Source organism: Bubalus bubalis, chromosome 18, assembly GCF_019923935.1.
Source record: "Bubalus bubalis isolate 160015118507 breed Murrah chromosome 18, NDDB_SH_1, whole genome shotgun sequence".
In the NCBI taxonomy this organism is placed as follows: domain Eukaryota; kingdom Metazoa; phylum Chordata; class Mammalia; order Artiodactyla; family Bovidae; genus Bubalus; species Bubalus bubalis.
The window spans coordinates 22,825,580-22,896,628 of record NC_059174.1 but is presented as its reverse complement, the minus strand read 5'-3'; the positions used below and the strand labels follow the sequence as shown (position 1 = coordinate 22,896,628).

Below are 71,049 nucleotides of genomic sequence, written 5' to 3'. Positions count from 1 at the left end.
GCTCCTCTGTCCATGGGATTCTCCAGGCAAGCATTCTAACGTGGGTTGCTATGCTCTCCTCCAGGATCTTCCTGACCCAGGGATTGAGTCTTCATCTCTTATGTCTCCTGCATCAGCAGGCATTTCTTTACCACTAGCACCACCTGGGAAGCCCACCTACTTCTAGGTGCAGCCCCCTAATATCATCCTGTAAAAGTAACAGTGAACTTCCAATACCCCCTGGCGTTTTCCTGAGTCACCTGTCTCACAGGCCTCCAGTTGGGGTGCTTGCTTCTCACGTGAAGATGGGGTGGAGCTCTCTAGGCAGAAAGTAGAGTCTCTCTTCTGTAAACTGCATGCCCACCCACAGACACTGGGACGCACATCACTGCTGTGAGCAGGTTTACAGCCAGAGACTGCTTCTTGGAAGCTCAACAGCTCCAAACACATCATCATCTTCTCGACCTCCCTGGCTGTTGGAAAGAATTTGAGAACTATGATTTTTTTTTAAATTTAAACCTTCAGAATGCTTCACTATTAAGCTTGGAAAACTTTGAAGTGGAAACGTACTTGGCACTCAGCATGGTCTTTTACATAGGTGGCTCTGAAAACTTGTACTCCAGCCATTGAGACATCCATGTTTTCTATTAGCCTTCCTTGCCGGCTGTAATCAGTCTCTGTAGAGACTCTGCCATCTCCCGTGTGAGTTGCTGAGAGAGGCCTGGGATTTGGAGTGACTTAGACTGGGATTTGCATTCTACACCTAAAATTTTTTTACCTGTCTGACTTTGAGCTAGGTTCTCTAACTTTCTGTGCCAGAGTTATTTGTTGTATAAAAGGAGATCATAAAAATTATAACCCCTACCTTACTAAGTGTATCAGTCAGGACAGGCTGGTCATGCTGTGTAACAAACAACTTCAAATTTTCAGTGCTTTGAGACAAGAAAGATGCATTTGCTCACACATACTCATGTTTATCCCATTGGCACAGAGCTTAGTCCATGTCATCTTCATTCAGCTAGGCTGGTAGTGGTACCACTATCTGGAATATCCCTGGTCATTATAACAGGGTGAAGTGAAAGTGGAGAATTGTGAATTAATCTGAACTGCTTCTACTCAGAAGTCCACATCTATTCATCTGGGAAAGTCATAGAGCCACACTCAGCTCTAATAGGAGAAGAAAATGTAATCCCTCTGTGCCTGGAAGGGGAGAGAAACTGGAAATTTTGTCCAGCAGGACTGATATATACCATACAAAGTTGGAGGGGGAACATGTGAGAGAAACCTTTAGATTGTAGAGGACTTGGGAATGTAAAGAGTTTTTACATTGATTACGATTCTCAGAATATCCAACCACCTTCTAACTGAGAAGTGACATACTTTCCAACGCCATGTCTGCTTTTGTGGTTACATTCACACTGGTATCAACAACTATAATCACTGAGGGCTTAGGAGAAAAGGAACAGAGAGAAACTTAACATGAAAAGATGCAGAGACAACTCTGGCATCTGTGTCAGCAGGGGTCCCACCCCAAGCTCTGTAGGACCAGTTCTGCCATTTGATTTGATGTTATGGGGTTTCCATCCTTGTATACTGGTCTTCAAGAAGTCTATTAGCCACTCTACAGTCTTTCATTAATATGTTTTTGCTTGTATTACCATCATAGTTTTCTGTTGTTTGCAACATACCTATAAATATCAGAGGGATATTAAAATAAAAATAATCTGTGTTGAACCTCAGCATCCACAAGAAGCAATCCCCCTCTTTGAAAGGATTGGGTACATAACATATATAAGCATTAACCCAATGGGACTCATTTAGAAATGAAAGATGGAGGGTGTGACAGGAGATGGAACCTCCAGGGTCCCACAGTGGGAGAGTAACAGAGTCCAGGGAGGGAGGCAGATTCTGCGCTTTAGGCCCCCAGGGCCTTCCAGTGAAGTAGCCCCCCTGGAGCTGGGCTGGCCTTCTCTGGGCCTGTGTGTGGCAGGTAGGGAGGCGATGAGGCTTGAATGGGAGCTAATAATAAAACTGAGTGAAAAGTCTGAAAGGCTTCTCCAATGGCTCAGTGGTTAAAAAAATCTGCCTGCAATTCAGGAAGCACGGGAGAGGTGGGTTCAATCCCTGTGTTGGGGAAATGGAGGGGGAAATGGCAACCCTCTCCAGTATTCTTGTCTGGAAAATCCCATGGACAGAGGAGCCTCCAGGCTACAGTCCATGGGGTCACAAAGAGTCGAACACAACTGAGCGACTGAGCACACGTGCATGCATGAAAACTCTGCACCCCAGTAACCCCTCTCCCCCCACCAAGCATCCTGGCAAGGGACACTCCCAGGACTGGTCACCAGGATTCCTGGCATGGGCCCAAGAACAAGCAGGGGTTGGGGCAGCAGCCCTTGCCCCCGGAGCCACCAGACAATCGCTCTGCAGTCCACAGCCCTCCCGTAAACAAGCTGTTGTGCCTGAGAGAACACGATAATAGCAGCCCCTGCCATCCTGCCCTCTCTCTGTGTCGGGGAAGGTCTGCAATTACTGTCTTAACCGACGCAGATATGGCTGGTGGAGGGCAGACATTTCCTGAAGCTGTATACAATTTTTGCAAACTTCCCTCATCTCCCTCTTCTAGAGCTGGGGGTTCAAGCTCCCTCCCTCCAGTTCCATCCCTTAAACTTCTCTTGCAAGGGCAATGGCGAGGCATGATCCAGGGAACAGAACCGCAGGGCCTTCTTTGCCCACAACTTGTATCCATGGCTGTGGCTGAGGCTGGGGGGAGGGGTGGGGGAGGGACAGTGCAGAAAAGTCCCTGTTTAATGATCTCTACCTGGACCTTCACTGTGCCTGGAATATCTCCATCAGAGACTCAGTCCTTTGTTAAAGCATGGCTCTCATAAAGTACCTGCTAGACTATGTTTATCTCTAGAGGATACCAAAGGGACTTCAGAGAAAGTCAATGGTTCAGATGCCTAAAACAGAACATATTCAAAAGTAGATAAATGCTGGCAAGGGTGTGGAGAAAAGGAAATCCTCCTACATGATTGGTGGGAATGTAAGTTGGTACAACTACTATGGAAAACAGTACAGAGGTTCCTTAAAAGACTAAAAATAGACTTATGATATGATCCAGCAACCCCATTCCTGGGCAAGTATCTGGAGGAAACTATAATAATTTAAAAGACACATGCACACCAAAGCTCTTAGTATCACTATTCACAATAGTCAAAACGTGGAACCAACCTAAATGTCCATCGAAGAGGAATGGATAAAGAAGAGGTGGTACGCATATACAATGGAATATCTCTCAGCCATAAAGAAGAAAGAAATAATGCCATTTTGCAGCAACATGGACAGACCTAGAAATTATCATACTAAGTGAAGTAAGTCAAAAGACAAATGTCATATACCACTTACATGTGGAAACTAAAAAAGTTAGACACATGAACTTATTTACAAAACAGAAATAAACTCAGAGGCACAGAAAACTTATGGTTACCAAGAGGGATGAGTGAGTGAGTGAGTGAAGTCGCTCAGTCGTGTCCAACTCTTTGCGACCCCATGGACTGTAGCCTACCAAGTTCCTCCATCCATGGGATTCTCCAGGCAAGAATACTGGAGTGGGTTGCTATTTCCTTCTCCAGGGGATCTTCCCGACCCAGGGATTGAACCCAGGTCTCCTGCATTGTAGGCAGATGCTTTACCATGTAAGCCACCAGGGAAGTCCACCAAGAGGGATGGGGGGAAAGTAAAAATGAGGAGTTTGGGATTATTATACACACTGATATATATAAAATATTTAACCAACAAAGACCTACTATATAGCTGAGGGAACTATATTCAATATCTTGTTATAACCTATAATGGAAAATAATATAAAAAAGAATATATTCATATATATGTGTGTCTGTTTATAACTAAATCACTTGGCTGCACATATAAACCTAAACCTAACACGACATTGTAAATCAACTACAATTCAATTGAAAAAAAAGTAGATCTGCCCAGCCCCAATCTGAGGGACAGTGTTGAGTGTTCTGGATAAGTCAGACCCGAGTCTCTAAGCTGAGATTTGGCACCCACTGCTTAGTGTCAGCTCTGCAGGCCTAGAAATAATTATCAAGGACTTGCCACAGGACCAGGAGAGAAACTAGGAAATAGAGAAGGAACCAAAGAGATTTCTGGGCTTTAGAAATGTACTGCTAGTGCCTGAACTGGACCTAGTATTAGCCATCAAATCTTTTTGTGCCTTAGCTTTCTCATCTGTAATATGGCGATGATAACTCCATGAAGCAGGACAAGTTTGGTTATCTTGCAGTAACAAGCAACCCCAAAGCTGTCAACAACACAGGTGTGTTTCTCACTTATACTACAAGTCCGCTGTGCATCATCGAGGAGTTTCTCCTCATTTTGTTCAGAGTGGCTACCAACCCAAATGTTGCTGGGTGATAATGGGAGGGAGAAAGAACGATAAAGATCTTGAACCAGCAATCGTACTCTGGCCTGTAAATAACACACGTCTCCCCTGTTCATACTCAATGGCCAGATATAGTCTCCTGATCCTTCCAATTAAACGAAGAGCAGTCTATGTGTTCTGGAGAGAGAAAGCCAGAAATACTTGGTGAATAGCATTAATGCCAAGTCAATAATCACAGAGGGCTTCCCAGGTAGCTCGGTGGTTAAAGAATCCACCTGCCACGCAGGAAACACAGGTTCGATCCCTGAGTTGGGGAGATCCCCTGGAGAAGGAAATGATGACCCACTCCAGTATTCTTGCCTGGGTAGTCCCATGGACGGAGGAGCCTGGTGGGCTACAGTCCAGGGAGTTGGAAAGAGTCAGACAGGACTTAGTGATTAAATGATGACGAATAGTCATATAACGTATTTCTAGAGTTGTTGAGAGAATAAAAGGAACTCAATTTATAAGTTCTATATAAATGTAGGCTGTTCACACTACGATAATAATGGTGGTGGTACTGTTTATTAATAGTCAGGATACTAAAGAAGTAGCCAAGTAAACTGTCAATGAAGGGAAAATCACAATTCTAAATGCCTATTAAAGTGATATTGGAAAATTTGATGTCATGTCAAGAAGAACCAAATCTTGGCTGCGCCACTAATTTGCTGTGTGATCCTAGGAAATATGCTGTTCGTCTCTAAGTTTCCAATTCCTTTTTGTACAATAGCAGTCTTGGATTCATTATTCAAGAATGAACTTGGGAGGCAGGTAGGGTATAAATAAAAGGAGTCTGGGACTGGCTTTAGCTCACCCTCACCGGCTGGGGTGGCATGTACCCGTTGGTGCTGAGCTCAGGAAAATCCTTGACATTGGAGCTGTCTGTGTCAGGCTTATGAATCTCAATCCCTAAATTATGGGTGACAGTGGCTTCTTAAAGAGGAAATGAATTGTTGCAACACAATCCAGCCATGTTGTATCGATATGATTAGCTAGTTATCCATGGAGTGCAGTAATTTGCTTTGATTTTTAAGTATCCGTTAGCAGCCAAGTCCTAATGAGGCGGCTCTAAATTGATTAGATACTCCAAGATACAGCACGGTTCACAGATTGTTTCAGAAAACTGTCAAGATCCTGAGACTGGCATTTCATTGGATTTAATGATTGCTGGAGAAGGTGTGTATCCCAGCCAGATACAATCACATTTGTCAGCATGATCCTTTTAAGCACAATTCAATTAAAGTGTTATTCTTTAATTTTATTAGAACCGGAGCCCAGAGCTAATGCAAACGCCCGATATTGCATCAGGAGGGGAGTGTGCACAATTTAATTTCCCTAATTGGAGTTTAGTGATCTAACATGCTTTTCATATCTTAATTCTTGGGATAATCTCAGGGTTTTGCACCTGCTATGATTCCTTTCATGGAGATGAGGAATCAGAGGCAACCGTTATGGCTGGCGTGGAATCACTGGGTCACATCTGCCTCATTGAAGAGAATTTGCACATCTGGATCCTTTGTTTTTATCTGACCCTTTCCCACTGATCTTGGCCTTGACTTTGATAAAGAGTGTCTCTAAGCTGGATATGAACAGCGTTTCCTACCAGGCTGACGGTCTTAGTATGAGGGTGGTAGAAAGAATGTGGGCTCGTTTTGGATCTCAGCTCTATCACACACGCATAAATGCACTTGATCAATACTTGAGTGGGTGCCTGCTATGTGCCGGATACCGCATCATGGGCCGAGGGTACAAACATGAGCAAATCAGTCTTGGCCTCTGACATCATGGAACTTAGAGCCTGCTGGGGAGGGGGTCACAAATAGTAATCACATGAATATCAAAACAACCACCACTGGAAAATAAGATGTGGAGGGAAGGAGCCATGTAAGAAAGAGACCTCGTCCCACTGAAGGCTTAGTGTAGGGAGAACCTCCAAAAAAAGTGCCATGAAGCCCTCATGAAGGACACTCCCTCAGGCTGCAAGGGCCCTCCCCCCGGCCCCACACAAGTCCCAGCCTTCAGGTCTTGGGCAGAGCCTCAAAGTAGGAAGAAGCTTGGAACATTTGTGAAGCAAAGAGTTGGCTATTCAGTTTAAATGAGTTCGAAAGTGTCAAGGAATTAGTTTAGAGCAGTAGCTGGGGGCCAGATCCTGTAGGATCTTAACGGGTCTCAGTTGACATCTATTGTCCCGATATCTCAATGTGAGCAATAAATTATAAGGTCACCACTTAGAAGTCAAAATGGAGAGGGGTGTTTTACTGCTAACATCATCTAGAATTGCTGATTTGTTGTTGTTTGTCATTTAGCCACTAAGCCATGTCCGACTCTTTTGTGACTCCATGAACTGCAGCCCACCAGGCTCCTCTGTCCATGGGATTTCCCAGGCAAGAATACTAGAGTGGGTTGCCATTTCCTTTTCCAGCAGGGTCTTCCCAACCCAGGGATCAAACCCACATCTCCTGCAATGTAAGTAGATTCTTTACTGCTGAGCCACCAGGGAGGCCCCAGAATTGCTGATGCATGGAGCTAAAAAAAAAAGACTATAAGAAAAATAGCTACAATGTATTAAGCTCTGTGTGCTCAGCCATTATCGCTGGCTGTTTTCAGTGGCCGTGGGAGGGCACTGTGATTGTGTCCTTTCTACAGGTGGGAAACTGGGCCTCAGAGAGGCAGTGCCTGTGCAAGGTCATCAGCTAGTGAGGAACAGGGCAGCAGTTAAACCTTGCCCCACTGATCCGTAAGCACCGGAGTGAATTGCTTGTTTTCCTAAACCTCTCCTCTTTCCCAGTCCTCAGTGCACAGCCTGCTAGAACTGCAGGTACCAGAGCCTCCTTCAGGCCACGCTGAGTGTCCAGAGCCCTGTGGATCCCACACAGCCCCTCCTCCCTCAGCTCTTGACTGGCCTAAGCCAGTCTACCTCCAGCCAGGATTCAATGGCAGGACGCCCAGGGTCTGCCTCACTCTGGACACTGTCACTTCTAGGACCAGGCCTGGCTACGTCAGGTTTTGTTGGACTCTGTGGGGAAATAACACCCCAGCAGTGGTCATGGGGGCTTCCCTGGTGGCTCAGCTGGTAAAGAATCTGCCTGCAGTGCAGGAGACCTGGGCTTGATCCCTGGGTTGGCAAGATCCCCTGGAGGAGGGAAAGGGGAAAAGCTACTCACTCCAGTATTCTGGCCTAGAGAATTCCATGGACTGTATAGTGCATGGGATTGCAAAGAGTCAGACACGACTGAGTGACTTTCACTTTCACCTACTATGGTGTCTGGTGCAGAGCAGAAGATTGATAAATATTTTTGGATGGATGGATGCACACATGGATGTATGGATGAATGCATGGATGGATAGACAGGTGGACACACGCATGCATACATGGATGGATAGCTGGATATGTGGACGGATGCATGCATGGATGGATAGAGGGTAGATGCATAGGTGGATGGGGAAGGCCCTCAAGTCAAACAAGACCACATGCAAGTTGATGTTTTAAGGCAGCAAAACCAAAAAGCAGGTATGAGAATAAAGGAACAAAGTACTTCCTGGGAGGCTGAAAAAGCAGACCCAACAAGTCTTTGAGGATGGTAAAGCTCATAGAGATAGGTAATCCATGCATTTTTGACTTAGGACTGGAGCTGCCCTTCAATCCCTGCCTTTCCAGAGGTTGGCAGGCCTTATTTCTCTGGTTCCTGCCCATGTGCCCTCCATGACACAATGCCCCTTGAGTGGGGGTCTGTTTCTTGCCACCCAGAAAACCCAAATAGAGCAGATGACCCTGGACTCTGTGGCATTTTTTCCAATCTAACGTTATCTTCTTCTTGGTTATCTTATTGAAGTGTCATGATAACGTGGGAAGTAGGCAATCAGCTCCAACGGACAGATGAGAAAACTGAGGCCACAAAAAGAATTAAGGGGCTCGTCAAGGATACACTGGGAGGTGCTGGCTTTTCCAGAGCCAGCTCCCAAGGCCCGGGTCTAGGAGTTTCAGCTCCTCATCACCTTCTCCAGTTTGTCACTGACATGGGTCCCCCTGTGACATCTCAACTCCTCCCTCTGCCTCCAGAGGTAAGACTTGCTAGGCCAAGTCTGTCAGAACAATTTGGATTTAGATGAAAAACTAGGAACTTCTGCCCCGAGCCACCTAATGGGAAGAGAGTGACGAGAAGAGAAAAAAATCCTTCAGAGACAGAAGGGAGGCTAGCAATGTTTTTCTGGGAGTCATCGGTAAAAACTAATACTTGCCTAGGTGATACTCTGTGCCAGACCATGTGCTAAGTTCTTTACATGAATTAATTCATTTCATTCTCCCCAAAACTCTAGGAGATTGGGGGTGGAGGAGTATTACTGATAGATGAAGAATCTGGGGCACAGAGAGGTTAAGTAACCTGTCCAAGGTCATACAGCTAGTAAGCAGTAGAGATGGGATTTGTACTCACAAGGCCTGGCTGGCATTAGCATCTCTGCTCTTAATATGCACTAACTCATTTCTGCTTCCAAACACTCCTATAAAGGGGTATTAGCAGCACTTGCATTGTGGGGATAGTAAAATTGAGATTCAGGGAAGAAATGTGATTTGCTCAAGGTTTAAGCTTCATGAGCAGCGAGGTGACTGGCTTGGGGACATCCCTGGTGGTTCAGTGGTTAAGAATCTGACTGCTGACACAGGGGACACAGGTTTGATCTCTGGTCCAGGGACCAAAATCCCATGTCCCTCAGGGCAACCAAGCCTGTGTGCTATAGCTACTGAGCCCACATGACCTAGAACCTGTGCTCTGCAACAAGAGAAGCCACTGCAATGAGGAGCCCACGCAGGGCAACAAAGAGTAGCCCCCACTCACCACAGCTAGAGAAAGCCTGTGTGCAGCAAGGAAGACCCAGCGCAGCCCAAAATAAATGAATAAATAAATAAATAAAATTGTAGAAACGATGACTGGTTTGTTCTCTTTGGGTCCAGGCCAGACAGCACCTCCCAGGATGGAGACCTGGGATGATAGATGCTGATGATAACAAACACTGAATGTATACTTACGTGTCAGCCACTGTTCTAAGTGCTTTATAAGTAATAACTCAGGTAATCCTTATATAAACCCTATGAAGGAAGTATAACTTATCCCCATTGTACAGATCAGGAAACTGAGGCCCAGAGAGTTTAGGTAGTTGGTCCAGGATCACACAGCTAGTAAATACTGCAATCTGGCTCCAGAGTCATCTAGCTTTTCTGCCTTATCTCCTAGACAAAGGCCCTCTTCAGGCTTGAGGGCTACTAACCTGTATATGAAATTCGCATCTAGGTACGGGGGAAGGTACCTGGAGAAACACGGGCCTCCTTAATTCTGAATAGCAGCAGATGACGTAGCCCGGATCAGGGGTCGGGAGACACCCTCGAGTGGGACAAAACAGAGCCCCAGGAATGAGATGTTCATGTTTGAAGCTTCCCCAGGGGCTGGGTTCACTAATGGAAACCCACAAGATGTGCCAATAAGAGATGGGATGGGGAAGGTGGGCACCTTGCTCTGCTCTGCACGGGGGTGATCTTACTGTCAGAAATGATTAGGGGTCAAGTTTGTCTTCGAGCCAGCCTGGGGGCCAAGGCAGGTATGGGGCCCAGTGGGAAGATGAGAATGAGGGAGGGGCACTATTAAACCAGAAAGAGAAGCAGACTTAGAGAGGCCAGCAGAGGGAATGGGGAGGGAATGAGATGGAGAGAGAAGGGGAAGAGAGACATATTGAAGCAATTGGAAAAAAAATAAAAGGAGAGAGAATAATTTTGAACAAGCTCTTTTTAATCTCCCCTTCCCCCATATCCCTCATTCCCATCCCTATTTCCCTGCCCGGTCAAAGTTGTGATTAAGTTATCCTATACATAACAAATAGAGTGAGACTGGCCTCTTGGAAAATTATTTAGGGAAATAATTGAATTATTTTCTTCATGAACACTGGTCAAATAAAATGATTCTGCCCCCTTTTCATTCCAAGGTGGGGCTGGAGCAGTGGAGGAAGGGTTGGGGGGCAAGGTTACCAGCCTGCTGGTGGAATTAACTCCTCAGTCTTTCTCTTTTTTTCTCTGACGGGTGGTAAAGATTCATTTCATCTTCATGTCTGATGGTCCTGGCCGAGGAAGTACTCACGACAGTGAAAAATGGCATGTGGCTCCAGGAAGGATACCAGAGAAATAAAAGGCAGGCCTCCAGCCTCCATCTGCAAGTGGGAGCCCAGATGCTGGTGCCCGGGATGACAGGAAGCCCGGGTCTCCCCTGGGACATCAGGAAAGCCCACAGTCCTCGGCTCCACGGTTTTACGGCAGGAGCCTCTTCTCCCCTACTGGACCCCAGAGAAAAAGAGGTCGAGCCCTAGGGATGTCCTGCCCCAAAGGAGCTGGGTAGGGGGACCAAGGCTTATTTATGACACTGCTTGAGTTTCATTTGAATCAGAGAGAACGGTGAGTTTGACCCTCCAAAAGAGCAGTTTTTGATAATACGCTTTTCTCAATGATACTAACTCCTCAATTCAGAGCTTCTAGTTAGCACTCCTAACTATGGAGGACCAGCCCCTGTGAAAGTCTATGCGGTTCACAACTGGTGATGGGATTTCTTTTTGTTTTCATGTTTTATAGCAACAGCGCTGACTGGCCTCATAATGCTTTGCTGTCTCCTCCTAGAGTGTAGCCTCCTCCTTACTTTCCTCCTTCCCTCTCCTCTTCCTTCTTCATCTTTCCTCCATCCCCCTCTCCTCCTTCCCTTCCTTCCCTCCTCTCTCATTTCCTCTCCCCTTTATTTCAATAAACATCTACTGAGCACCTACTCTGTGCCAAACCCTGTTCTAAGCTCTGAGAACCCAGCAGTGAACAAGACAAGATTCCTGTTCTCATAACTCACATTCTATAAAGAAATGCTAGACAATAAACAGAAAAAGAAACAAACCCACAAACAATGCTACAGAAGACTCTTGAGAGTCCCTTGGACTGCAAAGAGATCAAACTAGTCAATCATAAAGGAAACCAACCCTGAATATTCATTGGAAGGGCTGATGCTGAAGCTGAAGCTCCAATACTTTGGTCACCTGATGCACAGAGCCAACTCACTGGAAAAGACCCTGATGCTGGGAAAGTTTAAAGGCAGAAGGAGAAGGGGACGACAGAGGATGAGATGGTTGGATGGCATCACTGAAATCAATGGACATGAGTTTGAACAAACTCTGAGAGAAGGTGAAGGGACAGGGAGACCTGGCGTGCTGCAGTCCATGGGGTCGCAGAGAGTCAGACACGACTTAGCGACTGAACAATACAAACAATAATGCTATAAGTCATGTTAAGCACTTTGAGGAAAAAAAAATGGACAAGGGTCCTGGGGTGGGGCAGGGTGGGATGGAATGGGCAGGGAACACAGTGTGTTTGGACAGTTGGAAAGGCGTCTCTGAGTGGGGTCTGGAGTAGAGGGAAGGTCGGAGGAGATGTGTGGTCAGATCTCGCTAAAACTGATGTTACTCTGGGCCAGTTAGGAGTTGTGTGGCTGCTGTGTGGGAAATGGACATAGAGACAGTAGCCCAGGCAGGTAGAAGCAATGGAGGTGAGGATCCTGGAGACAGAGCTCACTGGGCTGCTTAGGCAGTGGAAAAAGAGTGGGATCACCCTGGGATGATGACAGGGGGAGCACCGGGTGAACAAGATGCAGCTCCCTACCCAGCCGGGCAGCCAAGGAAGCCTTCAGCCCCTGGCTGCGGTGGGTGCCTCCATGCCGGGAGGGCACGCTGAGACAAACAAACACCTTGACCTTCCTCCCAAGCTCTCTGGTGGCCAGCAGAGGAATAGAAGGCACTTCTGGTAGAACATTTACTCTTGCCACCCCTGCCGGGGCCCTCTCTGCAAAGTGTTATTACCCCCTTTTTGCACAGGGGAGGAAAAAAAAAAAAAAAGATACACCTCAATTTCTATTGATCCATCCTGAATCAATGCTTTTAAAAAATCTCACGCACATTTGGCTTAAGAGCCAAAGCATGCATTTTATGTTTTGACATGGTGTCATCGATCGGAGGCACGCGTGTGTGCCCCACCTGCCGGAGACCCCCGCCCACCCCCTGGCGGCCGGCCTGGTCGCGGTGCGTCCTTAATGGCCTTGCCCCCGCCTGCACCTTCCATGCCTCCCCTGGCCCTCAGCACGGGGCCCTTTCTCAGGTTTTTTGAAAGGATCGATAAGGTGCTGAGGCCTCCTGCTGCTGCCTGTCACTCACCCTCCGCCATACCATAAATTATGTATCTGCCTCGCTCTCTCTCTGGCTCTCATTTCTCTTGCAGTCTTCGATGGCTCCGCGATGGTTGACTCTTTTCAGCCCTTTGAGGCAGGGGTGCAGTTAAACTTTAGTGGGGACACGGGTCAGAGCGGCAGGTTTAGGAAGAGGGTCTGGAATCGGGGGAGAGGGAGGCGGCAGCTGCTGGCAGTGGGTGGAGTGTCGGGGTGTGGATGCTGGGGCTGGGGAGAGGGAGGGCGGAGCTACGTCCGGGGGTCCCGCGACCTTCTCAGTGGGGTGGCAGTGGATCAGAACCAGCCTCCCAGCCTAGGAAGAAGGGACATCTTTCTGGAGGAGAATGGAGAGATTGCAGGTGGCATAAAATGTCACCTCCTGCTGGGTCTCATCACCTGACTTTTAGACCAACAGGAAATTTTGCTAAGAGTGGGACAAGCCCAGGACAGTGAAGATAGGGTACAGCATCTGTTAACCGGAGAGTGTGGGCTTGCCTCCCCCAGAAGCCTCCAGGCCACCCACCTAGAATGCTGAGCGATGTGTTGGAGGAGCAGCTGGCTGGAAGGTCCGTCACTTACCTTGTGACTAGAGATGAGCCTTTTCCTTTCTCCTAGAGGTATAGCCAGGAGATCAAAGGAGTTAATACGTGCAACAGCTACCAGTTATTGAGTATTTACTACATACGGTCTCAGCTCTTCTTCCCAACAGCCTTGGCACAATCACAGTCCTCATTTACAGATGAGCTAACTTTGGTCACCTGATGCGAAGAACTGACTCATTTGAAAAGACCTTGATGCTGGGAAATATTGAAGGTGGGAGGAGAAGGGGACGACAGAGGATGAGATGGCTGGATGGCATCCCCGACTCGATGGACATGAGTTTGAGTAAACTCCAGGAGCTGGTGATGGACAGGGAGGCCTGGCGTGCTGCAGTCCATGGGGTCATGAAGACTGAGCAAGACTGAGCAACGTAACTGAACTGAACTGAACTGAGGCCGCAGAGCTTAGGTCAGTTAGTTACTCAAGATCACACGGCTAGAAGGAAGGGAGGTTTAAACCCAGGCGTCGCCACATCAGAGGCTATACTCCGACTCACTCCACCCTGCTCCTCTTGTGGCTCCTGAGGTCCCTTCCTGCTTTCCTCTGCTTTGGTTCTCTTAGAACCTGTGCCCATGGTCTTTGCTCCCCTGCCTCAGGTTAGGACAGGCATGGGAAAGGGGGTGGGGAGAAGGAGTTGAGCCTGTAGCCTAGCCACGTTCTCTCCAGGTCTCTCCTCCCTGAGGGTTTTCCTTGTGGCTCAGAGGATAAAGAATCTGTCTGCAACACAGGAGACCTGGGTTTGATCCCTGGGTCAGGAAGATCCTCCGGAGAAGGGAATGGCTACCCACTCTAGTATTCTTGCCTGGAGAATCTCATGGATGGAGGAGCCTGGCAGGTTACAGTCCATGGGGTCACAAAGAGTTGGACATGACCGAGCAACTAACACACACACTGCTCCCTGAACCTCTTTCTTCCCCGCTCAGTCCACACAGCCACCATGTCTTCCTCTCTGCTGATATGGCATCAGTGGCGAGTGGATTGATAGGTTTTCTCCACCTATGTAGAGGTTTGCAATGAAACCTAGAAAAAGATTTGAGTCAGAAGACCAAGTAATAACCTCTGCCTTCCAGTGTGACCTAGAATAAATCCTTCCCTCCATTTTTACCTCAGTTTCCTCATCTATAAAATGGGTACAAGGTAACACATGTTTTATGTGCCTCCTAAAGGAGGTGGGAATGAGGGAGAGAAATGTAGTTTTTCAAGATCCTAGTAAATCATGAATGGGGACATATTTTGAAGCTCTGAAACATCATACGCATGAAACAGATTTGGTCCAAAGAGTGTTTTATTCTGTCTCTAGGGAGTAAAACCCTAACAGATGCTCTGGGTGACACTGGAAGAGAAACTAAAAAGATAGTCTAGCTCTGCAGCTATTGTGACCTCTGCCTACTGGTTTTGGGGTCTCACTGAGGCTCCCTCTTTGGACAACAAACAATGTTTTCTGGTTGAAAACAGTCACAATATCTATGTCCCCATCCCACTGATGAGAGTGGATCTTGTTAAGATCTAGACCTAGCACTTGGACTGAGCCCCCAAACTTCCCAGTCCAAGAGCTGGAATATCTGTTTGTAACTTTCACAGAGCATGGGTCTCCAACTGTTAGCTGGGAACCAAACAGAGAGACCCATTCATGTGGTATTCATCTATCTGTAAAGTACTTAGTCCAGTGACTGGCACATAGTAGGTGCTTTATAAGTGCATGCCTTCATCATTTATTCATCCTTTCCCTCACTCACTAGGTCACTCAGTCAATCACTTTGCACAACCCCAGGGGGTGACGTTACATACGTAGGCACCTTGCTCATTCTCTCTCTGAAACCAGACACTGGGATAGGTACTTTGGGCTTCACAGGCTAATAAAAGAGAGTCCCTCCCACCACCAGCCCAAGGATCACACAATCTGTAGCAGAGATGAAGATGCCTATGTACGCATGCATGCTTAGTCTCTCAATCATGTCCAACTGTGCAACACTTTGGACTGTAGCCCACCAGGCTCCTCTGTCCATGGGGATTCTCCAGGCAAGAATACTGGAGTGGGTTCCCACAACTTCCTCCAGGGGACCTTCCCAACCCCGGGATTGAACCCAGGTCTCCTGCATTGCAGGCAGATTTTTTACCAGCTGAGCCATGGGGAAGCCCAGAAGATGCCTATAAACATTAGTAATTGTTACAGAAGATAGAAAGCAAGAAATAGCACTTACAAGAAAAACAGAGAGTGGAAGAGAAGGGGGAGTAGGAGGAGAGGGGATGAGGGAGGGATCTTAGTTGCCTTCAGGGCTCAGTCAGACAAGTTTACCTAGGAATCCACACAAGTGGAGAAATCTTGAAATGCCTGCCCCACCTGCAGGGGGCAGCAGTGACCCATCTACAAACAATTGTTTTTGTCCAGGAATGTGGGACCAGGATTGACAGGTCTTTAGACTCTTTTTAAAGAAGGTGGAAAACCACCATTTGGGGTACCATTTTCTGATTTTTAAAAACGTAGTGCAGGTCAAACAAAAGGGCCACTAGTTTTCAACTCCAGGTTTGAGCTTTGCAAGAAGGAATCAATTCTTTCTCAGGGAAGGCTTCATGGTGGCATTTGAACCTGTCCTTGTAAAACTGACTTGCAATATGGGAAGAAAAGATTGTCAGGATCCTTAGAGAGAATCTAGTTTCTCTATCTCACTTCATAGATTAGGAAATTAAGGCCTGGGAGACTGGCTCCTTTTAGTTGCCAGTTGAAAGGAGATGCGGCAATGGGGAAGAGTTTGGAAGAGTAGGTTGGAGACAAATTGCAAAGCCCAGCTTTGCAAAATTGAATGCCCAGATGGGGAATTTGGGTTTGTATAAGCACATATGCCTAAGAGCTAACACTTCTGAACGCTTACTATGTGCCAGGCCCCATACACTATCTCATTTAGCCTTCACAGTACAATTACTATCATTCCCATTTTACAGATGAGAACACTGAGACTTGTTAGTTTAAGAAACTTGCCAAGTTCACATAGCTGGTAAATGGCAGCACAGGTCCTCAGACCTAGGCCTTTCAGACCCCAAAATTTGTGTTCTTCACCACCAAGTCCTACTACTAGAGAAAAATGGAGCAATGGATTTTTTTCAAAAAGATGTTCCATTACCTAGACATATTTTTTAATTCTCTAACTCCTTTACTCCCAGAGCCCTGTTTTGTTTTATTGACTTGAAGATTAGGTTTCCACATTTCTTGAGAAGTCTCTCCCCGCCCCTTTTTAAACACAGCTGTCTTTGAGGGTGGGGAGGAGGAGTATTTTAAACAGGAGTTGTTTAACTAATTGCCAATTATCTCTGAATAGGGTATGGTTTCCAACAGCTGTAAGGGATTTTGGTCTCCATCCATTGCCTACTGTTGCTGGTACTTGGAGTGTGTTGAGGTATTCTTGGCCTCTTGCTTCAAAGGGACAAAACCAGTGCCTCACCCCGCCTCCATTCATGCAGTCTCAGCCCTGCTTTTTACTGCCTGGCTAGCCTAGGAGAGTGCTGACTGTTTCTCTGTGAGAAGGTCTGTAAAGACTGTTTGTCAGTCTGAGTGCAAGTGGCCTGGTACCTGTGAGAGCAAAATACTTCCCCAAGACTTCATTCCTAGGCTGTCATTTCACAGTGCTTTTTAACATCTCCCTAGTGTGTGGAGGATTCTTGTTGAAATAGGAGACCAGACTTTGTCTCCTCCATCCTAAATCTAGCAGAAAGCTCAAAAGAAATTAATATGAGACGTCAGAAGAGCCCAGTGCAGATGGGTGATGTTAATTGTCCCTTCTGGCTCTGTCTGCTGGATTCTTGGGAACCGGCCGAGGGGCAAACCTTTGTAAATGTTAATCTCCTTATGCTTAAGATATCATACTGCCTTTGATGTTCCCAAACATGTTCACTCCTATCTTGGTTGAGGGTGTGTGGCCCAGACAAGCCAAATGCTTGTTTTGTCTTTCGTCTTCCTCCAGGAGGGCTCAATTGATATATGCTCACCTTCAGCTGAAAATATGAACAGCCCCTCTTCAAAGTCAATGTGGTATTGGGGGCAGGGGGGGAGGCAGGATGCAGTGACACTCAGAGCCCCTCTACCTCTATACCCAGAAACCAAACTTAATTGGCACCATTTTCTTACTCAAAGCCCATTGAATTCAAGTGGATTGAATTCACATGGATGACCCTGTTACAAATCCCTCCAACACTATAGAAAGGGGAATGAAAGAAATATTTTTAAGAATCTATGTGTATAGTTAAGGTAATGCTGATTGCTATAACTTTTAAAGACCAAAATTATATGATGGCTCAAATACAATGGAAGTTTATTTATCCCTAATGTCAAGTCCAAAATGGATACTCCTAATTGGAGGGGTCTTTCCTCCAAATTGTGATTCAGGAACCCAGATTCAATGCCTTGTGGTCCTTTCATCTTCAACAATGGTTTCCAAGTTTGCTGTGTTCATCTGCTGTGAGCTGTGGAAGGAGGAGGAAGAGGTGGGGAAGGCACATCCATTTCTTAACTGCTGGTGCCTGAAAATGATTCATATCACTTCCTGTCATTGGTAAGAATGAGTCACATGACCTCACCTAGAAGGAAGGCTGGGAAATGTAGTTCTGGCTGGTGGCTGCTTTCCACTAACAGCCTATACTACAGAAGTGAGAGTATGACTCTTTGGTGGACCTTAGTCCTCTGCTACATACTTGAGCCATGAGAAGACGGCTGGGACACAAGAGGAAGAAAAGCAGTTGGAAGGTATGGTTTGAGTTTCAAAGTCTGGCTGTGTCCTTTGGGTAGGTCACGTTCCCTTTCTGAACCTCAGTTTCCCTAATCTGGAAAATGGAGATGGGGCAAAATGGGAAGAGACGATAAGGGTGACCAAGTTATATTCTATGAAACATTCTACCTGTGCCTACCCACTAAGCTTGGATGTTGGAGTATTTTAGGGAAAATGTGACGCAGTTGATGATTTATATGGATTTCAAATTTCACTGAAAAAAGAAAAGGAAAGAACTAGCAATATGGGGTTTGCATTCCTGGATGGTGGCAGCCAGCCAGTACTGAATGTAGAAAAGGCAGCATTAGGATGCTTAGTTGCCACCACTCTCATTTGGCTTGCTTACCCATCTGTGTGGCCTCTCTGGCCATGTCAGCAGGGAAGTTTGAGACTCTTGAGCTGTGCAAGTATCATACCTATTCATAAAGACGATCACACTCAAGTTTCAGGAATGTTTTACTTCTTTTCTGCTTTCCAAAGAACTTAGTCATCGCCAAAACTTCACCACAGCTGCAGAATCTCGTACATCATCTTCATTGACTGGTAAGCTCTAGAAATTGCATATTCACAATGAAGGTCAACGTATATAATTCTTTTAATTGTCAATTTTTTTAATGTTGGCAGAGTATTGTTATGACTACCAAAGCACAAACTTCAGGATCTTGTTCATCTTCCTAAGATAATGAATGGGCATTCCTGGAGAAGGCTTTGTTTCAGAATGCAGAGCCCTGTGAATCCAATAATTTGCTTAGGAAGTTAGCTCCTGCTGAGGCCAGTGCTAGGGAGGCCTACTGACTGACAGCTGTAATTGATGGGCACTGCTGATGATGCCAGGGACATGGCCTTGTGGGCCAGGCTGGTGATCTCCTGCCAAGGTCCACTTGAATATCACTGGGAAGGCAGGAGATGACCAATCACAGATGCCTTTTAATAGTCTGTTGACAGAAGATAAGTTAAGAAATAGAGTTATATAAGACTGCTGGGCAGAGCAGGGCAGCTGTGGGAAAGGAAGGGACAAGGAGGGGAAGAAGGAGAAAGAGGAGGAGGAGAATGTTTCTGAATATATTATTCAGGATAGGCTAAGTTATGCTGTTATAACAAATGACCCCAAATCTCAGTGGCTTAAAACAACAAAGGTTTATTTCTTGCTCACGGTGCGTATCCATCGAGGGTCAGCAGGGGTCTCCGCTCCATGTTGTCCTCAGCCTGGGACCCAGGATGATAGAGGCTCCACCATCTGGAACATGATTATGGGAAGGAAAAAGAGAACGTGCTGAATTGTGCACGATGTTTAAAGACCCACCCAGAAATAACATGTATTTCCTTGGCAAAGGAAGGCATATGCCCTGCCTCTCTCAGAACCAGTGGAGAAGGACAATTCTCCCACATGCCCAGGAGGAGAAAAACTGAAAAGTTTGTGAAACAGCTTTCACATATACCTCTCAGAGGATCCAAGATTCTAGATATGGAAAGGATCTGTACTTACTGGGACAATTTGGGTTGCAAATGTAGAAGGTGAAACTCAGACTACTTAAATGAAAGGAAATTGATTGACTCACAAAACTAAAATTCAGTGGCAGGTCTGTCTGTCTGCAGGCAAAACTTAATCCAAGGGCTCAAAGTCTCTAACATCTGGTCTTTTATCATCTCTTAGCTCTGTTCCTGTCCTTGTAGACTTTGTTTTCAGCTCTTTACAGACCCAAGTTAAAGTTCCATGAGAAAAAAGAGCCTGTACCTCGCTTCAAATTTAGTAAAAATCTGAGGCTTCAATCTCAATCTGGACCATTTTGGGTCATGTGTACATTCCTAAACCAGTCACTGAACCCAGGGGGATGGAATGTTGGGCGGCCTTAAATCATATGTCTAGCCCTAGAATCAAAATTGAATTAAGTTCATCAAAAGCATTTAGACCCAGAGGTGAAGACAGATGGTTCCCAAGGGAAATTCAGAATGCTGGACTAGAATAAGTATCCAAAAATATATACAAAAAAAATTATGCATATCCACTACAGGATGTAGAGATGCTCTGACCCAGTGGCTTTCCAAGTGTTGTTTCATGGTTGTTAAGCCTACACTGGAGTTCCAGCACTCTCCAAGCTCCCATTCAATTAGAGTAATTGTGCTCTGTTAAATATTAGCATTCCATGTAAGATTTCTTTGGAACTAAAAAAGCGGGATTCTCTGCTTAAAAAAAAAAAAAAAGGGAACTAAACAACACTGGTCTTTGATTCCACCTCCTCATTTAAAAAAAGTTGAGATTGAGATTCGGAAAGATTAGATTTCTCTTCATGTCTCATTGGCCAGAATGGGTCACCTGACTTTCTCATTGCAAGGGAGCTTGGGAAAGTGAGCATCTGGCAAGGGAAACAGAATGATGACAACTGGGCCAGATATAAATGGTCCATCCCTTAGGGCTGGGCACATTGCCACTCCATACAGAGGTGGGGTTCCTTTAGGAAAAGAGAAGGAAGGAAATGGTTCTCCAGGAGCTGTCAGCCGTGTTGGTGTGAATCTGATTTCATGGAAAGTTCCTTAAGGTTAGGACTGGGTCTTGTGTCTCTGTTTATTCCCCACTGGTTTGTGAAATTGGCCTGCAATGATCTCTTTTAATCCTCAAAACAATCCTATGACTTTTAAGCTGTCTATCTAGAATGGACCCTTATAACTATGATTGTGCCCCATTTTATAGAAAGAGAAACCAAGCTTCAGAGATAAATTAAGTACCCAAGTTCACACAAGTAGGTAGTTTTGCTTGCCCCTTGCTTTGCTCCTTTATCACTGAGGGAGGAGGGAACTTTAAGCACAAATCTTTCACCATCTAGGGGTTGACTGTAGAAAGGTCGGGGGCAGACAGTGAGAACTGGGGCATGGCAGAGGGAACAGCATGTGCAAAATCCCAGAGGCAAAATAGTACATAGAAATGACAAATGGTTTGTAGGTTTGCTGCTGCTGCTGCTAAGTCGCTTAAGTCGTGTCCAACTCTGTGCGACCCCATAGACGGCCTCCTACCAGGCTCCTCTGTCCCTGGGATTCTCCAGGCAAGAACACTGGAGTGGGTTGCCATTTCCTTCTCCAATGCATGAAAGTGAAAAGTGAAAGTGAAGTCGCTCAGTCGTGTCTGACTCTTAGCGACCTCATGGACTGCAGCCTACCAGGCTCCTCTGTCCATGGGATTTTCCAGGCAAGAGTACTGGAGTGGGGTGCCATTGTAGGTTTAGAGCCTAATAATTAAAGGAATATCATACTTAGGAGTTTAAGCTTTTATGAGGGCAGTAGAGAACTAATAGATATTTTAGGCAGAAGAATGATATCATCACATATCCAATCTATCTTCATGGGCAAAATCAATTTCAGGGAATAGGAGTAGATCTGGGAGGCTACTAAGGAGATGAGAGATGACAGTGGCCTGGATTCCAGCGTTGGCGACAGGAAGGAAGTGGAGACTCAAGAAAAAAATTAAGGACGTTGAATCTACCAAATCTGAATCCAGATTTGGTAACTGGAGATGACAATCTGGGGAAGACAGGAAAAGCTGAGACTGGGTCTCGGGTTTCTAGATGGTGGTGCCATTGGCTAAGGTGGGGCAGGTGTGAGCTGAGGGTGGCGGGCAGGAACCCAGGCATCCTGGCTCCCGAGGCTGCACTGCTCATCGTGATGTACTCTGGAGGCCCTGTGCTTGTCCCCCTGTAGGGCTCAAGACTGGGCCACGGGTATTAAGGGAACCCTGATCAAAGTGAGGAAACCTCCTTCATTGGGTGTGGGTACAAGTCCTCACCCAACCAGTTCCTCACCCTGCAAAGAACACCAGGCATAGGTGAGGGCCGCTCACCAGGAGCAGGTAGTGAGCCCCTTCCTCATCCTGCCTGGAGCCCCCACCTTTGCCTCTCCCCTGCACTCAAGGTAAGACACCTGGGCCCTCAGATTTCCTGGTAGAATCTGGCATGCATCTGGCTCCTTTCTCCATCTGTATCCTCGGAGAATTACCTGGATGCTCTCATCCCTATTACCCTGAAGCTCAGACGCTGTACCTGGCATAGTACCAAGGGAAAAAGAACAAAAATCAATGGTTTCAACATGATAAATTCATCCTAAAACTTGCATGGAAGCATAAATACTCCCAAATAGCCAAGTCGAATAGTTTTGAACAAGAAAAGCAAGAAGGAAGGACTTCCCTGATGCCTCTTCCCCAGCAGCACCTCCCCTGGAGAGGAAGAAGTGTGGAGGCTGGAGCCACTGAGAAAGTCCTGGAAGCTTCTAGAAGAACTGAACACAGTCTCTGAAGGGCGAGTACATTTGGACAGGTAACTGGGTGGTTACTCTGATGCCAAGGAACTAGGCTGGGGACAAGTGGCTTGGAAAGTGACTGTGTAGCCAGTGTGACCAGAGCACGAGACACCCAGGAAAGGGTCTGGTCACATGGGCACATGGGGTCAGACGGATGAAGAGCTTCAAGGACAGAGAGGGGAACTGTGACTTCTATCAGTTGAAATGTAGCTTAGATTTTGTCACTCTCCGACTCTACAACTTTCTGTAGCCCCCTTGACTACTGTCTCCTGGCTAATAAGGCAAGAGCATGTGGATGGAGAGATGGGAGAGTGCCTGGAGACAGAGAGACCTATTAGGAGGCTGATGTCACAGTCCCAGAGGGAGAGGACAAGGGCCTGAAGGTGACAGAAGGGAGGAAAAGCATACTCTTCAGGGAGGGGTTTCATGAGATGCATGCCAACCCCCTCCCCACCATCACCCTGGCCCTCACCACACTGAGGATCACTGCTTCTCTGCAGCATCAGATAGCATTTCAAGCTCAGCAGATAGCAGGTAACTTATTCTACTCACGGTAGAACTGAGTCACAAAGTAGCCAGAAAAAAAAACTACTGCCTAAAACCATAAAGAACATACAGCAACTCCCTCCTGGATCCATCTAGGCACAAAAAACAAGAGTCAGATATTCCTAAGGTTCGTATCTCACTTTGACACTGACTCAGGCAAGTAAACTTCAGGGCCCCAGTTTCTTCACCTATAAAATGGGCCTAATAAGAACACATACTCCCTAGGTTTGATGAGGCTTTACTGAGCTCATGTATGTAAAACCTTCAGTAGAATAACTAGTATTCACTAAGAGCGCAATGAGGTAGCTATTATTATCAATAGCAAAATAATTGTTTAGGTATTACGTTAACCACTGTTCTATGCAATTGATTAGCAGCTTTTAGCAAAGGAATAGGTGTTGGAATTCTCAAACATCATTTATCTTATCATCAAGGTGGAGACATGATTAAGAAATGTCAGAAGAGGAAACAAATTCCATTCCATTCAATTCAGGAAGTTGTGACTTGTCATTCCTAATTATAAAGAAATAGAGAGATAGATGGACAGATAGTAAATCATAAAAGCTAAACATTTGAAGCACTGACTACTTCAGTAGTGAGTTGTGGTCCTTATTTGAGGTACTGACTGCTATTTTTTAAAATAAAGAAAAGCCTATTCTATCTCCCTCCAAAAGTCCATGGTTTTGTGACAGAAGTCCATGGTGTCACCTCTAGGAGTTTTCATTATTCAGCAATTTTGGAAATGAGTGATTGATGTAATTAAAGTTATTGGTAAAGAGAGACTCAGTTACCATAGAACAGATGAGTCAGCAGAAAGTTTAAGTAATGAAATAATGTTCCGAGGAGTGATTCTTAAAATAAGCTATTTTTTTTTTTTTAACTCTAGCGATTTTAACCATTGCTGGTCATCAAAAAGATGTGAAGTAGTTAAGAACTGGAGAAAACATGCTACACAATTTTAGACGTTCTCAAATGAAGTCATTTGCAATCATAGGAAACCATATGTAGTAAGCAATTACAGTAAGTGCTCACATTTCTTGAGAGTTCACCATGGGCTTCAGTGGGCTTTGCATCCATTATCTCATTTAATCCTCATTCTTGAACATTTGGGCTTCCCTGGTAGCTCAGCTAGTAAAGAATCTGCCTGCAATGCAGGAGACCCCAGTTCAATTCCTGGGTCGGGAAGAACCACTGGAGAAGGGATAGGCTACCCATTCTAGTATTCTTGGGCTTCCCTGGTGGCTCAGCTGGTAAAGAATGCACCTGCAATGTGGGAGACCTGGGTTTGACCCCTGGATTGGGAAGATCCCCTGGAGAAGGGAAAGGCTACCCACTCCAGTATTCTGGCCTGGAGAATTCCATGGACTGTGTATGGGGTCCATGGGGTCGCAGAGTTGAACACAACTGAGTGACTTTCACTTTCACTCTAACATTTAAACAAGCAATGAGGTAGGTACTGTATTATTCTTATTGTATAGATGCAGATGCTGAATTTCAGAAAGGCTAAGAAACTTTCCCCGGGTTGCACAGCTGACAGAGGGCACAGATGGGAATGGAATCCAAGAAGTCTGGCACCCAACAGAGTCTACCTTCTCAATCACCACAGATCCCAGGCCTCTCTGTTTAGATTTCCTGATTGTCTAATCTGGTTCTTCAGTACACCCCAGATAATAGAGTACAGTCAAGATTTGAATTTCCATCTGTCTGACCCCATAGCAGTTTCAAAATTCATATTTATATGGGAAAATCCAAGTACCCTGGCTTGGGGTGCATTTCTTCATTTTCACTTCCATTAACATGTATTGAATACCCAGGATGCTCCAGGCTTTGATCTCTATGTTGGTTCTACAAAGATGGCTGGGGCAGGAGGACCTTCAGGAGGGTATGTGATGGTTAATGTGATAGATGATGAGGCTCAGACTAGTGCTGTGGGTAGGAGAGACAGTTAATAAGACTTTCAGAAGGATCTATAGGACTTGAGGAGTGCGTGCATGTGAAGCATGGGGGAAAGCAAACTGCTGGCACATTTCTGAAGTCTTTCCACTGGCTCACTGGATGAAGGCAGGCAAGAGAAACCAAGGTCTGGAGTGAGGCTAGGAATGGGAAGGAGTTGACTTTAGTTTGGGACACTATTTTTCATCTGTCATTTTATATGGCTTTATTCTTATATATAAAAATACATATATAATTATTTTTATTAAAGTATAGTTGATGTACAATATTATATATTATAGGTATACAATATCATATTCACAAATTTTAAAGTTTATTCTCCATTTACAGTTATTATAAAAATATAGGGTATACTCCTCGTGTTGTGCAATATATCCGTGTAGCTTATTTTATACCTACTAGCTTGTATCTGCTACTCCCCTACTCCTCCTCTTCTCTCTCCCAACTGGTAACCACCAGCTTGTTCTCTGTGTCTATGAGTCTGCTTCTTTTTTGTTATATTCACTAGTTTGTTGCATTTTTTAGATTTCACATGCAGGAGACCAGGGTGCAATCTCTGGGTCAGGAAGATCCCTGGAGAAAGGAAGGCAACCCACTCTGGTATTCTAGCCTGGAGAATCCCATGGACAAAGGATCCTGGTGGGCTACAGTCCACAGGGTGGCAAAGAGTCAGACATGACTAAACAACTCACACACACACACACACACACACACATATGAGTAATATCAGACAGTATTTGTCTTTTTCTGTGTCACTGATTTCATTTTCTGGCATAGTACCCTCAAAGTCCATCCATGTTGTTGCACATGGCAAATTTTCATTCTTCTTTTTAATGGCTGAATAGTACTCTACTGTATATATAGAAATTAAGGAAACATAAACATTGAGGAAATAATCCCATTTACCATTGCTTTGAAAAGAATAAAATAACCTAGTTCGGGATGTTTTGAGTTTGACTTATTTGAAGTCCTTCTGGCTGGAGATATAATTCAGGTAGTGAGGTGAGTGCCCTGGAGCAGGGGCGGGGGCGGCAGTGGAGGTAGGCCAGGGGCGCTGCAGCACTAATGAGAGGTGCGGCAGAGCTTCTGGGCAGGCTGCGGAGGGCCTACCCAATAAACAGGCTAGGCTGAAGGTCCTCACCCAGAGAGAAAAGCAAAGAGAGGGGAAAGGGACAAGGTGTATGTTTGGGGTGGGGGCCTAACTTGGAGCGACATTACAGCTGCAAACCCAACAGCCCTCTACTTGATAGCGCTAAACAAAGTTCCCATGTGTCTCTTTGGCCGTCTTTAGGAAGAAGGGGAGAGAGATGGGGACCTCCCATTTGTAAGCATGTGGCAAAGAGGGCGCTGAAGAGGCAGGGACCTCTCAAAGAGCAATGTATTCATGTCCTCAAGCTCACCCACCCCTTCCCCAAACTTTGCTCAGAGCTGGAGGCTCTAACCCTCTCTTCTTGCCCTGCAGAAGGAACAGAGAAGGACTAGAGTCTTTCATGGTGTCAAAGAGCATATTGGTTTGTAGATCTTAGCCTCTTATCCCTAAAGTGTGCATGCTCAGTCACTAAGTTGCCCGACACTTTGCGACCCCAAGGACTGCAGCCCTCTGGGCTCCCCTGTCCATGGAATTTTCCAGGCAAGAATGCTGGAGTGGGTTGCCATTTCTTCCTCCAGGGAATCTTCCCGACTCTTCTCGAACCCTGTCTCCTGTGTCTCCAGCATTGGCAGGCAGATTCCTTACCACTTTGCCACCTGGGAAGTTCTTAACCCCCCCAAAATGAACTACAATAAAAGAGACTCAGGCCCTGCAGAACCAGTGGAATGGAAGGAACAAAAGCTTGGCCGGTTTCTACCGATCCTCCCATCTCGGTCCTGCTCCTGCAGAAGCACGCCTGGAGATAAGGGTTACAGTGCATGCTCAGTCACTTCAGTTGTGTCCAACTCTTTGTGATCTCTTATGGGCCGTGGCCCTCCAGGCTCCTCTGTCCATGGGATTCTCCAGGCAAGAATACTGGAGTTGTTTGCTGTGCCCTCCTCCAGGGATATTCCTGACCCAGGGATGGAATCTGAGTCTCTTACGTTGCAGGTGAATTCTTTACCCCCTGAGCCATCTGGGAAGCCATAAGGGTTATAGCTCAGGGGATTTATTAGGAAAGAGCATGGGGGAATAGGGTGGGGACAGGAAGCAGGCATCTCTGACTGCTCTGTCACCAACCAGCTGCATGATCTTGAGCAAATGGTTTTACCTCTCAGGGCCTGAGTTTCCATTTCTATAAAATGAGCAGTTACTATTTTTCAAAGCGTAGTAAGCGCATTTCTGGCGGGGGGAGGTGGGAGGAGGAGACACACAATCATGGGCAAAGCAGAAGGACTGGGGTCGGGGGAAACCTCTAGAACAACCAGAGACCCTGAGAGATGCAAGCTGCCTTCGAAGCCCAGGCAGCCAAGAACTTCACTAAGTTAATTAGTTTTGCAATCATTGTCTTCCATTGATGACAAGTGATACTAGCTTTTCAGTGACTGTGATAATATAAACATTCCTTTCAATATAAGGAAATGGTGACAAAATTCAAAGGAAATTATTCTGTAAATAGTAGTTTCAAGAGTCAGAGGTGATGAGTATTGGGAGGGTGGGGCTCAAATGAGTAAGTTTCAGGGAACACTGAGCAAGGTAAGGGTTCTTTCCTTGCAATTTTGAGTTCTATGGAGTCTTCTCAGACATTTCTAGAAGTTGTCAGGCATTTTTCACCAGATTCAAAGAAAAAAATTAAAAGAAGGTAGGAAAGAAAAAACAAATCTGGAGAGAAAAAATAATCTCCACCAACCAAAATAAACCAGGCCAACAATTTCTACCACATTCTTCATGAGAGTAAAGAGGTGGTGTTTATTCCAAATGAGCCCTTTTCTCCAGGTCACCACTCATCCACTCTTTTATGTGATCCAAGAGAGTCAGTCCTCAACTAGCCATGAAGATCTTTGCACGTATGAGTGTTTAGAAGAAAAGCCACCTATTACCACAGGGTTTAGATTTAGATGCTGGATACAAATAGAAGGCAAACAAAACCAACCAATCAACCAACCAACAACAACAAAAAAAACTTGTGGCTTAGATCTAAAAAAAAAAGTCTCAGAAATGACAACTGTGTGGTAAGTCTGATGTCAAACTGTGTTAGCTGGGAAGGTGTTTGGTATGTTCTGGAACTGTGAGGGTATTTGGAATCTAGGGCTAACAGATGTCTCACTCTGCTCGAAAGATGTCGAGATGATGTTTCTAAGGGCCTGTGGGTTCCCTTGGGGACAAAGCCACTGATAGTTTTTACAGGAAAAAAAAAAATCCCCAAGCTGACGACCATATATAAAACATAAGGACTCAGGAAAAGGATCGAGGGGTTGGAGGAAGCAAAAAACAGTCAAACTGAGACATCAGAAAAAAGAAGAAGAAGAAGAAGATGGAGAAGGAAATGGCAACCCACTCCAGTATTCTTGCCTGGAAAATCCCATGGACAGAGGAGCCTGGTGGGCTACAGTCCACGGGGTCACAAAAAAGTTGGACACGACTTAGCAACTAAACGACAAGAACAAAAATTTTTTTTTAAGTTTTTAAAAAGAAGAGGAAATACAAAATAAATGCATGAAAGACTCATGATTGAAGTCCTTGTCCCCAACTTAAATCTGTTTGCTAGAAGTTGCTCTGTAAAATGATGGGTGAAGGCACATTCATTTTTTGCTTGCATTATGTGAGCTCATTGTGGGCGGGCAGGCAGTCACTTCCAACAGGAGAAATGAGCAAATCTTTTCAGATGGCAATTATTTAGGGAAGTAAACACTCCTTGGCAGGAGCAGCAGTCCTAGTCTTTCCTTGCTGGTGAGTGTCTGGGGGAGATGACATACTCCTAGCTTTTCCCTCATCTGTACTTCACATACGGAGTCCTGAGGAGGCAGCCCATCCTCCAGCAGCGTTGGAGGAGGGCTAAGATGTTTCCCGGCCCAGCCTAAAAATATCTCCCTTGACAGCCTGTCATAGTGTCTGAGATTCCACCATTATAAATTCATTCCTCTCTGTTAAGGCATTTTGTTTCCAGGAGTTCTCGGTTAAAATACAGATATCGGAGAGATCTTAGCTTGGCTGAGACAGAGGGATAGAAGACAGCCTAGGTGTTGGGAGACTCGGGTTTCCATTTGGTTCTGCCTATAGACTCAGTGGGGCTTCCCAGGTGGCGCTAGTGGTAAAGAACCTGCTGCCAATGCAAGAGATGTAAGAGACAAGGGTTTGATCCCTGGGGTTGGGAAGATCCCCTGGAGGAGGGTAAGGCAACCCACTCCAGTATTCTTGCCTGGAGAATCCCATGGACAGAAGGGGCTGGAGGGTTCACCATAGGATCACAAAGAGCTGGACATGACTGAAGTGACTTAGCACACATGCACACATAAACTCACTATGTGAGCTTGGGCAAGTCATTTTCACTTCCTAAACCTCGGTTTCTCCACTGATTTTTTAAAAAAAGAAAAGGGAAAGGGAAAAAAATACAGGAATAAAAAGGGAACTGAACTAGAGAGTTCTGAGATCTCTGGTTTCAGGAGATACAATCTGTTCACTTCAGGGTTTGGCCCGGACACCTTTGCCACTGGATTGCCAGCATGTTAAGAGCAACTCCTTTGGTCCAAAGGACTTGGGTATCAGGTCAAGGGAGTATCTTACTTCCCCCTTCTCTGAAAAATACAAATCCCTGCTCCTCCCTTAATGTTGGCCATCTCAGCAAATGGCAACTCCATGCCTCTGGGTTTTCAGGTTCAAATTCTTGAAGGCATCCAGAATTCCATTTCTCTTGTTCCCAAGAGTGTTTATAGATCCAACCCATCAGCAAAACTTGTTGACCCTACCTTCAAAATATCACCCAGACCTGACTGCTTCTCCCCATTTCCCTGCTACAGGATATCAGCCACATTGGCAGGATTTTCCCCAAGTCAGAACCCAAAGCCTCAAGTCTTCCTCTCTTCCTACCATGCTGGTCCAAGACTGAATTCCATCATCTCCGCGCAAAAGTCTCCATCAGCTTTTTAACTGGTCCCTGTGTCTACTCTTCCCCTTCCAGAGTCTCAGCTCCTCATACCTGGGGATGCCTTTAAAACATAACTTAGATCCTGTTTCTCCCCTGAAAACCTTCCCTCCCTCACTTCCTCCCTCTCTGTCATCATAAAATCCAAAATTCTCACATGGACCTATGAGGCCCCATATAATGTGAACCTGGCTTTGCCTTGGTCTAATTCCCTCCCTCAAAAGTCTTCTTGCTGTTGCTCAAACTTGCTCCTACCTCAGGATCTTTGCACCTGCTATGCCTTCTGTCTGGAACTCTCTCCCTCTGATTATCTGCCTGTCCTTTTCAGGTGGTTCAGTGGTAAAGAATCCACCTGCCAACGCAAGAGATTTAGGAGACTTGAATTTGATCCCTGGATCGGGAAGATCCCCTGGAGGAGGAAATGGCAACCCATTCCAGTATTCTTGCTTGGGAAATCCCATAGATAGAGGGGCCTGGGAGGCTACAGTCCATGGGGTCACAAAGAGTCAGACACACTGAATGAAAATGCATGCACAGGCACCTATTCGCCCAGCTTATCCACTCAAATGCCCCCTCCCAGGCGATGCTTCCCAGACTGCCTGGCCTTAATTTTTTTTCCTAATGCTCATCACCTGGAGATTAGCCATTATCACACTTATTGTTTACTTTCTGTCCTTCCCTCTAAAATGTAAGCTCCAGGGGGGCAGGGACTTTGCTTTGTTGCTCGCTGCATCATCATCCCCTAGAACAATGTATCTGGCACATTACAGATGCTCAATTAATGCATATTGGAGAGAGAGAAGGTAATGGTTTAAGTGGAGCTGCACTAATATGGAGGCCAGCCTAAGCTTTCCACTGGATTGGCCAATGCCAGGGTCTTCCCATGCACTGCTTCAGCAGGGCAGCAAGTCCTGGGGAGACAAAGGTAGAGCCTGTTGTTGGGAGATGTGGGTGGGGCGCTGTGGGGGGTACAGGTAGGTAGGGTAGGCAAAGACTCCAAGCTGAGTTTATAAGTTTATGGGCTGCAGGTTTTTGATTCAGACTAGGGGAAGTAGCCAAAAGGCCCTCAGGACACACTCAAAAGACAGGAAGGAGCCTGTAGAGAAAGGGTGGGTTATGTGTGAATGAGAACAGCTGTGAACTGTCCTGTGGGCTAACCAGAAATTCAATTCTGCCCCGTAGGGGATCCCATGCCAGGTCTAGTCAGCTCCAAAAGGTCAGAGCTGCCTTCTCAGGCTCCTCACTGCCCACCCCCCCCCTACCCCCCGCTTAATCAAGTTCTAGAGAGTAATATTCAGATGCCAGGGAAGTGGGGAAGGGAAGAGTGCTACAGGACATCAGCCACGCTGGCAGGATTTTCCCCAAGTCAGAATCCAAAGCCTCAGGTCTTCCTCCCTTCCTCCCCCACCCTCAGGCCTCGGCTAGCATCCTCAGTGAAGTGAGGTCTTAAGAGAGTATGACCATAATAACTATATCAAAGGATGACCACATGCCACCCATTAGAATCCTCACAAAACAGGTGGTACAGGCCATTGTACAGCAGGGGCCATTGAGGTTCAGAGAGGTTATGTGATCTGCCCAGGGACACACAGCTTATTTAATTGCAGACGTAGGATTGAGTCACCAAGGCCAAAGGACCCAACCAGTAAGCTATAATGCCTCTGGACAACAGCCTACATCTCCATGCTGCCTGGGATGCCCTGGTCACACTCAAGTCCTGGCTTCTAGAACACTGGAGCAGCTCTGTCCACCTCTGAGCCTGCTGCCACAGGAGTCCCTCCCCACCTCCCGCCCACACTAGAGCCGACAGCCTGCTGGGATGGTGGAATGGCTGGAGCCCATACCCCAAATACAAGGCTGGTCAGCAAAAGGTGGCTAAGGAAAGCTCCCAGGGCCAGGGCTGGATGCAAATGGAAATCCTTGAAGACGCTGAATCCTCTGAGGTAGAGCCCCAGCTGTGTGGAGCGCCCCAGCTGTGTTGAGCGCCTCCGACAGGCCGCTGGTGCGCACCGGAGCTCTCCAGCCCTTGTTTGATGAGCAGCGGCCAATAAATTCATTAATCATCATTTTATGCCTCATCAAACCCCCTCCAAGCCCCTCCATGGGAGTTACACAAATTAGCCCCTGAAAAGACAGTAATTTCAGTTTAGCGAGGTAAGTGCTTTCTGATGGGCTCCGAGCACAGAGCTCTCCTGACAAGCCAATCCATCAGCGCACTGGGAATGGGGCGCGGCCGGGCCGCCCAGACCAGCCGGCCCTCACCAGGCCCAGCCCTGCCCAGCCTAGCTTGCGACGGCTACCTGGCGAGTGTCTCGGCCTAGGGCGCCCCCTTTTCCCAGCTCTTTTGCACCCATCCGCCGCAGTCTGTCTCAGCCGCCCTTTTGCCCTCACCCACCCCTACCTGCTCCACTACCCTTCTAAACAGAAAAGAAACTGTTGGAAACACCGAAGATCAAAATCGGGTAACGAACTTCTCCGAGGGTTAAGGAGACAGACGTACTGATGCTGAAGTTCTGAACTCCCGCCCAGGGGAGGGGAGAACCAGGTAGCCCTTGCCCCTCACACAGTCTGGATGTTGGGGTTCTGCGACCCTTTGAAACCATGGAAGGGTTATGTGTATCGCGGGCATACTTTATTGGGGAGAGGGTGTGTCCTTGCCAGTCCTGAAAGAAATCCCCGGGTCAAAAAGAGAGCCGTCTGGGAACAGAGAAGAGGTTCTCCGCGCCTGGAGGGCGGTTCCACGGGACCCTGGTGTTTGGAGGTGGGGGGCACGCCTGGCCTTTTTCGTGGCCCTAGCCACATGGGGTGAAAGACGACGCCTGGGGAGGGGAGCAGGAAAGGATTTTTCCATCGAATGGGCCTGGCCAGTAGGACTCCAGTATAGGGAGTTGGGTATAAAAGGAGAGGGGAACAAACCGCAGAACCTTGTGGCGAATGGTTGGGTACTTTCAAGCGCGAAGCCAAAGCCGCGCCTTCTCACTTTCTGGTCCTGCTGCACCGAAGGTACCAAGCGGATCCTACCCGGCGGGCAGGAGAGATGGACGAGGAGCAGCGGTCCAAGCCGAACCGACTGACCAGCGCGCACCGCGGCGGAGAGCTCGAACGCCCGGCGACGCGCCCCTCCTTCATTAGCTTCCCCTCCACGCGGCGCTGCCTCGGAAAATAAGTTAGCAAACGGGGAGCCGTTTATCTCTTTTATCTTGGGGCCTGATCCAATTAAATAAGTGCACATTTACATTTGCATCCATCAGGCGGGAGCACTGAGAGCCCGGGGTTTGCTCGGAGCAAATAAAAGCAGATTTCACTGGGAAAAGTGGCGTCTTGGAGCGCCGGGCTCCTCCGGGCGCCGGAAACGAGCGCGGCCCGGAGGGCGGCCTTGGGGACCTAGGGTTGGGGCTTGAGGCCGACTGGAGGCCAGAGATCCCCAATGGCCCGGAGGGGCCCCGGCTAGGGCGGGGTGTGCAGCCGGAGCTGCCTCCCGGCCCCCGAGGCGATCGTGTTAGGCCACAACCTGGGCCCCACCTGGTGCCTGGGACCCAAGTCGCATTTAGAGCGAAAACGAAAAGGAGAACCTCTCCGGCCTGGTCCAAAAGGGAGACCCGCGGAGTGGATCTACGGACAGTCCGGCAGCTTTGGCCAGTTTAGGGGGAAGAGCAGGGGGCAAGATCCGGGTCCGGCCGATTTCCCTCCTATTCGGCTGCCGAGAGGCAAAGGAATGCGAAGAGCCAAACAGAGGGCGCGCCTCCCGCTGTCCCCCAAAGTCTCCTGGCCCGAGGGGAGACCAGGGGACACCTTCAGGAGGGGTAGAAGGCATGTCCACGTGAGCACCTCCAGCTTTGCCACGCCGACCTCATTAAAGATGCGCTCTAAACCGGGTTTGAAGAATTCGAGGGTAGTTTTATTTTCCCCTTTCCTAAAGATGTCTAACCCACAGGCCAAAGATAGAAATGATCTTTGGGGGCCGCGGCTGCGTGGTAGACCCCGCTACATGCCAAACCGCAAATAAAAATCTGTGCGGGGGCCCAGAGGCCGGCCGTGGGAAGGCCCGCAGAAACGGAATGCGTGCCCCTAAAGCCGAGCGGGAGCACCCGAAATGCCCGGGCTGCGCGCGGCGGCGGCCCCCACCAGCAGGCTGCTCCGGCCGCCCGCAGATTGCTCAACTCCCTGCCGCTGGTTTGTAAAGACTGTGCCCCAGCCGTGGCAGGCATCTGCAGGGTTAATCCTCTTTTGGTCGCAGGCCCTGTTTCCCGAATCCCCAGTGTTAACTGGGTTCTGGGTCCTAGGCTGGAGCGAGTGGGATGGCGGGGGAGTTTACATTTGACCTCTTGGGGTCCAGAGCTAAGGAGCCCGCGGCGGGGGGGTGGGGAGGAGGCATGCCCGGGAGTCGCCTAACTCCTCCTCTCTACGAGCCGCAGGGCGCCCGGGGACCAGTAGGCGGCGCCCTTCCTGAACTGCATCCGCCTGCGTCTCCCTCTTGGGAGCGCAAGCACATTCCTTTCAGTTTGGGAGCTTTGTAAGGGCGTTATTTTGTGTCTCTGCCCGGGGTTGGCAGCTTGTGAGGCGGGACAGGTGGGCTGGTAGGCACCACCCGTTCTGAAACCGCACGCACGACCACCTTACCCCAGCCCCTCAACCTTCCAGGTTCCAAGAGCTGCGTACATCTCGGGGGAAATGAGAGGGCCCCGAGGGGTTTGCAACCAGGAGGCCACGATAAAGGCTCTTCACCCAGGCCTAAGAACAACAGTTCGGGCACTGGCCCCCAGATCCGAGGAGAAAGGGCCCTTTCTGCAGCCGCAACCTCTCTGAGCCCTCGGGGACTGACTGGGCTGTTGGCTTCTCACCCCACATCCCAGAAGCTGATTCCGCCGCGCACAGAGGGGAAAAGGGAAGAAACCCAGCGGGTCTCCGGTTTGGAGCTCCCTGGGTGGGGGTGGCGGGGCTGACTGCAGGGACCCCACTCAGTGATCCCGCGGCCTCTGTTGCTGGACTCAGCAACTCTTTTGCGAGATTCAGCGACTCCTAGTCACCCTTAGTGCCAGGCTAGCCTCTGTTTGGGTACTGGAACCAGCGCAGCCAAGCGCAGGTGACAAATGCCGCGCAACCCCAGCACCGAGATGTTTTAGGCGCTGCTTCGCATCGCCTAATTTACGCGCCCCAGTTCAAGTGTGCGAACAAACCTTTGGCACAGGCCGGAAGGTTTCCCCCCTGCCCTCCCCGCCCCACTGCCCCTTGCAAAGAGCATCGCCTTCGACACGGCCCAAGATGCTGCCAAGCAGAGGCTCAGAGGCTCTAGGAGGGACTTGGAACCTTACAGACAAGCCACTACTTCTGGGATTAAACGCGGGAGACATGTCTTAACCGCACATACCTCGATCCGCCCGGCAGGCCGCCCCCAAACTGAAAAGTCTCTACACACCAGAAAAAACACTGGTCAGCGAACCCCAACTCTGCAAAGGAGAAAACCCTAAACTTAATTTGGGGCTTGTACTTAGGGCGAAGTACGCAAAGAAAACTCTAGAGGCCAAGGGTAGGAGGGATGCGGGCAGGGGACAGCGAATTTGGGCATCAGCCTTCCAACCTCTGGCGGTTTCGTTGCCCAGCTGGAGGCGCTTCCCGCAGCCCCTCGTTGGGGAGAAATGCCGCGGGCTTCCCGGTGCACGGCTCCCGTTCCCAGGCAGCCCCCGCGGGCATTCGGCCCCGAGCCTCGGCAATCAGACCCGGGAGGCCCGCGCCTCGCCATTTGCATATTCCCGGGAACACAAGGAGGCCTGTAATTTTCTTTTTAAAATCGTTGGGCAGGGTTTAGGGCCAGTGCTTCCAAATCCCGCAGAGTCGATGTCGTCCTTAAACTCTCTCTTAAGAGAAGGGGACTGGCCTATTCTTCTGACTTTTTTAGAAGAGAAGGTGATTCCTGGGGTTGCATATTCAACAGGGGGGAAAAACTGATTGTGAACCGGGCTGTGTGTGCGGGGGGCGGTTGTGGGTGGAGGGGATTGGAGCGCGGGGGGTAGGGCAAGTCATCTCTGGAATTCAATTGTTTAAAAAAATCATTTATAATTAAAGGGACAAAGTAAAATACGATCGTCTCATGCATATTTAATCATTCACACTTCCAAGTTTGAAACCATTTTCCCTGCGTGAATTTTCTCACTCATTTAAACTCTGAAGTCGCCTGCTGTTCGCCAAAACATCTGGACAATGCTGGTTTCAAACTTGTTTAAATTCGAATAAGCTAAAGGAGCCCCGTTGCAGGTTTAAAGGAAAAAGAAAAAGTAGCAAAAGTAAAAACTCCGGTGAAAGTTTGGGTGGTATTTAAAAAACCAAGTAGGGTTAAAGTAGTCTTGAGTAGAAATGCAAATATGTGCATTTTGATTTAGCCTAATTAAACCGGTGTTATGTGCAAACACATTCTCTCTACACTCAGGCTTGGGTTTAATAGAGCAAATTAATTTCCCTCGCTGGCGTATGTTTTTGCTCCAAAGCTTCCCCTTCCCCGACCAGTGAAAATTTCCCACGAAATTCCACACGTCCGCGGTTCTCCATCTCCAGAGCAAAATGGAGACTGGAGTACCGACAGTGCTAGCGGGCCTCGGGCGCAGGGCGGTTTCTCTTCCTCGTTTGGGACTGAGACCCGACCTGACTTCGTTTTGAGATGAAACGTGCAGGATTAAATGGAGAAAATAAAACCTCAGAAATACTTTTGCAGCTACTCGAGACTCTTGAATCCGCGATGGGAGACGTGCTAAGGTGACGACAAGCCTGATCAAGTCCACAACGGCCTCATTATCTAGGCAAACGTCCTTTAACTGCTGAATGCCTCTTGTCCAAAAAGGGGGTCCGTGGGGTGGGGCGGGGGACTCGACTGGTCCATCCGGGGCTCCCCTTGCTTCCCCCAAGCGCTTGTGGTGCTCCCTCCCCCACTTCCGCTCCCTCTCTCTCCAATCTCCGACTCTGCAAAGTGCAGGCTTGTAATTCAGGACAAGTGTGACACCTACCTGTGAAAGGGGGGAACCGTCCCCTCGCTGGTCCCGCGGCCCCAGCCCCGCGGCTGCGCGGGGAATCTACCCGGCCGCCTACCACCCGCACGGTCGCGGATGGAACAATTACTAATTTAATCAAATCCAGCGAAGAGATCAATGCCCAATTTTGAAGGGGTAGAGACAACAGTGATTTAGGAAAGCCTTCTCCTTGGCATCCCCCAACTGCTTCCCGCCCGCATTAGCCCAGAGCACCTTTGAAATAGTAATAAGGGGTAAATCCGGCATAAAATCGAACTCATTAGCAAAGTTCACCAGCTGATTGCTTTGCATAAAACACGACACTGATTGGAAGTAATTAGGTTAAGCGTTGGAGCTCGGGTGGTGCGTGTCTCTAACTGGCTTTGCCATCTCTTCTCCCTTCTGGGCACACTCCTGGGTCTCTCTCGTCCCTCCTCCAGGGTCCAATCACCCCCCACAGCAGCCCGCATCAGTGATCCAGATTTGCATTCCGGGCAGGGCCAGGTTCCCTGGAGCTCGAAGCCTAATTACGGTTTCCCGCTGGCAAACTGGGTTCGGTGGAACCTTTCATTCCCCACTTCGAAAAAAACTTGCAGGTTGCATCTTTTGTCCAGGGCGATGGACAGTTTATTGAGGCTTCTAACAAGTAATGAGTGGCTCTGATTATGTTAAAATCTCTTTTAATTAAATATTTTGCATTTTACAAAGGCGGCTGCAGTTTCTTTTACTTTCCAAATCTAAGAGTATATAACCTGTTTCCTTTCTGTAATAATACTTTAGCTCATACCCAGAAAAAAATCAATAGGTGTAAAAAAATTAAATTAAACTTGTATTTTTAAACTATGAAACAGTTTTGGGGGAAACACAAATGTATATATTTATATTACAAAAAAACATTAAATGCCTGTACAGGTGTCTTAATTTCATAATTTACTTCAAAGATATTGAATTATCAATTTAAATACAAAAATGCTACATTAAATATACAGAATAAGATTTAATACAAATCCTTTTTTAAATTTTTCTTTTCAGTTGGTTAAGACATTTCTGTGGGTGTGTGGAGATGTTTACATTTTTATATCATCCATCTCCATGTACTATAAACTTTTTAGTAGGAGGGGTAGTTTTGCTTTTCTCTCATGTTGATGGAAAAATAACTGCCAAGGCCATGTTTTCTTTTTTTTAATAAATTAGGAAGGTCCGGGACCGACGCAGCCCGCGTTAAATGTCGGACATACCTTTCTTCAATTCATAGGGAGAGTCTTTGCACAGGTCTAGCTGGGACTGGCTCCGCAACATTTTCGGGTCTTTAGCCAAAGCGTCCGCTCGATTCAACACGGTCTGGTTTAATCCATTGAAATGCGAGCCCGGACCCGTGGTGGGGCCTGGCCCGGGCCCCGGGTGGCCGTGAAGGTGTCCGAAGGAGCCATAGTTCGTGTAGCCAGGATAGAAGGGCGCCGTGTAGTAGAGAGGCCGGGACAGCACCGTCCCGCCTGGGAAAGGACACTGCGCCGAGGGCGAGCGCGATGGCGCCGGGGCTGGCGACGCGCGGCTGCCTCCTAGGGCTTGCCCGGCTATGGGCCCGGGGCACGGTGGGCACGGAGAGCCCTCGCTCCCGCCGCCCCCGTCCTTGACCTTGTCCGAGGATGTGGCGATCTCCGCCAGAGACCACAGTTTGGGCTTGGCGAGCACCGCCTGCGGCGGCGGCGGTGGCGGCGAGTGTATGACCGAGGGCCCTCCGGGACCGGGGGGCAGCTCTCCCGCGGCTGGGTGCGGGCCCGGAGCCGGCGCGCCGGAGGGGTAATGAGGGGCTGGGTCCTCGGCCAGCCGCGCTGCAGCGGGCCCGGCCGGGGAGAGCCCGCCGGCGCGGGGGGGCCCGGGCAGCGCGTCGAGGCGGCCTTCGGATGGCGGCTCCTTAAAATCCGAGTCGCTGAGGCTGCCCTCGGTCTCCTTGCCGGCAGGGGTGGGCGGCTCCTGCAGCCGTTCGCAGCCCGAAACCGCCTTTTGCTCTGCTCCTCCTGCGGGTGAAACCCAGGCGGTCAGAGACGCGGAGGCCACAGGTCCCCACCCGCAAAGGCAAAAAGCCCTGTCCCCAACCTCCAGGCCTTGGGCGCCCCCTCTCCAGGCCCCTCTTTGGCTCCATACACCCTTTCCCGCGTCCACCAACCTGCTTCGGGGCCCTCGGGGTCGCCCTTGTCTTCGGGCTTCTGGGGCTCATCCTCGTCGTTCTTCTCCAGATCAATGTTCTCTTCCTCCTCCTCGTCCTCGCTGCGGTTCCGCGGCGTCCACGTCATCTTGTTCTCCTTCTTGAGGCGCCGGCGCGCGTTGGCGAACCAGGTGGACACCTGGGTGAGGGTCATCTTGGTGATGATGGCCAGCATGATCTTCTCGCCCTTGGTGGGGTAGGGGTTCTTGCGGTGCTCGTTGAGCCAGGCCTTGAGCGTAGCTGTGGCGTCTCGCGTGGCGTTCTTCCGGTACGCGGGGTCCCCGTACGGGTACGAGCCCAGGGGCGCCGCGTACGGGTGGTACCCCAAGGAACCTGCCATGCCCGGTGTATGGTCGTAGGGAGAGCCCTGCAGGGAACGGGCAGAGAGAACGTGAGAGTGGCCCGTGGTCCCCAGTTGCCACCTGGGCGACCGAAGCACACTTGCCCTGCGCCCAGGGGTCTTCGGGCAGCGAGGCCCGCACTCAGGCTTCCCCTGGGGTAGGGCTGAAGGGCTCAGACCCTGGGGCAACCCCTCTTCCTCCTTAGAAGGAAGCGGAGGCCGCCAATCCCTGAGTCCTTGGAGGCTCTTGGAGCAGTCCTGGCTTCCCAGGCACCTGGTAGGCCCCCCTCTGGCTGGGCACGTCCTCCCCTGCGTGAGCAGATTCGGCCACCGAGGCCAGGCCCCTCTACCCAGAGAGAGGCCCGGGCAGCGGCGGCGACTCTGCTCTCTGCGCCCGAGTGGCTGCGCAGTAGAAACAAGGGTAGTGAGCAAAGGAAGTCAAGGAATTTTTTTCCCCCACAGAGAAAGGCAAACGAAGAGCCAAGCCTTGTCCCTGAACTCCCACCCCTCCAAAAGTGTTACCCCAAACCGAAGCCACGGCGCTTTTCCAGAAAGTGCACCCGGCCGAAAAATCCCGGATGCACCGCAGCTCGCCCGACTTTTCAGAAATTTAATACCTCCAAATCGGATTGCGAAGATAGGATTACGGATTTGCAACATTTTGGAGGACTAATTAAAGGCGAGGCCAAACACATTTACACAGACCAAGCACGCTTCTGTTCAGATTTCGGATCTATTTCTTTTGAACTACTTTTCGCAAAATGGCCAAACCCCCTAAAATGAAATAGAGTAAAATGTGCGGGACGGCCTAGAGCTCACGTTTGAACCAAATGTTGCTCTTTGAAGCGACCTCTCCTCCAAAAAACCCCTTCCGCCAAGTTAGCGATCTGAGCAAGACGCGGCTCTCCTTTCCGCGCAACTCCTGAGCCCGAGACCCGGGCGAAGCCGAGAGAGACAATCGCCCAAGTTCGCAGGGGCCGCGAGGCTCGGCCGGACGGTCCGCGGTGAAGCCGAGGCCCGTGTCCCCCGCAGCCCCCGCCCGCCACGCGCGGCCCCAGCTGCCCTTGCCCGCCCAGGCTCCCTCTCACTTACCACGTACGAAGAGAAGGCGGCGGCGGCTGCCGCCGCGGGATCGGCGCCGTACTGGAGGTGAGAGTTGTAGCCCGGCGAGGGCGCCGTGAAGGCGGTGGAGCCGGCGTAGGGCGAGAACGCGGAGCCCGACGACGAGCGGCCGAGCTCATCCGTGCGGGGCCCCGAGATGACGCTGGTGCTGTACGCCGGGCAAGAGTAGAGCGCCAGCGAGGCGGACGGCTGGTACAAGTAGCCCTGCGGGTAGGACATGGCCACACACGGGCATGGGGCGCTCCGCGCCGCGGCCGCCAACGAGCCGGGCGGCGCCCTGAGAGGGCGAGCGGGCGGGCACCTGGTCTCCGGCTGCCTCGGGCCGCCGCTCCTCGGGCCCCGGCTCCCGGGCTCCGGCCCGCGGCGCCTCCTCGCTGGCTTCCCGCGCGCCTCCGGCTGCGACCGATGAGCCCGCTCCTCTGCGCGCCTCGCTCGCCCCGGCAGGGTTTTCCCCCCCTCCCTTGTTGCTTTCTCTTTTTCCCCCGCGCTCTTTGCACTGGGGGGCTCCGCTTTTGGCTTCGCAAAGGTCCTGCCAAGATGCTAAGTTGGAAATTGAGGATTCTGACGCCTTGTGCGCGCCTGAAGCTCCTCCTTCCCGGGGTGTAGTCGGTGGGAGGACTGGCAGGAGCCTCTGGGCGGCCGCAGCCAACCCGGCCGCCAGGCGCTCCTCGTCCTCTCCCTCTTCCTCCCCGGCTCCCTCTCCCGCTCGCTGGCGCTCCCCTCGCCCCTCCCTAGCGCCCGCCTCTCCTCCGCGGCCCTCCTCTCCCCCTTCCTCTTATTCCCCCCCTCCCTCCCCTCATCGGTCTCTCCTTCTCTCTCACTCAGACTCTCGAGCGCCGGCCCCAGGATGACAATCACATCCCAGGCGCGACGATCTCTTCCAACTTTCCTCCCCTGCTAAGTAGGGGAGGCGGAGCGGCGGTTCCGACACAAGCGGGCCCTGGTGGCCGGTCTGCCGTTCCGACGCACAAAGGGAACGAGGCAGCGGACCGCGCTCCAGCGAACGCTCTGCTTTTTCTACGCCACAGTAAATCGCGGAGTTAGCGGATTTCTTGTTCTCGAGGAGGCTGGGCTCCAAAGCGGATCGCCGTCCACCCTCCCCTGGCTTTTCCCCCTAGTTAAAGGACCCACAAGAGCGCTGGAGTCCAGGAATGAAGGCCCCTGAATGAAGGGAGAACCGGATGGATGCCAGCGTTCAGGGCGCTGGGAGTCCGGGGTGATTGTCCTTCTCCACCAGCAGCAGCAGGTGGGCGAGAGACAGGCCTTGGACATCTGCACGTCTCCGGCTCAGCCTCCCTTCCACCAACTCCCCGCCAAACGGCGAGGGAGGAGACACTGGGGACCCAGTACTACGGGGGGAGCCTTTCTCTAGAGAGGTTGTGGACAAGAGCTGCCAGACGGAGAAGCAGCTACACTGGAGTAGCTCCCTGGACCCCATTACACCCTCTCCCACAATGGCTCCCTGCCCCTTTCTTGGGGCTTTGCATCACCGGCAGCTCGCCCCTCCAGGCCGGTGGTGAAGGTGGTGGAGAGTGCGGGTCCTCTTCCAGTTCGCATGCACTCTCGTTCGCACCCGCCCACGCTCCACCGCTAACAGTCCGCGGAGGAGTAACCAACCCAATCACTGTTTGTGCAGCGAGGCTCTGGCAAGGCAAACACAACTGAGTCACAGGCCGAGTCCTTGCCCACGAAGGCCACACAGAATACAAAACAGACCTTTTGCCTGTCTCTACACCCAGCGCCACCGCAAGCCACAGAAGCACTCGAACTCTGGGACAGACAGGGGCGCTGGTGAACCAGGACAGGGTCTGGCACAGTGTTGGGCACTCCAGTCGATCAGGGACTTTGTGGCTTTTATAATGCAGTCACACGGAAGCCGAAGTACACCTAGACACAAAGTTTCCCTCAATGACTCTGACAGTCGAGATACTTTTATTTCCTAAGTTCCAGCCGGGTCTGGCACACAAGCCTGCTCTCCAGACCCACACTCTCTGCAGCGCGACTTCACGCACGCGCGCAGACTCCTCCCCCCCATCAGTTCTCCCAGGCTCCGCCCCTCAGGCGGATATTCTCCTACAACTTCTGAAATCGCCCGGCCCCATCCCTCCCTGCCTTCACCTCTAATTGGACGCTGGCCTCTATAGGCTCCGCCCCTCGGCGACGTGAGCCTCCTTCCCTCCGAGTCTAGGCGCCGAGGGGGCGGGGCGGGGCGGGGCGTCGGCGCCCTATTGTCATGGAGACGGGAAGCCGGCGGCGGCGGTGGCGGGCATAGCCCAGCTGAGGTGGCAGCGAACTGGCCGCGACTGAGGCGAGGCCGAGCAGCCCCGAGCGCGCGGAGCCGACCGCTGGCGGCCTCTCAGGCAGCCAAGGGGGCAGTGTCCTCCGGGGCTCGGGCTGGGCCGGGGTGATCTCGGGGAGTGCCCAGGAGCGTCCCCGCCCTGCTCGCGTCGCTCACGCTCTTGCGGCCCTTCAGCTCCCCAGCGCCCGCCCCCGGCTCCGCCCGTCGCCGCCGCCGCCGCCGCAGCCCCTCGCGCTAACGGTCGGTAGCGGCCTGCGCGCGCCGCCCGCCGGGGGCTCGCGCCAGCCACGAGGGAGCGTCCGCGGCTCACGCTCCCGCGCTGCGGAGGAGAGGTGAGCCCCGCGTCCACTCTGCCACCGCGTACCCTCCGCGTCTCGGCCGGGCTTCCTGCATCTCGAGCCGCGTCCACGTCCGCCCGTGGACGGGATGGACGCGGTGGTGCCCTGCGCCCCTCCGGGCTCTTGGTAGGCATGGGCTGCGTGAACGTTGGGCGGGATTCTCGTGGTGTGACGGTCCCCCCAGCGGGCGGGCGTGGGCGTGGTCCCCTCCATCCACGAGCGGCGACTTCACCCTCTCGGCTCTGGTCCAGGATGCTGATCTCGGAAATGGAGCCCTGGAGGTTTGTGCCACCGAGAATCTGAATCTGTCAACACAGACATCCTCATTACATCATCCTGCCACTCTGGGCAACCCCCTCTCCCCCCCCACCCCAAAACACACACACACCATACTTACAACTCCTTCCCGCCCCCGCACCCCCCGGTTTTCTAATACTGTCTTCTTTTTGGTGTCAAGGACTTGGAGAGAATCCTGAAAGATATTGAAGCATTTAGAATTTATGGTTCTGTTGCTGTGGTTGTCACCTCCGCTCTGCGTCAAATTTGAGACTCATTTCTTAAGGATGTCTCTATTTTCTGCTTTATTTGCACATTGATGGCTCTGCTGCTCCGCTGGCCACCGCCGCCCGGCGTCTGAAATAGACTCGTGTTAATATGCGAGAGGGAAGACCTGATTATTAGCAGGCAGGCGGGATTCAGATAGCATCTGGCGGGTTTTCTCCGTTTTCATGTGAAAGCCTTCCGTTTTTGCTGGTAAACCCGAGGTTTTAACTTTTAGCCTTGGATGCGTTCCTTTCTCTCCTCTCCCTCCTTTCCCCCCTTTATTGATCAGCTTTCCAGTTTGGGAGCCTGCTTACTTTTAGCAGTAGTTTAACGCATCTCCTGTCATTGAAGCTTTCTCCCCCGGCAGGCAGGAACTAACTCCCTCTGGTTCCAGGTTACCAAGACGATTCTTTTTCTTTTCCGCTTACTAGTGCATTTGTATCTTTCTGAACATTTGCACTCAGGTTAGGGCTAGGCATGCCTTGATCTTAATGAAAGACTTTAAAACATTCTAATTTTAAAACTTCCTAAGGGTTTATTGGTTTGTCATGTCTGCACGGATCCTGTTACGCATTACTCTTAAAATTTAGAGCTTTAAAATAACAGACACAGTTGTATTGCTAAGACATGGTGTGGAGCTTGCTCCTAGAGTTTTGGCTGTACAGTTGTCATTGTTTAAATCAAGTGCAAAAGAGGTTATTCCTGTTTATTTAGTGTAATAACTGTTTACAGTAAAAACTTTAAAGACTTATAAAAGTAGATCTGCTGTATTTTAAAGATCTCATCATTCTTGTGGGAGAGACACAACACAGGCTAGGAAAGGCAACAGATTGCTTTTGTCATATCGCTTTGCTGTTTTGGAGTGTACTTAAAGGATTATGATTGATAAGGCTGTCTTGCCAGAGAATGTTGACACAGGTGTGCATCGTTATCTTAATTAAGATCCTGAGAAAATGTTGTCTATAAAATGGTGACATAAGAAGGGCGGCATATTTTTGTACAGTTTTGCTTCTGGAGAATTTAATTGCACTAGAAATCTGTCTTTGAGTTCCAGATTTTGTGAGCACTTTGGCAGCAGAAGTTTGAGAGAAATGATAGTTAATGTTAAGTGTTCTGGCATGTATTGATACTACTTGTGGCTTTTTTGGCAATGCCTCTATCGGCTTTCTTTGTGCTCCATCTTTGTGGAATAATGGTTTCTGATTTAGAAAGGAAAGCATGAATAGCCTAGTATGTTATTAAGCAAACGTTTATTAGTATTCAGAAAAAAATATGTAGAGGAAGACATGCTTAATGTGCAGAAACAGGAATGTAATGAAAAAGTAAATATATAGGAAATTTATGTCCCTTCACTTTTTTTTTTTTGAAAAGTCTCTTAGGATGTTTTCATGATCTAAAACATATTCTTTTTTCTTCTCAAGTACTTAGCTACATTGTTTATGGAAAGGCTTGTTTTACTTCCAGACACAGAAGAAAACTGTTTTATTTCTTCCAAAATGTGTTTCTGTAAATTTGAATTGATGAGCAAGAGAAGATAGTGCATTTAGACTCTTATTAGTTTAAGGATCTGAATCATAACCTGGATGACCACTAAAATAATATTACTGTCCTTTACTTCAAATCTCTGAATGCCAAAACAATAGCAAGACGGATGCTGTTGATTATATTACCCCTTGGCTTATCCAGCACCTAATACCCTTCAACATAAGTATTGCATTAAGATTTCCCCCCTCTCTTTGTAGCTCATGATTTCCTGGAAGCTGGCTGTCCATCAGTGTGTGTGTAAGATGTGTGAGTGTTTTTCTTTAATATTAAAACTCATTGTAGAAAAAGGAAATGAAAGTGGAGGAGGCCATAGGCGTTCTGATCGGAGAGGCCAGGTAGAGAGTCACAGCTTGTTTGTGACTCCAGGGATAATTAGCTGCCTGTCATTATATGGGAAACTAAAATCAAAGAATGATTTATTTAGACTTGTTTGCTGAAAGGAAAACAAGAGCATTACTTTTGAGATAATTGCTTTAGTTATCTTCCAGATCGCCCATCAAAAAATTTTTTTCTGGCAGCCAGCATCAGCATCCCAGTATTATTATCCATCTATTATTTTCAAGTATGATATGTTAAAAGAAATGAAATCGGAATATGAGCTAATTACCTGTCATCTGGTTTTATAAATAATACCAAGTAATTATTAATGTATTAATATATAATTATGTATTTTTACAGTATAGAAATCTTGGGGAAATTTTCAGTGTTTTTCAGTTGATAATGTGCAAATAAATGAGATCATGTGATCCTGAGTGAATTAAACATGATTTTTAAAATAGATTATGAAAACAGTATCGTATTTTGGAATAACTCTGAGATAGCAGAGCCTGTTTTGTGTGGTAGTACCTCAATATCTTTACATATTTCCCTTCAGTGTCTACATGGTGTTGAGTCCTGTAGTTTTAACATCTTTTTGGTATAAATGTTAGCTGTTTTTATAGAGAATAATTGTCCTTAATAGAATAGCAGCTGATACAACTCTGAAAAGATGTAAAACCTTGGAATTATTATTATTTTTGTTCAATAATGACTCTGGTTTGCTTTCATAGCACTACTCTGGAGTGTGGTACTCATGACTTAACTTCTTCACAAATCTGTAGTATTTTTATAGCTGGAGTATGCCTAAGTACCAATTTAGAGTGGTAAATTAACTTAGATGCTTCAAAATTGAAAACCAGTATATACAAATGTAGTTAAAGTTTAAATCTTTATTAGTGAGGATGCACTTAATATTTGTTCAGGAGAAGAGAATATAATTTTCTCCTACAGTTATCTTTTATGTAATCCATTTTTCCAACCTTTTCTCAGGTTAATGATATTCCACACCTTGATACAGTCTTTACTTGTTTATTTGCAGTAATATAAGGTGATACCTTGGGGAAAATTAGATTAGATATTCATATCTAATATCTCAGAAGTATTTAACCAGACTTCTATATTTCCTTAAACAGGATAATTTTTATTTCCTGTGCAGGTTATGAGTATGATGCTTCCATATACGTTTGGATGTTTTCAGCTAAGTTCACTTCTGAACTGTGGGGTTCCTCCAAGTGTTGCCTGAAATCTGTCCTTGAGCATCCCCACGCTCATCTGTAAGTGAGTGTCTGCACAGTTGTGCTTGTATATTTGGGAGTAAACCCAAAATAGCACCAGTGTTTGTTTTACCAAAGTATTTATATTGGTAATAGGGACGGTCTCAGTTCAGAATGGAAAGAACGTCACTTGAGGCCTTTATTACCATTTTACCAATGTATTAATAAGTAGGAACATTTTGCTTCATGGAAATATACTGAATGATTTCTTTTTTAATGGTATCTTTGGATAGTGAAATTTATGACCTCAGTGCTTTTCATAAAAATCAAGACTAAGGTTATGATGTGTTATAAAGAGAGAATTATTATTTGAAGGAAATATTTATATCAAATTACAGCTTTTTATTATTTTCATTACCCCAATTCTTTTTAGAATAAATATAAGGGGAGTATCAGCTCTAGTCATAGGTACTAAACTCTCTTAATGACAAAGGACATACAGGTGTGCACAAAACTTGTCCCTTCTCATCAGAATAGGGGCTGGTGAACACAAGCAGGTGAGAAAAGCCATAAGAAAAAAAAATTGTGCAGAATATTTGTGTTGTCTAGTGGGAAGAGCAAAGTACAAGATTCAGTGATAGAGAATATTTTCTTAAAAAAAAAGATGGTTGGAGGACCAAAAAAAAAAAAAAGCTAATTCTACAGAAGGCAACTCGAGTACAGTCTGCTATAGAAGCAGTGCTTCTTTGTGAATACTTTCAAAGGCATTAAAGTGACTCTCAATATTAAATGAAGTAATATCTAATTGTTTTTAAATAGCACCTTTGTGTTCTTCTATATCTGACTGAGCCTTATAGGTCTTCATGTATGACCAAGAACTGAAGTATTACAGTGACTTAGGAAACACACAGATACAAAGAAGATGTTATACAGTGAACAATCTGATTCCTCTTTGTTTGTCTTTAAGCTTAGTTTTTGGTTTTGTTTTTTTAACCACTTATAAACTTGTTGAATTTAAAAGACGGAGGATTAGATTTTTTTTTTCCTTCCTTAGAATGAATATAGGAAAATCTAAACATACAGTCAAATTGGTTGGATTTTATATCCGTTATTCGACAAAATTTATTAAGATTCATATTTATATATTAATGGTATTCAAATATATTAAAACGAATTCTCATTTTATATAAAATAGGTGTGTGGAAGGGAGTTCCCTACTCTTGAAAAGATGAAGAAAGCATGTCCTTTCCAACAATAATAGATTATAGTTGATTAACTGAGAAGGTTATACTAAATGTTCTCTGGTGGAAATGGTTAGGGTATGCTTTTTGAGAAATATATCATTCAGGAATAAAATCAATTCAAGTATAGGTAATTAAATTGTAATTCAATGAAGGAAGGAAGTGGTAGGAAAGATGAAGCTAACTCTTGCTGTTTTTCTCTTTAAGAATCTACAGTCCATAATGGAGCCACTGTACTGGCTTTTGGAAGGAGGAGATTCTGAAGATAGGGAGGTAATATTATCTCTTTTAAGAGAATACTTTTCTCTGTAATCCTGCGCCTTTATTACATATAAGAACTTTATCTAGGAGGCAGCAATTTCTTTAAATTTGGGGTATGGAAACAATCTGATTTTTCTCTGCTGAGTTTTTGAGCTGCTGTGTTGGGAGGGCTGAGAAATCTCAGCTAGGCCTACTCAGCACCCTTAAAATAGCTTCTTTCTGAGAATTAGATCTGTGATGGTGGCCTACCCCATCCCAGTAGGTGTCATTTTAGTGTGTGGTTGATGGGCGCACATTGAGCAGTTGCTTAGCTGTCCTCATTTACCTCCCTGGCTTTGCTGCCTTCTCTAGGGGAACACGCTGTCTGCAGGGCAGTTTACTGTCAGCCACCACCCAGCTCAGAGTGGGAGACTTGCTGGTTGACAACTGGTTCCAGAGCTCTGCCAAGGAGCTCTCCAGGCCCAGCCGGGGCTGCTGTAGCGCACGGGAGGCCGGGAGCTGCGCCACTCGGGTTCCTTCCCTAGTTGTCAGCTTTAGGTCCCTTTCCATTTTTTGTGTAATCCTGGGCTGTGGGTAATACTTTCCCTTTCCTCTCACTAGGTTGGCTTGCTGCTCTCTTTGCAGCTGTTGCAGGGATTCACATGGAATGGAGGACTCTGTTTTATTCTGGATGAGATCTTTGAGCATTTCTCCGCATGCTTTTTCAGTTTCAAAAACCTAATGTTGGTGTCCAAGAGTGAATCTAAGATTCTTGAACAACAAAAATAAAAAATGAGAAAATCTGTATCAAAAAGAAAAGCTTCCATCTTTTCAGGCTATGCTACTGCCTTGACTATGCAAGTTAAATTAAAAACAGAGTCAAATCCTTTTATAAAATATCAGTCTATCATTCAATCATTCTATTTCGAAGAATGTTTATAAAGGCTTAAATTGTGTTATGGTGTTTATGTAATTTTTTTTCCTTTTTAAGAAAAATGATATACTTTTCTAGTCATCAAAAATATCTACTCCCCAAACTATAGCTATAGAAGTATGTTAATGGAATAATGAAGGGCTTTATGATGTCTAATTATATAATTGGGAAATGGGTAAGCAACAGTAGTAGTAGCTAAAACCAGTTTCTTCTATTAAAGAGCTAGTATAGAGTTAAAAACAAAAAGCTTCAAGAAGACTCTGTAATCTTTAAATCAAATGACATTTTTGGTTAATACAATAGGAAGAAGAAGCATACCAATCTCAGATTATATTATTCTGGCCTAGGTAGAGGTTGGAAGCAGCTGAAGAGCTGTTAACATGTGGCCTGGAAAAAAATTATCTAAAAGTGGTTACTTGAAAGGCAGTTTACATTTGCAGAACAATTCAATATTATGACCTTGACCAACTTTTACACTTCATATTACTTGGGATATTACTCCAGCTTTTAAAATATCAATCTATGGTATAGATTGTGTATGGAATACAAGGGTATTTTTGAATTGACTAAGTCTTGCTCGTCATTCTAAATTGTGCTTCAGTATTACAAAGTTGAAATGTAATATTTATTAATAGAAGGAAAATATAAAATTTAATATCTGGGCAACTGAGACCTTTAAACCTACTTTAAAAGTATAATCTTGACATCTATGACACTATTTTTTTGTCTTTGAGATACAGATAGAATTATGGATTATTCTAAAATCCAGATGTTTTATTTATTAATTCCAAATTTTGTTCTCTATAATGGACTTTTAAAGTAAAAGGAATACATGCTTTAGCCATGGACTAATTTATTAAACATTAGTACACAGAAAATCAGCCTTGATTAATTTAAAACTGTGAAAGGGGGCAGGTAAAACTGTTTTCAGCTGAAATTTCCTAATGCAGCAACCATTTAAATTAAATGTTTGTTAACGTAATAGTGATGGCATTTTCTCCTCCTCCTCCTTGTGGTTTTGTCCAACTGGATGTTACAGTGGCGGTTGCGCTGACTGTTAAGTGTTTAAATGATGACACCATTATGTGAAGTGATTTTGAAATGAGAGAGTCCAGCCAAGAATTACATCTGCTCCCATCTCCTTCAAATCATACTCTCTGGCAGTACAGATTATGATTGATTTGTTTGTGACAGATTGCAGGAAACAGTCATTGATTTTTCAATATTTTACCTTAAAATTATTTACAGTTGTAACCATGGGGAGGTATTTCCATGGGCTGTCAGCCCCTGAAAGACTAGGATAATATTCCCTGCTCTCTGACAAGACAAATTACCTGTAATGAGTGCAGTAGCTGAAGGGTATACTTTTATTTTAAAATATGTCAATAACCCCAGTGACTAAACGAATATTGATTTAGCATAATGAAGCCTGAGTAATGTGAAAATGAGCTTTTTCAAGGAGCATGGTAAAGACTTTCTTTTTAGCTGGTTGTAAGAAGCTTTTCATTCTTTTCAACTAGCTAGTGGAGATAAGGAGTTTTATATGCAAACCATCAGAATGGTAGTGTTATTTGTGATAACCAGGGTCCAAATATTCTGCCCTTGCTTTTATCGATTCTTTTTCAAATCTTATTTGGAGTCTTACTTTTAGTCATAGAATAGATACTGATTTACTTGCTGTTACCTTTAACCAACTTAATATATTTACCATTTCAGCATCTTTTGCATTAGAACCTGTGGTATTGAATATTAACATATAAGTCTATATCCAGTCATTTGTAGATGACATAATAATTATGTTAAGACATTTCAAATGGGTCTATTGTAGTATTTAATGTGCTGTATTTTATGGTAGAATAATTCCCAGTCCCTGGACATAAGATTGCTTTCACTGGGAATGAAGATTAATTTACTTAAGTCCTGATATTTTAGGCAGCAGTGCATGTTTCCATTTTTGTTAGACTTTCCGCTCCTTTCCAAATGTATTTCTCAACTTTTTAATGGATTAAGACCCTAAAATATAAGGTCCGTCAAACAAGAATGATAGTAAAGTAGTACATAGCTTTGTTTTATAGTTCATCGAGAAGCCTGAAGATCTTATGCCTGAACTGGTATTCCATGGAAACCTAACATATTTTATGATAACTAATAGTAATGAAATTTTATTGAAAGCAATAGGTAAAGTCCCTTTAGAAATTAAAAATGAGTTTTGATTTAAAGAAAATTCAGATGACTCTTTGTGAGTGCTAGTTCTTTTGCAGCACTGCTTTGGAAATGTTGCAATAAAATGAAAAATACAAACAGATCTTTTAATGGAAAATAGGATAGACTCTAGAACAAAAGTTATCCTTTTGGTTTTTTTTCCCCCAGGAATTTGCCTGAGGGTGTGAGACAGATGATTTCTGTTACTCATCCTAGTTGTGTCCTGCAATAAACTGGATACTTTATAAAATACTGGTCCCTTGGTTTCAAATGCTGTAAGATTTTAGTTCTCCATTATCCTTTCCTCCAAGTTCTTTCCCTTTTTCTATAAAGGACCTTTGAAAATAGAAATATAAAGCCTGCACCATTATCATATGTGAAACTGATAGCCCAAATTCTTCAACCATTAATTTGGTTTATAGTTTTCTAAGTTGATCTCATATCTTAGATCTTAGATATGAGAACTTACCTATGGATAAGGCTTATCTACAGAATATACCCTCCAGAAAAAAATAAATATAGATCTTTCTCCTCAGTAATAAAAAAAAAAAGCATATTTTCTTGAGACAAATCTGTGTTAAGGAAAACATCTGTATTGTTGTTTAGTTTATTTTGGAATAAAATAATAAATGTATATATATGGTAAGCACCTCCTGACCCCATCATGTAGTTTAAACCTGGCTATTCATTTTATAATACATGTGCAGAACTATTTATGTGAGTAAAATTTAATAAGTACATAGATAAAGCTTTTTCTGGGCAAATTATTCTCTTTTGGATACTCTGCCCTTTTCCATTTCTTTTCTCCCCTTGAAAAACAAATATCCTGCCCTTGTTCTCCTTTAGGGAAAAACTATTTAGATAAAGTGTTTTTAAATCATGCAAGTCATTGCCTGGGTTTGGTTAAAACATTTATTTTTTTTGAAAAGGAGAAAATACCCCCGTTTGAAAAACCTTTCTTGCATTTGTATCTATTAAGATAAACAGTTTACTTTGATATGGTACATACCAATCTACTTAGTTAATTTTTTTCCAGAATTCATTTTACTCTGTTTGGTCTGACCTTCTATGATAACTTAATATAGGAACAAATTAGCATATAATTCTATTTTCCATGTGACCTCAACCAGTTGCAGAATTGTACCGCCACTTTTTGGTGGGGGTGCAATTTGATATTTTATGTAGACTCTAGCATTAAGCGTTTGCAAGTGTTCCTGGCTCATGTGTTATCAAAAATGTTTAAAAGTAAGCAGTTAGAGGAAATCCTCACCCCTGTTACTAAGGTATTGCAATGCCTCCAAAAGGTAGCATTTTTAATTAGTGTACGTGATTGATTAGTGATTTGTCTTTCTCCCAAGCATAAAGCAGCTGGGCAAAATTAAGTGAGGTTGGTGAAGTATAAGAAGATATTAGGGGCTGGTGGTGACAGTGATCATGACAACTAAATAGATGTTTTTGTTTTTTCTTTTAGATTCAGCAATCAGTCTTTGAAATTTCCTGTGGTCTGTTCAATCTAGATGCAAAGGACATGGAAAAATCAAGTGCTCAAGTGGTTTAAATATGTTTTGGATATTCTTATTTATAGATTACAGGATTTTTCCAATTAAAATCCACAGTTGTCATGCAGAAGGAGGTTATGCCCTTCTTGATCACCAGTTTTATTTGAAATGCTTAGCATTATAGTGTGTTACTGAATGCTGTTTTAATCAAAGTATAGAAAAATAAAAACAATTTTATATGTTGACTTTTTTTCTAAAATGACTTTATTGGACTGAATGAATGTTTATACCTGAAAAAGAGGGTTCCCCCCTGAGAAAAAAAATCACTTTCTCCATTATAGCAATTCTTCTGGCAATCTGATATCATTAGAATAGGTTTAAAATCACTTTCTGATGTGACCCTATTATATTTATGGAAGAAGAAAGACTTAAAAGGTATCCATATATATAATTTTAATTCTCTATAGTAGTCCCTCTGGAATGGAACATTTTCTTTTAAAAAAATCTATTAGCTCAGCTCAGGTATGAGGGAAAAATCATCTCAACTGGCAGAGCATTTGTTACGTGTTTGAGTATTTGGTTTATATAAAGGTTGACATCCAGTCTTCCACAGAGTTCTTACATTTGGGCAGACTGAATAATGAGGGGTTGCCTTGGCATTGGGAAATTCCTTGTTGCGGCCTTTGTGGTGGCTGAAGGGAAACAGAAGGATTCCTCCGTGGCAGGCAGGCGTCTGGCTTCTGTGTTGTGAACTCTGTCAAGGGGTATGTGTGACCAGAGGTAGCCCTTAGTGAGGGGACTGGAGAGATGCACAGATGCTGCTGACACCCGAAGAAGTAGTGGTGAGTGACTGTTCTGTGCATGACCCAGTTTGTACTTCATCCACTTCTATAGTTTTCACAAAATGCTCTGATAAATTCTTAAGCTCAGATCTCCGTACAGCAAAGTAAAATTTTTAGGCTAGAATATTTTTTATTTTTAATTAAACTTTATATTTTGAGATAATTACAGATTTCACATGCAGTTTTACTAAATAATGGAGAGGTCCTCTGTACCTTTAGTTAGTAAGTTTCACCTCAGTAGGGAAAGTATCACAACCTGGACATTGGCCTCATTACAGCCCAGATACAGAACTTCCATCCCCGGAAGGATTCCTCACTCTGTCCTTTTATAGTCGTACATGCTTCTCTCCTGCTCCTCTTCCTGTAGCATCACTAGGCTGTTCTCCTTTCCTGTAATGTTTTTTCTTTTCAAGGATGTTCTATAAATGGAATCATATAGTATATAACCTCTTGGGATTGACTTTTCTCACTCAGCACAATTTTCTGGAGCTTCAACTCGCATGTATCAGTATTCTGTTCTTTTTATGGTTGGGTAATATCCCGTGGTGTGGTTGCCCCACAGTTTGTTTAACCATTGTACCAGTTGAGACTTCAGTGTTGTTTCTGGTTTTTCACTATTATGAATAAAACTGCTGTAAACATGCATGTACAGATTTTTATGTGAACATAAGTTTTCATTTTCCTGGGATAAATGCCCAGGAGTGTGATTGTGGGTCATATGATAATTACATAGAGTCTTTTTAAGACTAGAATTGATTTTGTGTGTATGGAAGGGGAGACAAAGAGAACATCTACATTTTTGTGGTATTTTTGCTTTAACTGGATTTGTCTACGATTTCAAAACATACAGACTATTTTAAATAACTTGTAGCTAGATATAAAAAAAACATTTTTCCACAAACTAGGTTTTGTTCTTATTTCTAGAGAAATACTTTTGAGAAAAAACTGACTTTTTTGGGGGGGGGTAAGCAATTTCTGTGTAAAGGAATAAAGGTAGACATACACTATAGAAAGTGCTGCAAAGCTGACAGGGTACTTGGGGAAAATTGGCAAGTGTTAATAGAGACTTGACATTCAAGGCTATATTGTAATAGTTTTTCAATTTGTAGACTTTAACTTTTGTCACTACCATGTAGCCTGCAGATTTTATTTGTAGAATAAATTCATTATCTTTATCATTTGTGTTCAGCTGTGTTGCATTTCATGTCCATCTAATTCAACTATATGCATGTAGGAAGAAAAAGAAGGAAATGAAAAACAAACAGTATCTTTTCTAGTGCAGGTATGCTCAGTTGTGTCCAACTCTTTTGCAACCCCGTGGACTATAGCCTGCCAGGCTCCTGGGTCTATGGGATTTTCCAGGCAAGAATACTGGAGTGAGCTGCCATTTCCTTTTCCAGGGGATCTTCCTGACCCAGGAATCAAACCTGTGTCTTCTGAGTCTGGCAGGTGGATATTTTACCACTAAGCCACCTGGGAAAGCCATCTTTTCTAGTACCTGGCCCCTAAAATGCAGCTACTTTATGCAATGCTTAGTGGAAGAATGGCTTTGTCTCCAACTCCGGTAGAAATTATGCTGGTATACTTACTGAGATGTAATAAGGCATATACAAAACCATCTATGCTATATTTTGGGAGAAACCCACTGAAAGAATTTTCAAGGATAATTTTATTTTGATTTTCTACCATATATATTGACTTTATCGCTCTTAATGAAGATGTAGCTCCATTTCTTTTTAGAAAACTTTGGATGCCATTAAGGGGTTACAATAATCCTTCTAACAAAAGTCAATATTATAAATCTTTAATTTTTTCAAGTGAGGCCTTAGAGACTTCACCTTAGGCCAAGCAGACCCCAATCTTGCAGTGCTTCTAAATATAACTTCATCTTTAACCCATTATAGCCATGACCACAGTGATATAAATGACATAAGACAATAAAATAGCCCTTGCCCTTGAAAATGACCTGGACAAAAGATATTGTGGACACATGGAATCTATAAATACCGGTGGTCACTCATCATGAAGCAGCGAGGGAAGCACCTCTGTCTAGCACTTCTAGGCACTGGGACCCTAATGATAAGAAAGAGCAACACAGACTCTGATCCCTTAGAATGGTTCTCTTGATTCTTAGATTAGGGGATGGGGACAGGGGAGAAGTAGAAAGAAACTGAGATAGAGACCAACATGATTATGTGTTACCAGAAATCTAGAACCTTCAGAATTTAGGAGAGAGACTAGGAAAGCTGAAGCTGCTGAAACAGGCCTCACAGAAAATGGTGGGCTTCAACTGGGATGGAGCATATACATGAAATGGAGAAAAAAAGATACCAGGAAGAGAAAGAAATGAGCTGCAGTGCATTTCGTTGAAAGTGGGGTGCAGTCTGGTCTGGCTAGAATTTCCCGCAACATTAAAATGGTTTGTGACTGCCCCAAAGTATGCTTAATAGCTTCCTATGTTTTAGTAACTCACCAGAAATGTGGCAGGCCTTCTTTAAGAGTAATATTTGAATTATGTGTATTTGAGAGAAAAAACAAATGGATACTCTTACTCCTAAAACCAGGGCTTGGAAGTATGTTTTTGTTTTGAAGCTCAGTTTGTGAAAATCAAAATATTATTTTCTTCCCTTTACGTTTGATAAGGGATAAAATATTTTGTACCTTTCTAATGTCTTAAATGCATAACCTGTAAGACTGTAATACTTTGAAATGTTTTATTTATTTTAAGCTTAAAATAAAAGAACTTTAAATTCTTTTAGAAGAGCTCCAAAATTAAAACTGCATGATCACATGTAGATAAAAGTTACATAAAGAACATGTTTGTAAGATGGTACATAGAGCTGATGGCTTTACTAAGGAACTCTTTTGGGCACCCTAAGAAAATACAAGTATTTCTGTGCATTTTTTTCAAGCATTCAAGGTAGGAGGAGAGCTGAGAGTCTTTTCTAAATATACATCCAATTTTAGGAGGCTAAATCAGAACTTTCTAATATGACTGGGCCCTTTATGTCAGGAACCTGGAAAAAGGAAGCCACCTAAGGGACTATTAGAGTTCTATAAGTTTATATAAATCATAGATTTGATCAAAGTGATTATAAAAGACATCCAAATTAAGACACTCAGGGCTTTGCATGTAATAATATAGATTCCAGTACCCTTAACTATATACCATTTCCAGTGAGGAGACCAAGATGAATTGGGTCTTAGGAAGGTGCTACATGAGGTGGGCGACTTAAAAGTTCCGAATATACATAATGACCCAGTATTGTGGAATCATCTTGTAATACTATTTATGTAGCAGTTTAAGGAAAAAAAAAAAAAAAAAAAAAAGAGAGAGAAAAAGAAAATGGTGCTATTTTAGATAGTTTAAAAATTTTTTTACAAATACTGCAAATCATAGGTTGGTTACCACTAGACTTCCTGACTCTGCTGTGATTGCTATATTCTTTGTATATTCTTTTAAAATACCGAGCACTTTATAATTTTGTCTATAATTGTTTATGTATATTTTATCCACAAAGTGTTTCTAGAACAACTTACATTGCTAAATTACCTTAGCCTACCTGCCATCTTTAAGCTTTATGTATGAATATACTCAAGTGTCAATTGCAAGACACATTAGCAGACTATTTAATTTTTTTTCCAGAAGACTTTTTATTCAAAACACCTTTCAAACTCAATGCATAAAAATAGCAGGCAGCTCCCACTTGCAGGCTTTTGAAGCTAGAGAAGACGTGTTTTTCACGTGAAGAAGCTGAGTCCTGGGAAGATGAAATGCCTCAGTGGTAATAAGGATCTTTTGACTCCAAAGCAGATGCTGCCAACTTGAAGATGCTTGTCCCCAATTCTGGAAATTCAGTCTTCAGGTGCTTGTATCACAACCCCATTCTTCATAATGTTTTGTTTTACAGACGTCAGAAATAAATGTCTAACTCATCATCTGTACGTGCCATCCAAACGTTTTGGCACCCAGTATGGGTACAAGTAACAAGGTAAAGCATGTTAATCTCAGAACTGGATTTTAACCAAAAGAATGTTCCATGTATTCATTACTATTTATGCATACCTGCTGGGTTTTAACATTGTGATAAATTCAGGGAATCAAATCTGAATACATGTTCCCTGAATTCAACAAAGTGGGCATTGGACTCAGGCCTGGAGTTGAAACGGTGAACAGCATGCAGTGTTTGTGGAGCTTGGAAGCTTAGCATCTGCCGTGGCTACAGAGGCATAAACAGACCATTTCAGCTCAGCATGGTGAGAGGGGAAGGCCAGGTGCTGTGGGACCACAGGGGCACAGTCCCCAGGCAAGCCTGACAGAGGGAGGGTAAAGTCAAGGAAGGCTTCCTGTAGGAAAGGGGCACTGAGGTTGAGTCCTGAAGGAAGGGAAAGCCTGGTGCCTTTGGGAGTCAGTGAGGAGCTTGAAGGAAGCAGAAGATATGTGTGCAGAGATGGGAAAGAGAGTAAGCAGGGGCCAGACTGGAAGGGCAGTTTATATGCCAGACAGAGCAGCTTGGACTTCATCTTCCTTTCACCAGATCAGCTCTGCATTGTGAAGGTAAAACTTTCAGTAGTGACGCAAGAGTCTCTGGATGATAAGAGACTCTTTCAGTGGTTTTGCAAGTAGTTGTCCAGGGATGAGATCAGTTGCAGGAGCTGAGAAAATGGCCAGGGGAAGGAGGGATGTCGGTGGATTGATGTGAGATGTTAAGATGCTAGAAATAAAAGGACATGCAACTGAAGGGCTACAAATGCAGGCAAAGGAAAAGCATGTCAGCGAGGATGTCCTGAAGGTTGCAGCAGTTAGGTCATGGTGGTGGTGTTTCGAGACAGGGAACCTAGGAGAAAAAGGTCTAATGGAGAAAACACAGTGTGGGCAGATCAGTTGGTTTTGAGGTACTAGTAGAATATCCAGGGGGGTTGGAACTCACAATCTTGAAGCAGCCAGAGAACACAATCTATTCTTTCATATCAGTCTATTTTCTTTTCTCTGAAAATCAGATTTTCTGATTTCTGAAAGGCAATTTCTTTAAAAAAAAAAAAAGTGTTCTCTTTCATTATTAAATGTTTTTTCCTCGTGTGATACAGCTGTAATGATCCTATGGAAAGCAAGTCTGAGATGAACTGTTCAATATTACTGGGCAACATTTGTTTAAAAAAAAAGATGTGGTTTGGAAGGATATAAAGGAAGGAAAGGGAAAGACTGTTCCTGGCGATAGCTGTCCCCTGAACAGCTCAATGGATTCAGTTCAGTTCAGTTCAGTCGCTCAGTCGTGTCTGACTCTTTGCGACCGCATGAATCGCAGCACGCCAGGCCTCCCTGTCCATCACCAACTCCCGGAGTTCACTCAAACTCACGTCCATCGAGTCAGTGATGCCACCTAGCCATCTCATCCTCTGTCGTCCCCTTCTCCTCCTGCCCCCAATCCCTCCCAGCATCAGAGTCTTTTCCAATGAGTCAACTCTTCGCATGAGGTGGCCAAAGTACTGGAGTTTCAGCTTTAGCATCATTCCCTCCAAAGAAACCTCTGGGCTGATCTCCTTCAGAATGGACTGGTTGGATCTCCTTGCAGTCCAAGGGACTCTGAAGAGTCTTCTCCAACACCAGTTCAAAAGCATCAATTCTTCGGCCCTCAGCTTTCTTCACAGTCCAACTCTCACATCCATACATGACCACTGGAAAAACCATAGCCTTGACTAGACGGACCTTTGTTGGCAAAGTAATGTCTCTGCTTTTGAATATGCTATCTAGGTTGGTCATAACTTTCCTTCCAAGGAGTAAGCGTCTTTTAATTTTATGGCTGCAATCACCTCTGCAGTGAACTCTAAATTTCAATTGTGCAGAGGGATTTAAAGATAGGGAGGGAGGGGCAAAACACTTCCAGGAAAAAAAGACTGGAGAATAGTTTTTTTTTAGAAGCTTGGTGAGTTTGGATTGCAATATATGCTTAAGTGATTAGTAAGTAACATTATCTGGATCATATTACTTTCAACATTCACCCACAAGTCCTCACAGAGCATGTACTGGGTATTGGGTACAGGGTACTGGACAGTGCTGGCCATTGAGTAGGGACCTCACTGGACATGGTCTTTCCCTCACAGAGTTTATAGTCTAGCTGGAGGACTATAAATTCTGAAGGTAGCTCTCTATGATATTTCTGTCTGTATCTGTTTACTATCATTGACATAGATTGGGAGGACAACTTATGACTCTTGGATCCCATAGAAATGAACATGTATACCTCCAGAGGGCACTGCTATGTTCACAGCAGGAAGAAAAAGAAAGGATTCAGGCTGCCTTGACTTCCTTCTACCTGTTGAGCTGGGGCTGGTGGGATTGTTATTCGAAGCAGGGGACTGGAACATAGGTGGAGAGTAGCTCCTAGATATTCCTGAGTGGCTGAGAAAGAGTTGTGACTTGTTTGCTCGCAAGGATCAACCTCCCCTCCAGAGTAGTGCACTTGTTACAGTTGATGAACCTGTACTGACACCATCACCCATTGTTCACAGTTTACCTTAAGGTTCCCTGTTGGTGTTCTACATTCTGTGGATCTGGACAAATGTGTAGCGATGTGGATCCACCACTAAAGTATCACACGGAATAGTTTCACTGCCCTGAGAATCCTCTGTGCTTTGCCTGTTTGTCATTTCCTCTCCACCAACCCCTGACAGCCACTGATCTTTTTACGGTCTCCATAGTTGTGCCTTTTCCATAATGTCAAACTGTTAGAATCATCAAGTATTTAGACTTTTCAGATTGGCTTTTCAGTTAATTATATGCACTTAAGGTTTCTCTTTGTCTTATCATGGCTTTGCAACTTATTTCTATTTAGTGCTGAATAATATTTCATTTTCTGTATGTACCAGAGTTTATCCATTTATCTGATGAAGCACATCTTGGTTGCTTCCAAGTTTTGGCAATTATGAATAAAGGAGCTGTAAACATCTGTGTGTAGGTTTTTATATGGATACAAATGTTTGACTCCTTTGGGTAAATACCATGGAGTGCTCTTGTTGGACCATATGTAAGAGTATTTAGGTATATAAGAAGCTGCCAAACTATCTTATAAAAGTGGCTGCATTGTTTTGCATTCCCACCAGCAGTGAATGAGATTAGGTCTTGATTTAATGAGCCTGTGCCTCTTGCCTGAACTTCACAATCCTTCTTAGTCTTCCTCTTCTTTAGCTAGGACAGGGTGGCTGGAGTGGGCTGGAGTTACATATTTCCCTTCTTCCCTGTGGAAGGCTCGAGCCTGCTGGAAATGGGTATTTCTTTTCCCTCAGGTCAGGTCAGGTCAGGTCAGTTCAGTTCAGTCGCTCAGTCATGTCCAACTCTTTGCGACCCCATGAATCGCAGCACGCCAGGCCTCCCTGTCCATCACCAACTCCCGGAGTTCACTCAAATTCACATCCATCGAGTCGGTGATGCCATCCAGCCATCTCATCCTCTGTCGTCCCCTTCTCCTCCGGCCCCCAATCCCTCCCAGCATCAGAGTCTTTTCTAATGAGTCAACTCTTCGCACGAGGTGCCCAAAGTACTGGAGTTTCAGCTTCAGCATCATTCCTTCCAAAGAAATCCCAGGACTGATCTCCTTCAGAATGGACTGATTGGATCTCCTTGTGGTCAGTTAGGCTCTGGTAAAACCCTAGCAGGTTAGGCTCTATTAAAATAGTTTTCCCTGAGGACAGATCTTGTTAAGACGAAAGTTCTGGAACATTTAAAAATAATTCCTTTTCCCATCCCCCTTATAGAAACTCAACGTTTTTTTTTTTCTTTCTTTCTGGATATTCACTGTGAGAATCTGCTTGAGCTCCTGGAGATAAAACTCATAAAACTGTGGGGGAACTCCCTTTGACTGGGTCCCCCTGGGTCTCCCCATTGCTTCTCAGCGTTGTCTACACTAGTTTCTGGCATCTGGTCAATTACAGTTCAGGTTCTCCTACCCCACTATTGCTCTTATGGAGGTTTCTGCTTGTGGGTTTCTGCTCTATTATGGTTTTCTGTATTCACCTGTCTCTCTCTCCAGTTTTGGGGGCAAACGTTTGCCTTGCAACCTCACTTCTCCTATGGCTCTCGCAGGATTGTTGTTTTTCAGTTTGTTCAGTATTTTACTTATTTTATATTGAAGTTGTTGACATCTAAGCTCTTTACATGTTGGACCAGAAACCGGAAGTCCACAAATACTTGCCAGCCTGTGACGAGATAAATACCAAAAAGAAAAGAAAGCGTTTAGAAACCTGAATAGTTATTTGAAATTGCTGTGATATCCAAGTACACAATTTTATATTTTACAAAAATATTGGTCTGCAGAAGATTAGAAAATAGGAACGAAACAAAACGACAATAAGCAATTGGCCCTTTACGCCAGATAAGTGGAGAAGCATGGGAGTAGGAGGCAGTCAAGAAAATAGTGATTGGGATGAGAATTATACTACTTTTGTGGTTGTCTAGAAGGTACTCTGAGATCCCTGGGGAAGAAGATCAAACTGTTTGGAGTACAAAGAAAAGGGTGATTAGGGCTTTTCAGAGTGGACGTGATGGGGAGGGAACAACAGCCTATGGGAGGGCAAAGATAGCTTCCACCCCCCACCTACCTTACCCGAGCTGTCGGAGTGATCTTCCTAACATAGAGATCGGACCATGTCACCCCCTTGCTTAAATCCTTTAGAGACACTCTCTGCCTAATGCTCCTCAACTTCTCAGCCCCATTCATAAGGCTGCTCACCACCTGACCAGAGGACCCGTCTGGCATCATTTCTACCACTCCAGCCCATGCACCCGTCTCTCCAGAGGCTGGTTTTCCTAGAGTAGATCACAGTGTGCACTACCATTTCCATCATACACCTCCATCATCGCAGGCAACAACTGTGCATCTGTGGTCTCTTCTGTTTGGAAGGCCTTCCTTCCACTCATATATCCTTTAACATCATCCTCTGGGGGATTTTCCTGCATTTGATGTCAAATGTACAGATGAAAGAGACCCAGGAGCTCAGTCAATTTTAAATGCGGAGCTGGAAGGGAAACTTACAGATTCAGCCACACTTCTGATAACCTCACGTCCTTGTGTCTTCATTGGGTATCTCACAACTGGAAAGGGGTGTGTTTCAGGCCACTAGGTAGGAGCAATTACCACATGACCCTGAAACCAGCATCTGGATGCCTCAGGCCTGGGGGAGACCAGAGAAGAGGCACTCAAGGTCAGGGGTGGGGAACTAACTTTCCAGGATGGAGGCAGCTCCCCTGGGGTTCCCATCCTCCTCACAGAGAGAGCCTCTAAAGCAGGACTTGGCAAACTTTTTCTCGAAGGAGCCAGATAATGGATATTTTTGGCTTTGTGGGCTAGACAATGTCTGTTGCAACTGTTTTGTCACTGCAACGCAAAAGCAGCCATAGACAAGTGGGTGTGGCTGAGTTCCAATGACACTTTTACAAAAGTGTTCCAATAACATTTATGAAAACAGGCTGCAGGCTGGATTTAGCCCATGGGCTACAGTTTGCCAAACCCTGCTCAAAGGAAGGAAAATGTCCCCTTTCTTCTGCCCTGTCTCTAAATAGCCTTTCGAGGCCTCACTAAGTTTACCTTTATAGTTTCTGAATTCCTGAATTTTTTCCCTTCAGAATAGCATAAACAATGAGTAATCTGCCCCTACTTGCCAATCAACTGCAGCGGCCTGAAATGTCCTTTATTGGTGGAGTGAAAGATGCAATGGCATACACTGAGCATGTGTAATAGTTTGTAAAATTAATCCTTAACCCAGGTGTCTTAATGAGATAGACACATGAGATGCTTACTGTGAATAATATGAAAGCTAAAACCTTACCATAAAGTGATTTGGTAATATCTTTGGTGCTCTGCCTGTGTTTTGCTGGGCTGTGTGGAATTTGGACCTGGAAAGTAGGGTTGAGCTTTTCATAAACTGGGTAAGGCTAAAGGGGGGATACCCATGTCCATGACCTAGTATACTGTCTAGAATTCTCAGTCTATGGGAAAAACTGCACAGCTTACTGATATCCTGTCTTTGAAACAATAAAGTAGACAGTATAGCAATGCATCAGTTAAGCCAGTAGACATTAAAGGCAAGTACACCTGCCTCAAATGGCTCAAATGGTCATAAATGCTATAAAATACTCAAACCAAATAGCCATGTAAATTAAAACCTAAAACAGTGGGGTTATTAAAACCCTGGCATCATTAGCCTCAGGGAGGCGAGTAGAGGAGGCTTGCTAATGCTATGATGGTCTTTGTCGCCACACTCTGTTCTCAAGAGGCTCCATAGAGTTCACCCTGCTACCCTATTTCCCCAAAGCCACAAATCAGGGCATCTTTTGTCTCCTGACTGAACAGATGACCTAGTAGCAAGGCTTGTGCCAGGGAAGTCATGAAGGGGAACTCTGGCCTTGTCTTCATCATCTCCTGGTCCTATTTGGAGAAGGGCGTGCTGCAGTCCATGGGGTTGCAAAGAGTCAGACACAACTTAGCCAATGAACAACAACAATAGATTAGCCACAGTCTCCTACTATGAAAAATAACCAGCATAGGACATTCTTCCCCTAGTAGGTTTTGCCTCCACATGCAGTCAGAATCAATGTGTGCTTTATAGCTGGCTGTACTGTGGTTTCCTTTACAATCTCAAACTCTTTCCCTTTGCATGTGTCTTAAAAGTCTAAACACCTCCAAGAAAAGTTGATGATACTCCTGATATCTCGCTTCTTTTATTTATGTGACAGCCAGACCACTTGTAAATTATATTTCAGATAGACAACGATCTGTTGAACACCTAATAGGTCATTATGATGTGAAATAAATGAATGGTGTAGAATATTACTAGACCCTTACCCAGATGCATAGCCTAGATTCATTCTCCTACAGCCTGTTCTCATGAACACAATGAGTGATTATTTAGATTTTATCAAAAGGGTACAAATGAGCAATTTCTTCTCTCTTTTCTCCCCATTTATCTTAGGACATTTTTGTTTTTCATTTTGAAAAGCCATGGTGAATATATTTATGGTCAGCGTTGAAGAAGGCTCGTTTTAGTTTATTCTAATGTTATGTACTTTAGTGCTTGAATTATTTACTGTGGGTTTGGTTATTGACCTATTTTATTTGTCATTTTATGACATACATATTTTCAGTGGAGACACTTAGGCTAAGCTATATTTATTTATACCACAGTACATTAACCATAAAACTATCTAACTACAGTAAAAACCACGAAAATCTGGAACCCTCGGGGAGTGGGTTATTCAAGATAGCCAAGTTTGAAGAATGAACATTAACTATTTGTGATGGAAACCTTTTAAAAATGGATCATACCTTTCCCTCTTATCTTGAAAACGCGATATCAAGTCAGTGAACTTGGATAATTACTTATGGTTTTCAGTTAGAATGGCACGGCATCACTCAGCTTTCATTAAAGGACATGGTTGTTCTGTTTTGGTTTTAGTTTTTGTTGCTGTTTGTTTTTAATGCTCACGGGCATTTCTTAAACCAGTCTTTTTTCTTCAATGGCTGTCAGCTGTGTTTCTCACTGCCACCACCCGCCCACACCCACACCCACCGCTAGCCTTCCCTCTGCCTTTCAATTTACTGCTTTTATACTTCTGTGGACTTGAAAACTAGGTGATGAAACTCATGAGAATATGGGGGGTTGCCTGAGAAAGGACTCCCTGGAACCCATTAACAGGTCAGATACTGCAGTTGTGTATTGACTTGCCACCAACCCTTATCTCCCTGAAAACTCTTATTTATTAATGTTTTGGTTGTTTTTGTTCTAGTCATTGGGCAGAGCTGCTGTAATTCCTCCCCTCAACACGCTTCTCTACTTAGCAAAGCTCTGCAACCAGAAGCTGATTCCAGCCAGGCTAAGGGAGCTCTGGGCCTTGTGTCTGGGAACTAAAGCAGCTAGTTGAATATTCCTTAGAAAAGCAAATCAGATTTAAAACAGGCCTCATCTTATATTCATAGTTTATTCAATGATGCCTACATCATGATACTATCCTGCAAATTCTCCTTCTCTTCTTTATCCTATTGCTTCTTTTTCCTTTTTTTAAAAAAAATAAAATGCTGAACATATGCTCTTTTAGCTTGTAACTTATTGGGACTAAAGCTAACACATCCAAAAAATGCTTTTCTAAAAAAACATATTGTCAAAACTGCAGAGCTGGGGCTTCCCTGGCGGTCGGTCCAGTGGTTAAGAATCTGCCTTGCAATGCAAGGGACACCGGTTGGGTCCCTGGTCTGGGAAGATCCCACCTGCCATGGAGCAACTAAGCCTGTGTACCGCAATTACTGAGCCCACGTGCTGCAACCACTGAAGGCCGCACAGCTAGAGTGTGTGCTCCCCAACGAGAGAAGCAATCACAACGAGAAGCCCGCACAATCGCAACGAAGAGTAGCACCCACACTCTGCAACTAGAGAAATCCCATGTGCAGCAACGAAGACCCACCACAGCCCAAAGAAATAAATACATCTTAAAAAAACTGCATAGCCCTTAATGATTCTAATTTTTAATGCACATTATTATGGAGCTACTACATATATTTTTACATTAGTTTCTTTGCACAGAAACAAATGAAAATTGCTTTATTAACGATGCTGACAGGTGAATATTAGACAAGAAAGTTGGTTGCCTGGCATTTCCATGGTGCTTAACAGCATCTCCAAGGTTTCACTATGCCCAGGGGTTACACTGTCTCCCATGTCAGAGCCAGTAGACCAGAGGTGCAGAGGCGTCCAGCGACGTGTCCAAGGTCTGTTAGCGTTCTTGAGACTGATCCCGGGAGCTCTGCTTCCCAGACCTGTGGGTTTGTCCCGTGAGATCCTAAGTTATCGTACTGATGAGTAAGAGCTGAAACCTCTTAGTTTACAGTGTGCAGACACGTTAATTCTCACCGTGCAGCGGGGGCTGCCCACCGCTCTGAGAATGTGAAATGTCAGAGCCTCCAGCATGAGAGGAGGAGAACCTGAGGGGCGTGTGATCCCGAGGGAGAAGTCTGTCTTCTTCAACTAGTTGTCCCCCTGCTGCTGCTGGAGCAGTGGGGACTGCCCCTTTGGGATCCAAGGATTGACTGGTTAGTCATGTACAATAATCTGGGGACCCCGGAACTAAATAGAGTGGCCTTAGTTATTAGCCCACTTAGGCTTCAAGGAGTGACTGGTTAGTTGTATACAGGAATTTGGGGACCCTACAACTAAATATAGTGGCATTCGTTGTTACTGAAGATAACTGTCCAGTGTTTTTAAAGAACAAAATACTGTTGTTCAGTAGTGTTTTGGCCTCAAAACACCACTAAAGTAGTGGTCAGTTAATGAAATTATTATCTTTCAATACTAGGTGCCTAAGGTGTTTTGGAATATATTCTGATCCATTTCTTAATACAAACAATCATATCTGTGCCACTTGTATCCAAATCAAAAGTTTCCCTTATTTTTTACTTTCAAATTTCAAAATATAACTGTTTCAGAGCTGGAAAAAAAATGAGTCTTTGACAAGAATAATTTGCATTTAATTTGTCATTTGCAAACTCTATTTTTTTGTTTTAAGAATTGTTAATGATAGGTTATGTTAAACCAATGTTTTTGAATGTCTATTAAGATGTTACATTCCAAATAGAACAATATTTAAATAAACCTTTCACAAATTTGTATTTTTCTTTTCGTGTGTGTGTGTGTGTGTGTGTGTGTGTGTGTGTGTATTTGCTGATGGAGTATAGAATGCTTCCTGAGAAGTCAACCCAACCCCCAAATTCTAAAATGTTCTCATTATCCAGCTTAGTTTTTTAAAAATCAGAAATTTAGGCTGATCTATTTATATTCACAGACTGGTGCTATCAAGTTAATCCTATAATTAAAATTCATTTCCCAAAGATGTTACTAACATCCTAGAAATATTAAAGATTTAAATCCTAAAAATTGGTATGGAAATGATTCAATTTTCTCTAATTTTTTTCCTCCTCTCCCAGAGTGATTCATTTCACTTTCTGTGTCTTCCTCCATGAACCACAATGCTTTTGTGGAGATCCCTAATTCAGTGAAACCTGTTTAGGGGATCATCTCTGTTAGAAAGACAGCTGCCGAAAAGGCATTCACTTTCTGAGCATGGATTTTAGATTACGGCCAATCAAGACTCAGAGCTGGAGGAACACCTGTCAGAGACGTTTTTCTACAAGAAGATGGTCTCTTTAATCAGGTTTCATTGTGCTTCAGAAAAAGATTCATTTTAAAATGTGGGTAAAACGGCATCTGCTTTTATGATTCATCCTCACCACCCTTTTAAAGCTGAAAAACCAATTTAGAGTTTATTTACGACACCGTTCTATGGCAGAAGGAGAAACTTCAACAAAGTGTTTAACGAGAAAGGACTTTCCCAGATGTTAGACTTGTAACTCTTGTGAAGAAATCTAAAAATTTAGTTTTGAACTTTTCTCCTGTGAGTGTAATTAATGATAGGAATTCTTCAGGGCCAACTTTTATAAATGTTTAAGGTGAATTGGGAAAATACCCTTCCTGAAAGCTGGGAAACTGTCCTGTGTTGAAATTTGTTGCATTTATCTGTGAACAATGCAAAATATTATTGATACTGACTGGTGTTTAGAGGACTGACACCCAGCTTTCAACTCTGCTCTAATTAGAGGCACAGTTAAGTGTATAAAACACAGGTACCTTCTAACATCTGCAGAACTATATTGAGCGTAACTATTAAAAGACAAACTTCATTTCGCGAACTGTAATTTAGTGGTATAACTGTGCAGACCGGAATATCGGTTGATTTTCAAAACATTTTATTCTACACCAATTAGCTTGGGTCCTAGAGGGCAAAATGACAAGAGGTTACTCGTTCAGTATGTATTTAATTAATTGAAAAATGCTCAAATTGCTTTTACAGTTGTTATTAAAAAGTAGAATCAGTGTTGCCAGTGCTCAACCATAATTGGAACCCCAGGGAATTAAATATTTAGCATTAGTAATGTAACAGCACTTAGGACACAAATTTCTATTTTCGTAATGAAAGCTATACACTGTGAGTGCAAGCGGCTGAAACGACAGCTGTGGCAAGTGAGACGGCCTGGGATATTTCAATAAGACACCTCATTGGACAGCAAGTCCTACCACATTACTCGCTTGTAAGAGATCTGCAAGTTTAATTCCCAATAGAAACCCGTTACCCAACTATTTAGATTCCTAATTGCATGCAGGATGAACAGTTGGGCAAATGTCTTGACTGTAAGTGGCTGAAATGTATAGTGCTTTCTAAATAATCCTATATAAGTTCATGCCTTTGTCAGTTTAAAAATAGCAGGACTGTCAGGGAATAAAGATCTTGTTTGTTTTAAGTTGAATTACATTTTAAGCATAAATGCTTTCAGTGTTACAATGAGAAAAGTTGGATATTAGACTCTAATGAGCTACAGTGGTAGACGGCTAGAGACCCTAAGGGATTCCCTCCGTAAATTAACTGGATAAAAGTACTTGGTTAGGATATAGTTGATGGCTGAGCTGTTCTTGAAACCCAGTTATAGAGCTGTCTCTCACTCCTGTTTTCATTCTAAACAGGCCCTGTAGAGACTTCAACGGCCGCCTGTTACAACCGTTCAACTTGTCAAAATGTATTATATTACTCCACTAATAAATAGTATTAAAGGGTATTTGACTTCATTTCTCCTTTTCAGAGGGGATCAGGTTGATAAACACAACTGGCTTAGGTCGGTCTCATTTTAATTTGTTTATGTCATCTAAGGAACATTGAAGGTCCCTGGTTTGAATTTGGCAAACATTATTTTCCTGGGGATGTAAAACTTACAAAATATTATGGACAATGGAAGCAATTAATGGAGACTATTTATTATGGAATCCCTGTCCGTGAAAGATGTATGACTTTGACATGTTTAGCCCATGTTCAAAGTATTTGAAAAACCGTAGCTAAACTGACATTCTTTGAAGCATAACTCGCCTAATTCCTTTGCCAATCACATTCTGTCTTTTCTTGAAAAAAAACAAAAAGTTGCAAGACACTTTGGTTTCACCATCTTCTTTTGCTTACCATTGTCTGAGACAGTTGTTTTCAAGAATTTATTCTAACTGATCATGATTTCTATTTTATTTTTTATAATGTTTAGATGTAAAGGTAATTTTTTTTTAAGAGAGAGAAAAGAAAAATGTAGAAATGTATTTGATAAACTCTCCCTTGCACCCTCTCCCCTAGTCTTCCCTCTCTCACTGGTGATCACCTTTGCTAACAGTTTGATAATATATCAAGCATCCATAATATTTTCCATGTATATTATACATGTGCACAAAGAGATGTTATTTATACATTACACATAGTGTATTTATTTAAAGAACATACTTTTCTTCCCCACTTAATCATCACGGATACTTTCCTATAATGGTGCCCAAATCTTCCTTATTCTTTTTCATAGCTAATTGTCATTCCATATTTTCGAGGCATAAGATTCGTTTAGCTATTGCCTGTTGATGTCATTTGAAGTTACCTCTAGTTTTTCACTATGGCATATAGCGTTGCAGTGAACTTCCGAGTGTGCCTGAGTGTATGTGTGTATATGTGTGTCTGCAGCAGATGTGTGTGCATCTTTGAGCACATGTCATAAAAGGATATTGAACTGGCATTTATTGCATGATTACTCTGCGCCAGGCACTATTCAAAGCACTTTACATATATTATGCTGTTGCATCATTACAGTAAAGAGCTAAGATGTACTGTAATCTCCATCTTACATATAGGAAAGCTGAGGCACAAGAGAAGTTAAGGTGCTTGCCGAAAGCCCCAGGCAAGTAATAGCAGAGCCTGGGGTCAAACCCAGGAGGTCTGGCACACCAGTCAGTTCTTAACCAAACCAGTGTGCCTGCAGAAATGCTTTGTTTTTCCTTCTAATTTACCTCTGCTTAGTAGTGAGTTTGAATGTGGTTTCATATGTTTATTGCCATTACATTTCTTCTTCTGAGAATTGGGCTGTTTCTGTCTTTGCTCATTTTTCTGTAGTGGTGTCTTCTTAGCAAATGACAACAGATCTTAATTGTTAATGGCTGTTGGCTCTTAGTTATACTTCGTCAAATATTTTTTCTAAGTTGATTGCTTATATTTTTACCTTGGTTTATTTTAATATTACAAGTTTTACTTTATGGATTGAGGTATAAGGAAGTTTTTCACCACCTACAAGATTACAAGTATGTTTTCCTACGTTCTCTTCTACTACTTTTAATTTTTTAACAGTTTTGATCTTCCACTCAAGTGGGATTTATTTGGGTGTGCAGTGTGAGATAAAGATCAAACCTTTTACTTCTAGTAACACCC

General features: G+C 45.2%; 1 protein-coding gene and 3 long non-coding RNA genes across 10 annotated transcripts; 3 read left to right on the top strand and 1 right to left on the bottom strand.

Moving 5' to 3' along the window:
- The first annotated feature begins 17,698 nt into the window (after positions 1-17,698).
- LOC123330371 lies at positions 17,699-29,895 on the top strand. Of its 4 annotated transcripts, none has more exons than XR_006546237.2 (5): positions 17,699-17,995; positions 18,498-18,560; positions 22,211-22,318; positions 23,734-23,867; positions 29,727-29,895. It is a non-coding gene; the product is annotated as an uncharacterized LOC123330371 (long non-coding RNA). The 4 variants fall into 4 exon arrangements; XR_006546239.2 differs by having other exon boundaries at positions 22,208-22,318; XR_006546238.2 differs by lacking the exon at positions 18,498-18,560.
- An 862-nt stretch (positions 29,896-30,757) lies between these two features.
- On the top strand, positions 30,758-33,164 carry LOC123330370. Of its 4 annotated transcripts, none has more exons than XR_006546236.2 (3): positions 30,758-30,776; positions 32,277-32,396; positions 32,855-33,164. It is a non-coding gene; the product is annotated as an uncharacterized LOC123330370 (long non-coding RNA). The 4 variants fall into 4 exon arrangements; XR_006546235.2 differs by lacking the exon at positions 30,758-30,776 and adding an exon at positions 31,043-31,067; XR_006546234.2 differs by lacking the exon at positions 30,758-30,776 and adding an exon at positions 31,863-32,005.
- A 4,348-nt stretch (positions 33,165-37,512) lies between these two features.
- Positions 37,513-41,221, bottom strand: IRX5 (iroquois homeobox 5). The gene is made up of 3 exons (XM_006043049.4): positions 40,488-41,221; positions 39,017-39,422; positions 37,513-38,867 (listed from the first exon to the last, which is right to left on the bottom strand). The coding sequence occupies exons 1-3, from the start codon at positions 40,734-40,736 to the stop codon at positions 38,071-38,073; spliced, it is 1,452 nt and encodes a 483-aa protein (XP_006043111.2). The 5' UTR covers positions 40,737-41,221; the 3' UTR covers positions 37,513-38,070.
- Positions 41,222-43,300: 2,079 nt separating this feature from the next.
- On the top strand, positions 43,301-53,135 carry LOC102405195. Its single transcript, XR_326230.3, has 4 exons — positions 43,301-43,435; positions 46,717-46,834; positions 48,223-48,288; positions 52,863-53,135. It is a non-coding gene; the product is annotated as an uncharacterized LOC102405195 (long non-coding RNA).
- Positions 53,136-71,049: the final 17,914 nt, after the last annotated feature.

What these genes read in the sequence shown, in the direction of transcription:
- IRX5 (XM_006043049.4), bottom strand. Translation starts at nt 40,736, where the DNA reads ATGTCCTACCCGCAGGGCTACTTGTACCAGCCGTCCGCCTCGCTGGCG. An exon ending in CCGCCTTCTCTTCGTACGTG is followed by an intron (nt 39,423 to 40,487) that starts GTAAGTGAGAGG and finishes CGTTCCCTGCAG; the next exon opens with GGCTCTCCCTACGACCATAC. An exon ending in CCCCGAGGGCCCCGAAGCAG is followed by an intron (nt 38,868 to 39,016) that starts GTTGGTGGACGC and finishes TTTCACCCGCAG; the next exon opens with GAGGAGCAGAGCAAAAGGCG.